The sequence below is a fragment of the Arctopsyche grandis genome, chromosome 6, assembly GCF_051622035.1.
Source record: "Arctopsyche grandis isolate Sample6627 chromosome 6, ASM5162203v2, whole genome shotgun sequence".
NCBI classification, from domain to species: Eukaryota; Metazoa; Arthropoda; class Insecta; order Trichoptera; family Hydropsychidae; genus Arctopsyche; species Arctopsyche grandis.
Window position 1 is genome coordinate 2,118,539 of NC_135360.1, and position 72,089 is coordinate 2,190,627.

A 72,089-nucleotide genomic window follows, 5' to 3' on the forward strand; every position below is an offset into this window, starting at 1 on the left:
CAAGTCATTTTGATAAAAGAGTTCTCAAAACGACTTTTGACAACTGTTTCTCGAACTACTTTTTTTCTTGATTGTTTTACATGACATGTTATACATACATACATATGTAAGGTTTTTCAACGGGTTTTTGCGGTATCATAAATTCATGGCCCTCAAATTTGGTTTAAAATAATGCAATGACGTAAATGATTTTATACCCTTTATCCTTTTATTAAATTCAAATTATTCTGAAAATATTTTTCATCACAGAGTAAATTCCAATAACTATTTTGAGGGAAGGTCTTGATTTCAAAAATATTTCGCATTTTAATTTAAGTATTTCATCCTCAACTAGTATTTGGTCTACATCCAAAAATTATTTTAATTTGATTGATATTTCTTCTATTTGTATTTCATCATTGAATGGGAATGACATGAATAATATTATATCCTCTATTTTTGAAAAATCTTTAAATCTATCAAACACATTTCGTAACTTATTAGCATATTGATCATATTCATGTGAGCTTCTATCGTAGATATGGCAGCCATATTTTCGAATTTGCATATTTGAGCTGGGCTCGTAAAAACTGACTTTCGACATTGTATTTTTGGTGATCAATTTAATATTCTCTATTTCTTCACCTTAATTTTTTCATTATAATCATCTGCTTCCTTTTTTTACCATTCATTTGACTAAAAAAATAACTGAACTTAAATAAATTATACAGTTAACATTAAAAAAGGAAAATATATACAAAACGTGTTTAAAGTATTGTCTAACATTCGAGAGTTTTTTTTTATAACTTTCTATTGTAGGGAGATATTTTCGTATCACATTTGAGCATTGAAGTAGATACTTCAATGAATTTGAGTCTTAAATGGTCAGTTTATTGTTCTCAAAAACATACCCAACTAACACCAAACATTCGAGCGAGAATTAACCTACGTAATTATTTTTTTTCCTGTATAACTGTAATCAATTCGGCTGCGATTTGTGTTTTTTAATTATTATTTAGTCGATCAATAGAGCGACTATCATCGGTTTGTTTGTTAAAAAATGTGGATCAACCGTAATAAATGCTTATTCCTAATCTTACGAAATTCCAAAATATGTAAAATTTGTATTCAAAGACATTTATTTATTTACATTAAATTAATTTTAGAATTGCTGGTATGTAGTCAATTCTAGAAACTCATAAATCGACCCGTTTTATTCGACCTTTTTTAATTTATTCCAATATTATTTTTTCAATATCGTATTCAAATTATTATTAATATTATTAATATATCACTGATCAAGTGATTTACTTTTACAATTTCTTGCTGGAAATTTGAAATCTGAACCGCTGTATTAGATAAACAGATGAGTGCTGGATGACCGTTATACATATGTACATATGTAGATGTAAACATGATTCGTTATACACGTACATATGTACATATGTATGTATGTATGTTGCTACTTTACAAAAGCAATAGATATTAAAAACCATGTGAACTGTATAATAGGTAAGTAAATACGAAATGAGCCTTAAATAATTTTGCAATCAATCCGTCGATTTTCATTCAGTATTTTTTTTTCTTCTCGAAGCAGGTTTTACGATTACCTACCAAAACAATGAAATAAATGGTCGGTCCCAAAATTGCAAACATTTTTCAAATGGACACACTTTTTTCTCTTTTAAATGTTATATTTCAGTTTTATCAATTGGATAAATTCACACCCTATTCTCAATTTTGTACTACACTGTAATAGTTATACATAATTACAAAATATTTTCTAACAGTGATTCATTCAACATTAGATGATATTTTGGACCGATCCCTTCAGGTACCGATCCCTTCGACAAAAAAAAGGGGAAGAACATAATATTTGATATTTTTACGATACAATCGTCTTAATGCAATACAATGCCTCTTTGGCCCTTCTGCGAACAAATTCTCTCATTGCCCCGAAAATATAAAAATCGATATTCGTACAAATTTACGTAAAAAATATTCGTACAAATTAAATGTTCAAAAATAAAAATATAAATACTTATATAATAGCGCGAATTGCATCGGCTTTCGATGATCTTAAAAAATATGGGATCAACCGTGTGATTGGTGCTTATTTTTAATCTTACGAAAATCCAAAACGTGTAAAATTTGTAACTCTCAACATTAGATCAATTCTAGAATCGCCAGTATTTAGTATATTCATCAAATCATAGTATTAATAAAGTTTTTTGATTTACTTTTCATTGATGAATAATGAAAATAAATATTAAATTGAAAATTTTCAAAATAACATATGTACATATGTATGTACATTCATACAACACACACATACATACATTGAAAAAATTATTTCCATGCTAATTATAACATTTGAAAATTACAAGGTTTATCTTAGTTTTGGACAAACCTCCTAAAACTTTTCCGATCGCTTTGAAACTTTGCCATTTTTTTTGGAATAAAAAACGTTTATTTTATCGGAGAGGTTTTGAAAAAACGATGAAAACCATTTCAGAATAATTTGAATTTAATAAAAGGATAAAGGGTATAAAATCATTTACGTCATTGCATTATTTTAAACCAAATTTGAGGGCCATGAATTTATGATACCGCAAAAACCCGTTGAAAAACCTTACATATGTATGTATGTATAACATGTCATGTAAAACAATCAAGAAAAAAAGTAGTTCGAGAAACAGTTGTCAAAAGTCGTTTTGAGAACTCTTTTATCAAAATGACTTGCAGAGCATCTCTAGCCTAGCCTATGAGACGCGGTATTATTTATCTTTAGGCAATAAAACTGCCACTCATAGTAAAAAAAAAACGTTTTGAATGAGTTCGTTCATTCGGTCCAAATATTTGAAAATATATAATTTCTTGTAAGGTCTTTGTAATATTTTATACGCATAAAATATTATTAAAGAAATTATACATTAGATGAACAGATGAGCGCTGGATGACAGTTATAGATGTAAACATAATTCGTTATACATATGTATGTATGTTTCGAATTTACAAAAGCGAAAGATATTAATTAGTAAAAATATACCTTATTAAATTATTGATAAACGAAATGAGCCTTAATTACTATAAACTATCATATAGATTTTAATGTGACTATAATAACACTGAGCAACAAAAACGAAAGCATTTAAATTGCAATTACCGCTCGAGTTAGTACGTTTAGATAAAAATAAAAAATATTGAAATAGAAAACCAATCCTTATAAACGAGGTGAAATAAAAAAATTGCCAAATAAATGCAAAATAGCACGGAGAAAAAATCCGTAAAAAAAATATTTTTTTGACTTTTAAAATTCGCTAGACAATTAATTATAAGTATTTTAAAGCAATGCAATATCACAATCAATAGGAAAAACATCTGACTATTGATTCCAATACTCACTTTGAGCACAGCAATACTAGGTTTTGAGTTAAAGACCGCAAAAGCCAAAAAACTGTAAAAATCGCGCATTTTTTTAAACGCTCATATCTCGTAAACAATCACCAACCAGCAAAAATCAATATCATATTCGAATTCAGTGGGTCAAAGTTAGTAAAGATTGGTTAGTCTCCGCTCTGGTAACTAAAAAACGTGATTTTTTGTGGCTCAATGTAATTTTCAACAATAACCATAGAACGGGAGATGTTTAAAATTACTTTAAAAAGCTATTTTTTTCGAGAATTGCCTCTGCGAATCGTAAACGATGTAATAATTTAATTATGGGAAAAGCCGAAAAAAATTATTCGAGCTCCGCGAACGAATTTAAGTATGCGCTTTTTTTTCGTAAACGTATTTCATCATTGAAAAAAAATATAATCTTGAAAACTTTGAGAATCGCTATTAGAAAATATTTTGTTATTATGTATAACTAATACAGTGTTGAGAAAATTGAGAATAGAGTGTGAATTTATCCAATTGATAAAACTGAAATATAACATTTAAAAGAAAAAAAAGTGTGTCCATTTGAAAAAAAACTAAAAGCACTGCGCGAAAGATTCAATCGATCATTTTTCTTTTATATTATTTTGGAGAATATGTAGGTACATATGATTTGTCATCTTACAATTATTTTTTGTGAAAAGGTGCTACACATGTATTTATAAAAGTACGTTTAATATAAAATTCCAGCAAATGTAATATAATATAGCGAAAAAAATTAATAGTATGATTCGTGTTGTTACGAAAAATTGGTAAAACTGAAACGAAAAATAAAGCGGTATAAAGCATATGTATGTAGGTAGAATATTTGTCAGTGCATCGGAAATTCCTATAACGCTCCGTTCGCGGTCGTTCCTTGCAAACGCAGAGTTTACGTAAGCTTGGCGACCACTTCACCAGCGGGCCGTGTCGGTGGTCGCCCACGCGCCCTGGTCGCCCGGTCGCCGTCGGCCAGTCGATGATCGCCCAGTGCGATGGGCGCCCAATTGACGCAGGGCCCAATTGACGCAGTGTCCGCCAGTCTCGTCGTCCAATTGTCGCAGTGGCGAGTAACACTGATCGCCCAATCGTCCTGGGCGCCCAATCGTCACGTACCGCTACAATCTTAAGGTAAACGGCGCGCGCGCACATTAATACGAAAGGAAAAGCCTGTTCCTCTTGTAAGCGGGGTAGGAAGTGTTGACCGTATCCCAGCCTAACGAAACACTGTTGTGCTTGTTTTATTGTTTGCCTAAATATTGTACAAGTGTATTAGAATATTTGAGGAAGTTTTCTCGAAGCGGCTATTGGCTTTTGACTTGGTGTCGTGATGGCTGCTGGATCTGCAATGTGTCGTTGCTCTGGATCCGACTGAGTTGCAAACGTTCTTACATTGTAGGGTAGTGTAGCTGGTCAGATGCTGGATGTCGACTGCTGTCGTGGTGGCTGCTGCCTGTTGGCTGAAGTTGTCTGGGTTGGATCTCCTTTTATATTGTTTTTGGGGATCCACGTGACTTGTTTACTGGCGATTGATTCTGAGAACCGCAGGTGGTGTTTACGTGTGCAAGTTATGCGAGGAATGTGGAATATTCTCGAATATGTGGCGTCGTTCCACTCGATTTAGTTTTTATCGTCCTTTGTTCCAGTTCCCGTCTGGATGTTTGTTCAATGGGTTACAATGTAGTTGTTATTTGTTCACTTTAATGGGTGCAAGTGTTCTTCGACTTCGCGTCGTTCTGCTTGATTTGTTGGGGTGGAAGTTTCTCGACTCGAGATGACGTCAATGGTTGAGCGTGAGAAATGTATTCTCCGTCGCAATAGATGTTTCGATTGCGGTGACGAGATTCCTACACTCTTGTTCCTGTTGTATCCTGCTCGCGCAAATTAAGTGAGTATGTACCGTTTACCATGCACCCTTTTTTTTATCTTTCGATTTTCGACCTTTGCGTTTTCGGGCGTTTCACATTCGGGCCCATGAAGGAGACCACATACATGTATGTGTGCCGATTTCAATAAATAAATATCGTCCAGTCTACTTTCAAGCAGTTACAATTTCTATAGTAGTTGTGTCAAAATGTGCATGGACGTAATTCGAGTAGCTACGGTTGGAAATAGACGCGGTCGGTTCAGAAACGCCAGTCTTCGACGAAGTGTCGTTGCGGCTGGTCGGTCGGTTGCTGTGGCGAACATGGAGGCAAGTATTCTACTCTCAAATTCAATATTCTACTCTCATCGTTATCATCATCACCATCACCATCATCGTCGTCGCTAACAGAAGATCGACTCGTCTCGATCCTCCACTTCCGGCTTAAAATCGACCCAACCTCCAAACCTGTTTTCCTCTTGATCTTCGTACCGTACGAGTGTAAATACAATACCATTTATCACGTTCGTGTACTTCTGTACGTTTCAAAATATATCGAGGTAAAATGTCAAATATGCACCACAATGCTCACATCAATGTCCACTTGTCGTGTGTAAGTGTGTAAGTCGCCGGCAAATGGGCCTCATTTGCATTTATAACTGTATATATACATAGGTACGCTGATAGATGAGAAAGCGAAAAGTTTTAATTGAATCTCATGGAAATAAAACAGACAGAATGGAATATTGATAAGGGGTTTTGTATATCTTTCAATTTCATCAAAAAAACATTCAAGTCATCATTTGAGGAAAACGCCACCGGTTAAAGGTCAATCATTATATGCAAATTGCATAGAAATTATATCCATGTATAATTATACATGGATATAATTTAATAATTCCAGGCAAAAAATGGCCCAAGAAAAGTTCGAATATACAACATGAAATATATTTTTGTTATATACTAATCAAAGTCCAATAAAAAACTATTATATCCAACCTGATTATATCTAATCAAACAATTTAATTTTGAGCTATGTTTTTATTTACATATATGCATATATATATTTATTCTATAAAAAATTATTTTCACTATTAAAATTATGACGATTATTTTATGATCTTATTTTACGGGGGCCGTTTCATTTTGACCCTCTCGATGTGTGTATGTATGATGTATTCCAATTGTTGGTATTTCCAGATCGAAATTTTAAGCGCGGTCGGCTCCAAATCCATCGGTCGCATTCAGGCCACTTCCGAGACCAAAATCAAAGATGTCAAGAAGGCGATACAGGTGTTGAAAAAAAGCTTGTATCCCGACCGCCAGTCGATCCGTCTCGAAGCCAAGGGCAAAAATGTATCGGACGATTCGACCCTCAAATCCCTGTCCATCTCCGGCGGAGGCAAACTATACGTGAAGGATCTGGGACCGCAGATCTCTTGGAAGATGGTGTTCATCGTAGAGTACGCCGGCCCGTTGGGCGTCTACCTTTGGCTTTACACTAGACCGTGGCTGTTCTACGGCACTTCGGAAAACACCGTCAGTACAGTCGCCAGGTATATGTTCAAAAGATTCGGATGTGACCAAACCAATGTATTTGAGGAATATAGGAAGGTCGAGAAAAACATAATTCGATAATTAAACATACATACACGTTCACACGTACCGATTATGAGAAAGAAATGTGGGGAAACTTACATAAGACAAAATTTCAACTCCCGGCTGTCGGATTTTGATCGATTTTGATACACATTAAATATCAAGAAAATAGAATGAATTACGACCGAAACATTATCAGCTCTGAAGTTAGTACGTAAAGAATACAAATATAAATTTTGAGCTCGATACGCTCAGAGGTGTGGAAAGAATAGTGGCCACAACATTTTTGACCTTTCTAAGAGGGAAAAATCCCACTTCTGGTTTATTATATTTAGCGATTTTTTTTTATTTTCATCACATTGATACAAGTATTATACTTGAAGTTTTTCGTGAAGAGCACACATGTTTAAGGGGTTGAAAGAAATAGTGGAAGAAAAATCGAACAAGAGTAAACTGCCACTTCTGGTCGACGGATGCTTACCAAAATTTATACATAACTTGGTATTACACTTAAACTTCTAGATATGAAATTTCAGTTCAATAAACTAAAAATTTTCCGAAGAAAACATAAAAAACCTCGATTTTCTAGAGTTAAAGTACTACTTCCGGTTTAGGAAAAAATATTAAAAAAATATTGGGGTATACAATTTATAATTTATATTACATGTACAAAATTTTCAATCCGATTCAATTAACGGCTTGGGAGATACTTACGTCGTATCGATAAGAATTTCAGTAATCGATACTAAGTTTCAGTTCGATTGGACTAACGGTGTTCAAAAAATACACAGACACACAAATTTTTTCTAGATCATGAAAACGTGATCAGTGATCGATTCTGAGTTCGAATCGGTCAAAATCTCGAGTTGGAATTTTCGCATGATCACAAAACTTCGTCTAACATATTGTTACCATGTACATGATAAAGAAAAAAAATATACACATTTAAACTTATATTTGGAACTTATCTATATTTGGATTATTGTATAATATATAGCACTGATAGCGTTGTTTTTATCGACCGCTTTATTACAGACAGTACGGTATATTTATTGCAGAACCTTGAATGTCATTGCCTTGATTAAAATCGTGAACTTTACACCGTGTGAATAATAAAATAAAAAGTCACATTTCCCACGTCGAATTTGAATGTATAATATATAGCGATAAGCGCCGATAGTTCAGCCGACTATGTAAAAAATACTGTTATGATTTTCAGCGTGGCTGCCGTCTGTTGGAGTGTTCACTATGCGAAGAGACTGTTGGAGACTCTGTTCGTGCACCGATTCTCTCATTCGACTATGCCGATACGGAACCTCTTCAAAAATTGCTCTTACTATTGGCTGTTTGCTTTGTACGTCGCCTATCACGTCAACCATCCACTCTTCACTCCTCCGTCAACGTTGCAATTCTTCATCGGATTGGCTGGATTCACTGTGAGTTTCCGACTATGGTCGGAATTCGTATATGCGTATATTTATTTCAGAACGAACTTCAAAGCGTTTGAGGAACTGCTCCAAATGAAAGAAAATATCCAATTCTGCTTGGGTTAAAATTTGTATATAAACAACTTCTAAAACCATTTACATATCGGACAAGCAAAAGAATGCTATGTATATTTTTATTTTATTATACATCATCAATTAATCAAGCACACTCGTCTAACAGATTGCTCCAAAGCGACGAGTGTGCTAAAAAGATTAAGAAAGGACAAAAGGAAAAAAGTGCATGAAATTTTACAATTAAAAATACTTACATAAAGAAAAGACAAATAAACAAACACGACATAAAAAAATTCATAACTAAACAAACTAACTCAACCTTTCTAAATGGTCGCGACTTCCGTAACTTAGGAAGTGGTGCAGAAAATGACGAGAGATGTGACAAATGTCAATAGCACCATCCAGTGAATTTAAGAAACGGAGGCCACGAGGAATGGGAGAATAACTAAAAGCCACAGTTCTAGCCAGTTGGCGGGTCCATATCACACTCTCCGGAGCATGAAGCCCCAACTCAGCCAGGATAGACAGACAGGAGATATAGCCTCTAAATATGGGAAACAAGAACTTGATGAGGGCAACACTCCTCCTGTGTTCAAGAGAAGACGTGTAGCCGACAATACCCATGACGAATTGTGAAGGAAATAAATATGGGTAAATCCCATATTGCTGCTTATAAAGCAGTCGAAGAAAGCGTCTTTGGATAAGTTCAAGTTTCATAGATAGAGATTTAGTGGAAGGATTCCAGATCGTAGAGGCGTATTCCAAGATACTCCTAACTAGAGCATTGTACGGCAGCCTCTAAATAGTGGGATTACGGTAGTGTCGAGAATTACGAAAGACAAACCCAAGCATTCGTGAGGCAGAGCAACACACAGAGTCTATATATGATCAGAGAAATTTAGGTCACTCTGAAATGCAACCCCAAGATCAACAGTAGAATCGATCCAGTTCAATAAAGAGTTACCAGCAAGATAAGGAAAGGTACGATCTGGGATAGATCTAGATCTGGAGTGACACTGGATAGGTAGAAAATAAGTTTGATAGACTACTGTAGAAATTGCCACCTTTTCGCGCTTAAAATGGCTCCCACGTTGAGAGCGCGAAGGGCGAAAACGTGGGATCGCAGAGTTCTCTTGGTTGTATGCTTATCGTCTAAATGTAGCACAGCTGTACTAGCTGGCTATCAGGTAACGAGGTCCTTCTTCTAGCGTAGATGCTTCTGGCTGTTCGGCGAACAGCTGTGTATGACGATGTCGGGAGCTTTCAGGAGCCGTGGCTATCACTGATAAATCAAACCGCACATGGTTTGAAGGCTGCGTAGAAGAGACGGGGGCAGGAGATGTGATCTCCACTGCCTCAGGTGACGATCTGGATGGAACTGCGTGGGACAGGGAGAGCTGGCTCGACCTTGTCCCTTGAAACTTAGACGAAGAAGACAGCGTCTGGGGCGGGTTAGCGCCCAGGAAGTTACGTCCAGGGAGAGGGGTTACAACGTAGTGTGACAAATTTTAATGATCAAAATGTGGTCAATATAAACTGAAAATCTTACATAGTCTGCAATTTTCGTTGATCCGTTATTTCGTGTTCGGTTTACTCAATTGTGGATTTTAACCCAAGCACAGCTGGATATTTTCGCACTATAATCTAACATATAAAACACTAAAGTTTGTTCGTATGTACGTATTTTTCGTCAATTTAATTAATAGTCGACAGTCTATTGTTCTGACGTCATCGAACAAATAATTCGCTTTTTTCCGATTCAAAGTTCCCGGGGGCGTAGGCGCCGAGGGTGAAGCCCTAGGGCTTCTCCCCCTAGGGGGCGCAGACCCCGGGGGTGTACATATAATGTTTTATAAGAGACTTACTATACATGTTTGTTTGTTCGTGACAGTCAATTTAATAAAAAAAACAAATAAGTATTCAAATAAATTTAATAAAATGTTTACTATTAGATTAGTCATGTTTAATCGGTTTATAATATTACAAATACCGAGCGAAGCCGGGTAATACAGCTAGTATATAATATATATAAAAACGAACGCGATGTATGTTTTTGGGTATGTGCGATGCATCGACAAATATGGAGATTTCAAAAAAATGTTATGCATAGGGATGTGACGTGACGATCGATCGTGTTGAGGAGACGCAAGGTAGCGGGGAAGTGGGGGGGGGTGTGAAGCGTCTGACATGTGCTCCTGATATTGAGTACCTGACTTGGAACGGGTGACGTCAGCGTCAGATGCGCTGAGCGGATCGTACACAGATACACACATCCGCGAAGACAAACACACACATTCATTCATCATTTCGAATGGGTTGGATCGGCGAGTGTGTAATGCGCGCGCGTGCCTATAAATTACCTTACATTATATATTTATGTGGTATAAATCCTGAGAGATGACGCTGTTCAGGACCACGGTTGGGTTTGTGGCGGGCGAGGTGAAGACCAAACACGTGCTTTTTCAGTCATGTTGTTTATTACGGATGATGATATGTACATGCGGTGGTTTGACGACCGACCGCTCGGAGTACAGGTCTAACTGCTACTGGCGGTAACGTCTCTGTCCCTTTCATCCCTCACCACACAGTCAGTCATAACATACTCTTTCTCAGCCATCAGCCTTTCGTTCAATTCCAACTCTACATTTATGTCGTGTACTAATATTAAGTGATACATTGTGACTTGTTGTAAAGGTGTGCGAGTTGGGTAACTTGAGTATCCATCTGCTGCTGAGGAACTTGCGTCCTGCGGGCTCCAACGTTCGTCGCATTCCCGTGCCCAACGGCAATCCGCTGACGTCCTTGCAGAACTTTGTCTCCTGTCCAAATTACACGTACGAATTCGGAGCGTGGGCTTCGTTCACTCTGATGACCCAGTGCATCCCGGGTAATATAATTTGCCATTATGTTCGTGTCTAATTGTGTGTAATACATAGATGGATGATTTTTATGTTTTGATATTTTCAGCCGGCGTATTCGCTCTGGCCGGTCTGTACCAGATGACGGTCTGGGCCATCGGCAAGCATAGAAATTACAAAAAGGAATTTCCAAACTATCCCAAGGGACGGAAAGCCATCCTCCCGTTTCTCATTTAACTCACATAGTCGAAATATTCGTACGATACGTTTAATAGATGCATCTATTTTTTTATATTAGTCAATGAAACGTTTTCTACTTAATTTATACATTCTTTTTAATCGATCGAAATGAGTATTTAACTGTTAAGATGTTTTGTTATCGCGTATTTTTTTATTTTCGTTTGAATAAACATTTAATTCTTTTGTTACATTTTTCAATAATTTTATTTTTGTCGACCAATGTTCCATGTGTATTGAAAGTAAAATATTGACTAAAAAATCAATTTGTCTCGTTCATTTTTAACAATTCTTCATTTTCAGTCTTCAGCTGTCTAATTATGCGGTCTTTTTCCTGGAAAATATCAAATACATTCTATAATTATAATCAAAATTTCTATATTTTAATAATAATTCAACGGAGTTGGTCAATATTTTATTCCCATATGAAAATATATGCAGTGATTTACAGTTTTTTTAGTCAACGTGAATATCCACCTTTAACCCTTTGATTGCTGACGTCTTTTCTGTCGAAAGCCCGCCACACTGAAAATTTCGCCAACATTTCCAACTAGAACTATTTAGATATAGAAAGCAGATATAAAAATTGCAGCTAATCCAAACAAACCCTAGATAACTACCGCCGAGGATTTCGAGTTTTGTAAAGGTGTGTTCAGACTCTAATATATCTTGCAACAATATAAAATAAACAAAACAAGTCTATTGATGAATGAATTCTTCCAAAACTAGTTCCATTTTCTTCATTGTTGTTACAATGTTATATTTCCATCGGGAAATTCTGCTATGGTTATAAATTCAGAAATTCCGATGTAAACCAATGTTTATAAACATTGACACAGATTAAACGACATTTTTTTCAATGCTACCTGGAAAGGCTTAGCGGGTAGTATTCTTGTTTATTTTTTACAAACTCAAAATACAACGCCTATTTCAGGCTCATAAACTTGTTGGTCAGCATTCAAAGGGTTAAGTAATGCCTTTAATTATGACGCAGCAAAAGCAAGCTTAAATACTCATATATGATATTTAAATACCTGAATTTTCAAATTGAATTCCCTCTCTATGGATTCATAGTCGGTGCAAGCTTTGTCGATCATCAGCCGGGCTTTGCTTGGATTGACCCGAGCTGCCGGCAGACCGAGCAAAGTCTTCAACTTCTTACACTGCTCGTTCGAGTCTTTCAACTCGTTTCGAAACACATTAATCTTATTCAGCAGTTCGCTGTTGTCCTGTCACAACAGAACACGTTCAGTTGCCATTACCAAAAATATGCATGAAAATAAAAATAAAATAAAAATTCACACCTCCATTAATTTCACAGCATCTTTTTTCGACTTCAGAGTGACGCATTCCAATTTTTGCATGAGACAGCTTATTTGATTCTCGTATGATTGTTTTGATTCTTTGTATTCTACTATACCTAAAGATCTTTCCGATTTATTCGTCAGAATACCATCGCATTTGTATTGTAACAATTCCTGCAATGATCATCGGCTTTTAATTCCCGTAAATATTGCCACGAACATTTCAACAACATATGTATGTATATATACTTTAACGGCTGTTTTCAATTTTGCCGGATTTTGAATATCCAGTGAGAGCTCGGCGATTTCATCATGGATTCTTTTGAGCGTCGTTTTCAGGTCGTATATTTCTTCTGATTGTTTGTTTTTGTCCGATTGATTCGCCCATAGTTTTTCCTTCAATCCAGTGATTTCTACATCTACAAAGAGATGTAAGTATACATATATCTTATTTTATCAGAAAAATTGATCCAATAATTGGACTAATATAGGTTTTTCATTCCAAATTTACCCTTTTTCATTTCAAATTGACCCTTTTTATTACATACCTCCTTTACGATTACAATTCAGGAAAAAGTTTGCCTCTTATCCGATCGTTTTCATACTTTGCCATATTGCTCATTTTTGTCATCAATTTAAGTAAATGGATCCTCCGCCATTACGATGGTGCAAAAATATCGTGTAAGACGCGTTTGATATCTGCCCGGCGAGATAGTCGTTGACGTTTATCCATCGTTTGTTTATTAGTTTTAAACATAGATGGCGGTAGTAAAATAAAATTAATGTTTTTATTCAAAATAATAATTTTATATACAAATTATAGAAGAGGTATGTTTTTAAAAAACTTTTTTTCATTATTTTAAATTGACATTGAAAAGGGGTCAATTTGGAATGAAAAACCTGTACAATTCGTTACCCGAACGTTCTTTCATTTCTAACAGCTCGCGGAGATTCGCTTCTAAACTCTTAATGTGCATTTTCAACTGTTGAATTTCCTCATCTTTTGGCTCGGTCTGCATAATAGTGACTTACATATGATCAAAAACAAAAACGTTACATCAAATACGTACATAAACAATAAACAACCTGCTTGCTTAGTTCGTCCAATTTGAAGCTGAGAACAAACTTATAGTTTTCCAACGATTGATTCTCCAAACGTACATTTTGCATGTCTCTATCTTTATCCTGTATAGTTTTATCCCGGTTGCTAATTTCCTTCCTCAAATCGGACATCTTCGCCTCAAGGACTTTCACAAAATCCTTCGCCTGCTTCACCTCGCCTAATATTCGCACCCACTTTTATAAAATCGCACTATATATATATATTATATATTGTAACATACAGACCGTTCAATAAAGCAACTTTAATTTTGTAATCCTCGATAGTCGTCTGCAACAATACGATTTTCTTTTTCAACACGTCCGTCTCTCCCTTCAACACAACGTTGGAGTGTTTCTCGTCTCTCAGCTGCGAAGCATACGTTGCTTTCAATTCGACGATTTCTCTATCGGCATCATCTTCTATGGTCTGCTTTATGTATTCGTGCTCTCGCAGTTCCAAATCATTTTTTTCAGTCAACTACGATATTATAAAATTAAAAGTATCTAAACCGTCCTGAAATAATATACATACATGTAATTTCAATACCTCTTTTATCATATTATTTTTTTCATTCAATTGCATTTCGTACTGCACTTGCAGTTCATTCAATGCATCCACTTTGCTCTGCTCTAATGTTTTCAACTGATGTTTATAATCATTCTTCATTTCTGAAATATTGTCATTCAATTCCTACAACAAATGTGTACAATCACTATGTTGGTTTTGATTTTCCAATAAGTGCAAATCTTTGAATGAAAGTCTCACGACATTTTATGTACATAGATATATACCAGGAAGGCTTGACGGGAAGACCCCAATGTCAAAACCAGTGATCTCATCATCGATCCTGTACAAACATGCATAACTCAAGGGCAACGTCCCCTTCGACCATTCCAGAAGAAAGAGTTCATCACTCGATCGTAAAACGAACGAAACCCAACAGTGATGTCATCAGGAAACTGTAACACACGTGTACCGAAAACACGTGCTTCGAAAACCGCATTCTTAAACAAACGACGTCCTGGCGCTGACCCCACAGCTATAAAGCACGCGCCTCGAAAATAGGTCAACACGTGTCCTGGAAACGAAGACAAAGCATCTGCACACGGCATGCTTCAAGCCAGAACGTATATAAAGCGACGCACCAGCTCCCAACACCAGAGTGAAACTCTGGAGTTCAACCAGCTCACTTCTCCGAAGCTCAACCTCTTCGTACATACAATAACCATTGTAACAATTGAACAAAAATAAACGATCCTCTTACAAACTACACAACATGTGTTTCGTTAGGCCGGGATACGGTCAACATACCTTCCCTGCCTTACAAACCCAATTATCTCTCAGAGCTAAATATAAACGCAACCACTGAGCTATACTGTTGGCTAATATATATTTACATACAATATACATATGTATGTACGAAGTATCAATAGACGATGTGATCGTGAGAAAGTTCTACTTGAGATTTTGTCTGATTTGCATTCAGTATCAATGATCACGTTTTAAGTATGAGATTTTCACTGAGACTACTTAAAAAATATAAAAATGTTTCACTCAAATGTACCTCGTATTTGGAATACTCGAATATGAGCTTTGAATTGAAATCCACTTCCATCATTTCTACAGCCTCGTCATTGTCGCTGTTGATTTTATTTATATTATCTTGAAAATCGTTCGTTTGTTGCAAATTTTTCGTGTCCAACACCTAAAACACAGTCAACATTTAACAAACAATAAATAAATAAAATACACAATACACTATCCATCCTTTCATACACAACCTCAATTTTCTCTGAAAGTCCTTCAATTTGGTTTGAATAATTCGCGTGAATGCTCACTAGATTCTCGTTCTGCTTTATGACCATTTGCCGGACTTGATAAGCATGCTCCGTTTCCATTTCGCTGATGCGTTTAGACAACTCCTAAATACATTGATAAACTAAATTAGCAAACACACTAATGAACATGCTACGCTATTGCATACAACACAGCATGTTGGCTCTTCGCTGTATGCCATCAATTTGTGATCTTACAGTAATTTGCATTATTTTCTCCCGCAGGTCGTCTCTGTGTATTAAAATCTCCTCGGAATAGCAAAAGTCTTGGCCCAGGACGATAGCTTTCCCTTCGCTGTTGTCCAGCCTCCATATGCATATTGTAGCATCTTCGGCCACCGATATCAACGTGCGGTCATCGTACGACAGAGCTATCGCCGTTACGTTTCTGTTGTGCATGCGATATTCTTTAAACACGGCCTTATCCAGCAGGGGAAACTGAATCGAGACTACGACACCTTTTCCCCCGGTCACGAACAGCATCATGTCCGAGTGGGCCAGCGCAATGTTGTCCAGCTGGACTCCGATGATCTTCAAGTTTCTTATTACGGTGTCGTTGCGCGCTTCTTTCACTTCGCCGTCTATTCCGACTATGTACGATGATTTTCCATCACTATAAACCGTATATATTAGATTTAGATAGTGATCGTTCCATTTGTGAAGGCCCATCCCCACACGGAAAGAGTGCGGATAGGTTTTTATAAATGTAACGATGTCTACGCACCTGGTAGCTGAACATCCAGTGAAATCATTGCTCTTCATGATGACTTCGCTGACTCTTTGAGACGTCATCATAGACCACTCATAGATTGCTCCATCTGATCCGCACGACACTATTTTATCGTCTCTTCCGGCCCAAGATAAAGCTCGTATCTTAAATAAATTTGTGATACTACATGTGTGGGGTTGCTAATTGACTTTCAAAGTTGGTTCATTCCAATATATATGTACCAAGGTAAATCAAAAAATTATTTACTAATGCAACATGAAGCTGAATTAGTCTTACCACCCCACCTCCCCCTCCTATTTAAAATAAGCTTTCCAGAGTGATATTAAATCGAAGGTATAGAATTAATAATTATACTTACAATTCCACTGTGTCCCTTCAAATTAAAAACATTATTGAAGGATATTGACGAGAACACTTGTATGATCATGTTATCGACGGCCGCAAACATGTGTCCGTTGTTGCTGAATTTGCACACTTTGCAATTTCTTATTGAAAATTCCCTCATTTGGTACAAATCGTCGATGAGAACAACCATATACCTCAACTTATCAGCAAATCCGATGACGGCAAACAAACCTGATTCGTAAATTTAATTTAATTTCATCAGATATTAATACATTTAAAATTGTATCAAAAATAGGCATTCCTACCAGTTGGATGTAACGATACACAATTTACATTCTCGTGATAGAATTTTACAAACTCCAATTTCATAGTTTCGTAATTCCACAACCTGATGCTTCGGTCGTCTTCACCGGAAGTCATAAATATTGGCTTCCATGAACACATTGCCAACCCATTTATACGACTGTGATGAAGCCTCTCGCCCATTTCAAGGAATGGAATCTCCGATACCTGAATAAAATCGGCGGTTAAACAACTCGAAAATTGAAATCTGGATGTACATACTTGTATAACGTATGTATACTCACTTGATCCATATGTTCTTCATATAATTTAACATAATATATTTGAGACTTGAGTGTTGTAATAATCAACGTGTCCTGATTATCATTAACTGATATATGTTGAACAAAATTTAGATCTATGCTCTCTCTTTCATTAATTCTAGATTAGGTATAACATATATACATATTGCAAAACGATCAATATTTGTATTGAAGACTTGAAATAGTAAAAATAACCTGAACGGGCAATCGATGACTTTAAAAACATTTCGTTTGATCCATTTAAAACGAGACTCTTTTTCAAACATGTGAACGTAGCCACTTTTCGATGAAAATGCAAAACCTTTAGGAAATACGGTTAAACATCTGATTTCCATGGCTTCCGATGATTCCAGCTCTTGTTTCGCTTGTGAAACAGTATCAAGTTCTTTGCTGCAAAAAGTATATCAACATTATTCAGTCGTATAACTTTGGATGTTTATATATTGATTTTGTTATTAACTCGTCTTTTTTTGTTGAAATCTCCAAAATTTCTGCACCTCGATAGTTGCAACTTTGTCGAAGCTCTCCATTTTCAACGATCATCAAAACACCGAATTTTGTGCCGAACATGACTTTGTCAGGCGTGAGCCACATGCAGCTCGTAATTATCAACTGTTAATTAGCATATTAAATAATAACAAGTAAAAACTTTAAATTCTTTTAAACAATAATGAATTATTTTTGGTGAGTTTTATTTTAAATGTATTACAGAGACATCTATGAATCTATACTAATGCAATTATACAATAGTATTATATGGAAAATGTTGATAAAACAGAAATCGCAGTTACCTAGCAAAAAATTGCATATGAATGAATGGCTTTAAAGCAAACATTTTTCAATATTCTTACATTTTCAGCTTTGGTCCATCCCCATTGTCTCCATACAGTCTCTGATACGTTCATCAGTCGAAATGTCTGCGCTCCAGTTATAACAATAACATTAGCATCCGTCAGATTGCAATTCACCTAAGTCAGTAGGTATGTAGTATAAGCTTCATATACATTTCAGCAATATCAGAAACTGTAAAGATTGCAACTTACTTGAGTAACTCTGCCTTGACCGTTGGGATTCTGAGCTTTAGTTTGACTTTCAATCTTACCGCTCTCCCAATTGTAATAGTAGAGCATCCAGTCAGGTTCACCGGTGACGGCCACCACATATTTGGAATCCCAAGTAAAGTGAACGGCGACAAATTGAGTGCAAGTAATTTCTTCAAACGGAATTGTTAAACTCTTTTTTAGCTCCAAAGTCGATAAGTCGTATATTTTTATCGTCGGCTTTTTATCTTTCTGGTTTGCCCTTTCGTTCAGTAGGATAAATTGCCTTTGAAAATATAATATGAAATTTATATCGTATAAAAATGCATGGCAAAAATTTGCGAAATAATCTTACTTATTCGGAGATATGGATATGGATTGTATTGGATTTTGCTTTTCAGGCAGTTTTATGAACTTTTGACATTTCTGATTGAAATCATGCAATACCAGAACTCCACCAGCCGGATAGACCACTTCAGAATCAGTTGTAAAATGAGCATTTCCTCTGAAATTTTAATACACAATGAGTAAATCTTTTCTTTTGATACGTTAAATGATCACCAGATAAATTTACTGTATGTCAGTTCTTAAGCCGAAGAATGTCTGTGCTTCAATATGAGGAGGGGCCATCGTCCTCGAATTGATAATGTTATTTTACCACGTTTCCTTAGCAACCAATTTAAAGCATACATATATTTGATCAATTATTATATATGTAGTATCAAAAAAAGGAGGAAATAACGATTTAACTGGGATGTTATGAATGGGAAACGGGATACGGTGTACGACATTGAACGGTAATTGGTCTTTCAATTGTAGAACATCGTCTAACGTGACTTGCATTGAGCAATCCACTCATTGCACTATGTAGTTATGCACTCGTCAGTTATTTGTTTTTATCTAGGGTACTTTATCTTCAATGTTTGTGGATGCAAACAATTAACATCTAAGATACAAACGAATCAGAGTGACTGTGATAAACTTGAACAAACAAATGACTCTGGCATGTCTTTATCATCAAATATTAAAAGTCAAATAAAACTTTTGAAAGTATTCTGCATTTAAAAAATGGAATTCAGAATAATACATAATATTTGTAGACCATTTATTGTAATGTTTTTTTATTAAATAGCGTCTACCTGTTATTGTCATTATACATATGTATGTGTATGTGCTTATTTACAACAAGAAAAAAGTTAAATGCCTATATAAATATATTGAATTGATAAGAAATTGTGTTCATTAGATAATGTTTCAGTTTGAAACAAGATAAGGAATGGTTTCGGTACTTTTGCAATAGCAATTCAAATATTTACTTATAAGCTTCATTTCGCAGTATTTGAAATTCACATTTATGATACACATTTTGTAGTTTTAATTATAAATGAACTAAAAATCAATTATCAAGTACTAAAAAGCTAGTTACGGTAATGTTTTATCCATAATTTAATTTCATTCGACCTTTTCCAATGTTTTAATTGTTATTTTCGTTTCAATTCGATAAGATTAGGAACCCTCCAATAACCGATTGAATATTTAATAAGTTTATAAAAAATCTATTCCGTGTTTTAAGAGGGCTGGACACCAGCGCCTTGTCCATACAAACGTATTACACTTCTCCCTTCATCAATTATGGCACTAGAGAAATTATTTTTTAATATGCTATGGATATCCACCATTGGGATGCATCTATCGTTTTATTTTTTTGATTAGTTATTTTTTATAGGAGCTAGGAGCCGCCAAACATCTATGAAATCGCCTCTTTTTTACACCCACGAAAATAGTACAGCGTGCTTATTTAACTGTTGATTTAAAAAAAAATACGCGCATATTTGCACAGAAAATATCTTTCTCATACCGATGATGATTTTTTTTTAAAAAATGGTCCAGTTTTGGAGGAGAAAATAGGAGAATACGAAACCTCGATTTTGTCGATTTAAAATGCGTATTATCTGGTCGAAGCGAAACTGTCGCATTCACTCAATATATATATATTGATATATATTGTCGCATTCACTCAATATATATATCGAAGAAAGGAATGGCAACAAAATTAAGGTTTCGGGTGTACAGCCCTCTTAAGCTATGTATTTATATTTATGGTAAAGTGCGACACGGGACGCGCTCGTGGTTTCCGACAGTGTTAGTCATATCTTGTTATCATTGCCAATTCGTACTATCTTATTATTTCGACAAGTTTCTCCTACATTTCTTCAAATATGGGATACCGCTATCGATCACTATCAAACCTATGTCAATACACAAATATAAAATATCACCAAAAAGACTCCAGGGCATAGATTTGACCTAGCAGCGTTTTTTTTTGTACATAACTATCTAAAAAAAAAAACCACACCTACCGCGTACTACGAAGTCTGCAATTTTAGACAAATGCTTTGTAGGCCATCAACCTTAAACTTGCTTGAATTTTGATGTCATATTGATTGAATCCTCTCTTGTGTATTTCATTCTTTGTATAGAAAATTAAAAAAAAAAATACGAAACCGCATTAAATAGAAATGGTGTAAATTGGATCTTGTGTACACATGACGCAACGAAGCAGTATAAACCAAACTAAAAAACGTATACTTTAAAACTGAATAAAATATTTTCACTCGAAAACAAATTTATTAAGACATGACCTCAAACGTCTGGTCAAATCATTCCATCAAAACATCTCAATTCACAAATTAAAACCCCCATTACGCCATTGTTTGGTTTGTGACTGAATATAAAATAACAATAAAATACTACAGAGTACATAGTATTTAATACTTCTCGTTTCACGAATAGACTGATTTTATTTGTATCTACTGAATATGTACAAAGTATTCAGTGAATCTCATAAACTAGTGGGCAGATGAAAGTTATAAAAACAAACCCTTTAGAAAGATGTGAATTGCATGCCATATTGAAAACTATGGAATTGCATAGCAGACAGATAAACTCGCATTTTTGTATGAATACTTTGGGTATAAGATACCCTAAGTACCAAAATTGATAGTCCCAAGTTGTAAATTGAAGTTTTGCATAGATAAACGTACTCGGCATCGGTTCGGTGATTACTAGTCAAATGTGAACCGGTCACAGGACAACTGGTCGCTCTAGATCGGTCACACGTGATCACCCGTCACACTAAAACTGGTCACACCCTAAAATTGGTCATGAGAAAACTGGTCACACCCTAAAATCGGTCAACCAGTTTTCTCGTGACTGGAAGTGGAATTTTATTTAATTCTTATATAAAGACAATTTAATATATTATCCCTATTAATTCAATTAAGATTCGTGTAACTAATAGTACGAGTTTTTAGCTGGCGATTTAAAATTCAGCACACTTCCAATCAGTGCTGGCCTTACACCCGATGGCGCCCTCGGGAAATTTTTTCTAAACACCCTTAGAAAGAACTTTCGCCTTTGGCGCTCTAATCTAAAATTTTTAATGGCTTTTAACGCTCTAATTTGAAATTTTAAAGCGCTTTTGGCGGATCGTTTGGCGCCCTAACTTATTTGGCACCCTCGGGCGCCGCCCGACCTAACCCCCCCCCCCCCCTAAAACCGGCACTGCTTCCAATTAACCCTTTTAAAGAAAACAAAAAATAGTGTGGCCAGAATACTTTCCCAATGAACATGTTTCAATAGAAAATACTCGATATAAAATAGTATTAACAGTGGGAAAAAATCCCAAGTGAAAATACGTACTTTTGACTTTTGATTTGAACTGGACGACTACTTAGAGAGATTTGAAAGCTGAAAAGTACTACAAATGAAATATAAAATACCCGACTATATATTCCAATATTCATTTTGAACGGGAAATTGACAGATTTTGAGACATCGACCGAACAACACCAAGATATAGAAAAATCGCGCGATTTAAAAAACACATATCTCCGAATCTCGAGCCAATCAACATTTTTTTATTACCAGATTCGTGTTTACTGGGCATAGATCTATTAGAAAATCATACCTCGTCTCTGAACCATTTTTCGTGTCGAACAGTGGAATCGGTTAAATACAAAAAAAAAAGAATAGTAAAGAAAGTTTCGGCAATAGTATCGAGACTATACCAAAACTTTTGGAAAGGGTTAGCAATGAGTTTTTCAATCGATGGAATTCATAATGGGAGAATGGAAACGATTCGTGTTTACTGGGCATAGATCTATTGCTCCATTATTGTAAATGCTTTGTAAAAAAGGTTCGGCAAACCTTAAGCTAAAACATGTGAACAATGGACAGCGCGCTCTGGGTCCGCTCTTTAGTAATCACCGAACCATATAATATGAATTTATATTTGGAGATCCTCCCGACCCTAAGGGCCGGGCCGCACCGTGCAACTTTGTCGGCCGACTAGTTGCGCGACATGAAAAAATGTATGGAAATGTGTGCGACAAACAAGTTGACGGATGTAGCATGTCCCGTCTACCTGCATGCATTGGTCTGGTCGCCCTCAACCAAGTCGCTCGCAAGTCGCACGGTGCGGCCCGGCCCTAAGGGCTCGCATGCACCGCATACCCCCGCGTCATAGTAGTTACGTCACTGGCTCCAAGCCCGATGTTCGGGTGTCTTGAGATAGTAGGTATACCATATGTAATTATACATAGATTAAAGCTGAATAGAAACAGGGGGTAATAAATGAATATGTGAATAATAATATTCCATTTCAAATCATTCTAAAACGTAGTACGTGTGGTATTTGTGAAAACGGGTTTCCGGAACCTTCAGAAGTTCGCTAAATGACTCACCCAACTGTGGGTCTTTGTTTCAATCGACAAAAGCGGGTTAAGGAGTCGCACTTGTGATAATCCAAGCATATGGTTTTGGCGTTATCAGAATAACAGTCAGCCGGCGAATAGCAGTACTGATTACATCATTAGAACAGAACAGCAACTGCCGTCTCAATGGTAATGATTCAGTCGACGCCTGGCGTCCGTCGGCATCGTTTCTTACCATCAGTTGATTCAACACCTAGACCCGAATTTTTGCGCAAACTGAAATTAAACAGCAAATAGATAAGATATGCGAGTGATATCGGCGTGAAACTACCAAGTAGCAGAACCACCGTTGTGGGTGTGTGTGTGTTTAGTTCTTCGAGTGTGGCATGGCTCTCCCGACGACGAGGAAGACCACGTCTTCCATCTACGACTATCCAGAGCATCTGAACCCGTTTCGGGATGACGACAATCACAGCAAGATGCGCTTTTGGACCATTGGTCGCAAGAAAAGCCGCAGCAACAGTTTCAGCTTCAATTCTTTCAAAGACTTCAGAAATACCTGGTAGGCATTGCAACGGTGTTGTTAAAATTGCGTTATTTATAGGAATACATATGTGGCATGTTAAACACGTGTGTGTGTGTGTGTGTTGATTGTGTGACACGTATTGTATTATAAAAGCGTGTTCATTTTAAAACGCAACTCATGCTTTTCGATGCCGGTTCCAATGATCCGGAATCGATTTTCCGCGCGGATAGAAAGTTTGCGTTTAATTGTTTCAAGTCTAACGTGCAATGTGCAAATGTTCAGTTGCAGGAATTGTGTGTAAGATGTTGAGGATATGTGTGCGACGCACGCAGGCGCCGCAAACTAAAAGGCGGATATAAAACGAGTCAAAAATATTAGATATAATTTATGGATGTATCGGAACAGCCCGTTTCGTTTAGTTGATTGAACGTATTCAACTGAATTATAATCACAGTTGGGCGAAATAAAGCATGCGTAAAATTTTGAATAATTTCCATATATGTAGGAAATTATTCAAATGACCCAAATAAAAAAATGTCATACTCGAGTGAATTTGGGTACTTCAGCTATACGTGATATAAAAGCAATAAATAAATTGTGCTTTATATAGTTTTCCATTCATTAACCCTTTGGGTGCTGACGTCTTTTCTGATGAAAGCCCGTCACGCTGAAAATTTCGCCAACATTTCCAACTAGAATTATTTAGAAATTCAAAAGAAAGCAAGTATAAAAATTGCAGCTAATCTAAACAAACCCTAGATAACTACCGCCGAGGATTTCGAGTTTTGTAAATGTGTGTTTAGACTCTCTAATATATCTTGCTACAATATAAAATAAACAAAATAAGTCAATCAATGAATGTATTTTTCCAAAACTAGTTCCATCTTCTTCATTGTTGTTAAAATGTAATGCTAAAAATCTAAATTCCAAGTTACAATCTAAAATACTCAGCAGTTACGGATTTCCATCGGGAAATTCTGGTTGAAATGGTTATAAATTCAGAAATTCCGGTGTAAACCGGTGTTCATAAACGTTGACATGGATAATAAATTCAGAAAATCCGGTGTAAGCGAGTCTTTATAAACGTTGTCAAATGAATGACACGGATCACACGACCCATGTTCAATGCATTTTTTTCAATGCTAACTTTAAAGGCTTAGCAGGTAGTATTCTCTTATACATGTCAAATTCACAACGCCTATCGGCGTTTTACAGGCCCACGGATTTGTCATCAAAACGCCGATCGGTTTTGGTCAGCATTTAAAGGGTTAAGTAAAAGACTGGGTTAAGCGTTACAATCTTTAAAATTATTTCCAATTAATACATTGCCATCAGATAATGCTGAACAAGATCATCATCATGGACATAACAAATGCTCAGTAATATAAGGGCGAAATCATACAGAGAAGAACGGCACGTCGCGTGCTTGGCTCCCCACTGTTAGAGCTCTCCTAAATTTCTTCAAATATGGGATATACCGTTATCAATCACTGTCAAGCAAGGATACAATTTTACCGTAAACACTCCAGGGAGTGATTTTGGAACGGTGTGTGCTGGGCGTGCCATGAATATGTGCAAGGCATGCCACATTTTTTTCGCATGTTTAAAAGTATCTAAAAAAAAAAACCATGTGCCGCGTTCCTTTCTGTGTTATTTCGCTCTGAGAGACTTTTTATATTGAACACTCTTCAGGGCAGGTCGTATTTTAGGGGAAAGATGGTAAATACAAGCAGCCAAAAAGCGTAAAGTTCTTTTAGATTCATCGATTACACACAGAATATGTTTCCAGTTACATAAGCGACATATCAATAAAACAAAACCAATGCTTGAGCTGTTTGAGCTAAATATAATATTTATTATCGCAATCAAATCAATCGATAAGCGCGCTCGCCCTCGGTACTTTTTGTTTTGTTCTTTTTCAAATAAAAACTGTGTAATTTATTAATGCTGAAACGAAACGCTAGTAAGGTTGACAGCACCTGATCAATGCAAATGAAAGAAAAACAGAAAAGAGTGCAGACCAGTGGCTGAAATAGACGCATTAGCTCAGCTCTGAAAAGCCATATGCGACTGCTAATACAAACAACTATTACATATATATGTACACACATAACTGGAAAGACATAAAGCAGAACGTTTGCATTCAAATATTGATATCTTAACCCATCACAGTCTGGTGGAAAAAAAAAAATACATGTTACACTATGTATATAATCCAATTAAAATAATGATTATAGCTGTTTCTGTGAAATGTGCATAAATCATGCACTATTTATAACGATGGTGTACACGTTATATCTGAAAGGTTAAAGCGTGTAAGATCGCTTTGAAGGGGTCAAGCATTGTCTTTTCTGTTTTTGCATTCTGCGATGAATTAAACATCGCAAAATTTATGAATCGCATTGTTTTAAGCTGGGGAATATACCAGGCGTCGCCCAAATATATTCTACATATGTATGTCATTCTATTTAATATCAATTCTATAATATTCTATTCAATATAAAATCTCACGTATACATAATGTGACCATTTATTTTTGTCCGCAAAACGGGACATCTACCAATTTGTACGTAATAGTATGTGTGTATTCGTATTTTTCATAGTTTTTATTTATTAATAAAAAGAACAGGAATGAATAATATAAACATAGAAAAATTATGTTGTTTTATATTTTTCTGATGAACAAATTTTCTTAAGTATTACTGGGTTTGCTTTTAAATAAGAATGAAATTCTTTGGCAGGATTTCTTAAAATTGATTTTTAAATGCTTTTTATTATTACGAAATTATGTTCACAATACATCTTATATCTATTTTAATAGCTACTGATCTACTGATCATTTTCTATTTTACAATTTTAATTTAATTTGGTTAGTAATCACAGTATTATATTATTCTAATGTTAATCTAAAGCATAATAGGAAAAAGAGCTCAAAAACCTATTTACAATCCTTATAAATGTTCATAACACATCTAATACATAATATTAATTAAAGACTATCTAAAGTCGATGACCTAAAGCAGATTGTGTTTAGGTAATCTGTGTTTGTACCTGAAGGGTATAGACATTTTGTTGTAATCACCGAGACTCTTCACAAGTGTGTTAGTATGGTTATTAGTGATTCTTTCATAGAATCTACTGGTTAGTTTGTTAGTAATGTCTGTAACAAACGGAATATTATATATAGCATGCAGTTTTTTCAGGTTAGTATATATGGGTGTATTATAAATTATTTTAAGGGATTTATTTTGTATTACTTGGAGCTTGGAAAGGTTAGTATTCGAGGCGTTATTCCATACAGGTGAAGCATAGGTTAAGAATGGTAATATGAGCGCGCTATATAATTTTATTTTATTTAGCGTTGATAAAGAACTATGGCGATTAAATATTGGATATATTGAGGATATACCCCGCATCGCCTTGCATTTCGCTGCCTCAATGTGAGGTGCCCATCTCATTCTTTTATCAAACGTTACTCCTAAATATTTTATTACTGACTGCCATTTCAGACTTTCTCCAGAGGGGATTTTCAGATCTGAACTTGGCTTATGTTTTCTAACACTAAAGAATATGGCGTCTGTTTTGGTTTGATTAATTTGAATTTTCCACTTAGTGAAGTGTTCAGTCATTGTTTTAATTGCAAATTCAAGATTTTTAAGAATAGTGTCTGGTTTTTTGCTACTTGTGAAGCAAGCTGTATCATCTGCATATAGGGCTATGTGACAGTTTTTAAAATTGATTTTAATTAACAGCATCGCTTTAAAAACTGCGACTTGCAATTGCGTTTTTTCGGTCGTCCACAACTTGTTCATCTGTGAAAAGTTCCGGGCAGGCATAAAATGTATTCAATAACACTGTTCGATACGAAAAATGGCTCAGAGGCGAGATATGACTTTTCTTATAGATGTATGCCCAGTAATCATGAATCTGGTAATAAAAAATGTTGATTGGCTCGAGATTCGGTGATATATGTGTTTTTTAAATCGCGCGATTTTTCTATATCTTGGTGTTGTTCGGTCGATGTCTCAAAATCTGTCAATTTCCTGTTCAAAATGAATATAGGAATCTATAGTCGGGTATCGAATTCGGGTTTTTGAAAACGGGACATTTCGACGTCCCGAAGCTGTGCTTGGGGACAACGGGACAGGCTACCTAAAAACGAGGCGGTCCCGTTCAAAACGGGACGTATGGTCACTTTACGTATACATCGACTGATAAGTGTATTCGTTATTCGTATTGGATCCTTTTTGAAGTATGTATATTGACTTAAGCCGTTGTAACACTAAGTTTCAATTAAAAATGGGGGATAATTGGTTTAAATGGGCAATTAAGTACCTTTAAAGGGGAAAATGATGCAATTGTTTAGCGTTTGTGTTGCACCGTTTCATGTGAATTGGTGCGTATGTCAATATGTGATGTGATCTGGTCTGTGTGAATTAACGTCAATTGTCAACTGCTTGTATCAATCGAACTGTTTGCTGGTCAACAATTAACGTCGACACGACACGGCGCGGCTGCCTTTACTGTGTTAACTTTGCGCGCCAGCACGAACGTGCGCGGAATACGCAAATGTACGTCATTCCATGTAATGGAGTGCGATCAATCAACGCAAACTCTTAAGCTAAAACAATCCAACGTGGATCACATTGAAAAGAACCAATGTTAAAGTTAAACGCATGGTTTACAAAGTTCGATCGTCCAATGTTCGATTTTGTTACCGTTGGCAGTACTGGTACAATTTGCGGCATTGACACGCTTTTCTTTTTTGCAATTGTGATGTATATAACTTCAAAAATATATGTAATACATATATAGTTTTGTCTATACTCAATTTCAGTTGAATTGCCAGTGGGAAGAAAAATACACGATTCGTATTGGTCAGCAAAGAAGTTTTAACCAATATGAGTCGGGATATAGAGTTTGCGTTCTGCCAACAAAACTGAAACTAAGTATAGAATTTGATATGATTTCCGATCGATTTGTGTTGTATTTTCAAATAAACATACATAGATACTTATACACACAATTTTAAAATATAATATACTAGTGGTTTTACCAGGCTTCGCACGGTATTTGTAATAAAAACCGCTAAACCGAAAAAAGTAATATTTAACGACAGCTAATCAGAAACTATGTAATTACACACACACAAAGAATAGTTTTTTTTTTATATATATAAGAGAATCAGAACCGAAAAAATAATCTTAATCCGGAACTGAAAAAGGAATCCGGATCCGGAACTGCAAAATAAATCGGGGTCTGGAACTGAAAAAGGAATCGGGATCCAGTACTGAAAAAAGAATCGGCATCTGGAACTGAAACAGGAATCCAGATCCGAAACTGAAAAAGGAATCTGGATCCTCTTTCTACCACCCAAACCTCACATACAAAATCTCTTTCGAAATTATACATTAGATTTCAATTAACAGTGTTCATCAAGGCCAAGTTCATCATTATGAAAAAAGAAGCATTTCTAGTTTAATAACTTTTGATAAGTCGTCAGTTAAGGCGAAGTGTCAATGCAAACATATTCGCGTGCAATCTACTCATTTAAGTCGCCTCCCCCCCACAACTGTCGAAACGTCAAAACGGCTTAACTTGTGTGGCATCTTGTTAATCATCATTTAATATTATTTACTCCCCTGCCTGTCCTGCATCGTGTATAATTTCTAGTTGCTTGTGCTAGGGTGTCATAATCAGACTTCTGCGGTCAGGATGCCTTTACCCACAGAAAATGGTTCTATATTGTCAGTTACTATTGTCGTTCAAAGCAAGAGAGCAAAAAAAAGGTTGACAATAGTAATTAACAATAGTGAATCATTTTTTTGTGGGTAAAAGCATCCTGGCCGCCGAAGTCCGGTCGTAACAAAACGTCTGCGGACAAAACTTCTAACGACACAACGTCTACGACAAATTGATAACATAACTAAATGGCTACGAAAAATACGCGTAAACATTTTGTCCGTCACCATATAGTCGCGTGATCATTTTGTCGTAGACTTTCTGTCGTTAGACGTTTTGTCTGTGCTGAACCTGTGCTAGGCTGAGCCAAGTGTACTAATATGGAGTGGGCACGGTTCAATTTGAAGCTAAATACATAATACGTCAATCGTAATCTGCTTTTTGCTATTAATCACTTGCAATTTAGATCATTTTAAACATATTTGAGACAATTTTGACACTTTAAAGTATCGCCAGTGACGTCACAAGGTCTACTATTTGGGCCTTTGCCCCGTTCGATTCGTATTAATAAAAATGTGTTTAATATCGATTTGACGTTTTGACAACTCTTAACAACACAGTGAACCAAAACAGTAAAAAAAAGCAAATTTGAAAAAGTTGTGACGTGTTGCTTTTGCAATGAATGTGCTGCTAACGAATGTTGCGCTGTGCTCAAAGTGCAGATTGAATTTATTTATTATTTGTAGTTTGTTTCATTGTTAGCGACAATAATGGCGTCAAGTGGCTTTGTTTCATTTGCGCGCATTAGGATTAGATCGCACCTTCTAAAAGTGTAAAAAGATTGGATAACTAAATCTACGTTTTAGTTATAAAAGGAACAAAGTCAATGTAAATGTGCATTGTTCGTATAAAGTCTACTTCAGGGCGGCTAGGTTAGGATGCTTGTCACTTAATTAAGGATACATACACTAGTGTTGCGCCCGTTGATACATCAACGTCTGGTTTTGGAAAAAAAAAAAAAAGAAAAATATCATACATATATAACAGTGGCTTCGCTTTGGGTGGTGTCACCTAAAAAATATTTTTTAATAATTATTAATATGTGTTAATTGTTAATACCCACGAGAGAGAAGCGCCAAAATAGAAGCTAAGTTCACACGTTATTTCTGGATTGTGTCTCCGTCTCATTGAACACTGAACAGTTTACCTTCTTACCTATAAGTACATACACTGATTTATCAGGAATTCAAAAAGCCAAGTATGACTCATGTCTATTTGATGCTATGTATATTTTATTATACCAAGAACGCCTTACAGGCAAACCCCAATGCGCTTTCCTGGCCAATTACAAATTTTACAAATTACAATTCAGCATTTTTATATAAATCACTGAATTACGAGACACTGTAAAACTCGCAAATCAATGAGACATCTATTAATTTGTACACAAACTTATTTATTGCACATTAATTAATAACAAATTATAGGTGACATATCATAAAGGAGGGATTTTTAGCCAATTTTTTTTCCGGGAACCGTTTCAAAAATGAAATCAGAGAAAATTGGCAAACTCTGATAGGAAACGATCAACCTGAAGTCACAAATCCAGGTCTAACCAACAGCATACTTTGAAAAATTCATTTTCATTCGAGGCCCGGACCCAGGGATCGAACCCGGCACCTCTCGATGCTAAACAGAAGCTTAACGACCGAGCTATGCTGCTGGCTATATAGCTGCACCAGACGTATTTCGCGGTAGCTGTATATATACATAAAGCTGTATATATACAGAAATTGTCATACAACGAATATGTCGAATTAACGTTTTGCAATTTGAACAATTTGGTGTCACTCGGTGCAGACCGCACTCCCCGCACGAGCCTAGCGACGCTACTGTATATAAAATATCTGAATTCAATATGGCGTATAAAATGCACATATTAACCATTGCGAATTTTTAGTCGTCAAAACCTGCGGACCACGAAATTAAATGCATCCATCCGTGACTTACATATTTATATGTATGTAATCAAAGAAGTTTTTGAATTATCAAAGTGCCACTAGTTTTCCATTCGCTGTTTTCAGCTTCACGTTCCACATTATGTATACTGTCAACATTGACGATGTCAAAAGATGTACGAAAATAAGCAACTTTCTCGAGAAACGAGCGTGTCACACGTTGTACTCGGTGCAATATATGTAGGAGAAAAGATGCCAAATTGTGAACGTCATCTGCAAAGCATGAGCAACAATCAAAACACTGACATCACCGACATTTGCATAAGAAAAAAAAACGCAAACCCAACATAAGGCTTACAATTTGTCAACCATTTTCATTATAAATTAATCTTTTGAAAGGTGAGGAAAGGTGAAACTATTTATTTTTTAAATATTATTACTCGTTTGCACTAATTATTATATAGTACAAACAATAACATTTCAAATGTTGATAAATACACTTCAAGGTGACAGTTAATGAACATACAGATTTATGTATTTACGAGCTACGATTCTTAGAAATCAGGGCTACCATCTGTGCCTCTTCCAATGTTTTGTAAATATAGGTAGTAAAAAGTCAAAGTACATATTGACAATAAATTCATTTTTTCAGGAAAAATGTACATGTATTTTTGGGTTCGGTGATTATTGGTCACAAAGCGCTTGCCCAAAAGTCTGGCAGTCGAAAAGTTCATCATACTGTTACGTACACTCGGTTTTGGCCGAGTAAGTGCAATCGGATTATAATTGGTTTGGTAGCATCCCAGAAACTGTGTGACCGTTATAATTGGTTTCGAGGATTATCTCCCCCGAATGCACTTAGCGGGGGTAGCGGTCTCATTTCGGTAGAGTTCTCAGAACCGATACCGTGGGACTTGGTGTCGGGAATACATATCCGGGTACATGCCTAAACAATAGGGAAGTAACCGGATGCCTTGAGCGACCGACCCGATATAAGGCGGTACTTAGGCGATATCAAGACATTCTGGACGGAGCACTGCCAGTGCGTGTATCTCCATAATCATCAATAAATGCTGTGAAACGACTTTGGCCTTTTACTTGGATCCTCACCCACCCCTACGCAACAATACTAACGAGAACTCGAGTGCCAAATATTCCCTATTCGCGATTTTCATGGCAAAAATTGTCTTTTGGGCGATCGTGGTGTGACTAATAATCCAATTACCATATTTTTGGAAGAGCCGATTTTTTTATGCAAATGCACTGATAAAATTAGATGGATGATCTAGCTAGAAGGATCATTCTGAATGATGACGAGTGACTCGTTCATCAGAATCCTCTTATGACTTACATACATTCATTGGTTTGTGGTTAATGTTTTCAGCATCCTGGTTTGCTACTGTATTGAAATTTTGACTTTTCATGATATAACTGCACTTATGGTGAATATTCACGTAGATGAATTCAAATGGTAGGGTGATCCTAGTTGTAGTGATCGGTACCTTTATTTTTGTTTTTGTAAATATTATGCCAATTCGATATTCTTAGAAACAAAATCATAGCATCTTTAGTTTCGACAATGTCGTAACCAGACTTTTCCTTCGGGAAATCTTTCCGTAAATACCCACTTTTAACCCTTTGAGTGCTGGCGTCTTTACTGTCGAAAGCCCGCCACACTGAAAATTTCGCCAACATTTCCAACTAGAATCATTTAGAAATTCAATAGAAAGCTATAAAAATTGCAGCTAATCCAAACAAACCCTAGATAACTACTGCCGAGGATTTCGAGTTTTGTAAATGTGTGTTTAGACTCTCTAATATATCTTGCAACAATATAAAATAAACAAAATAAGTCAATCAATGAATGTATTTTTCCAAAACTAGTTCCATCTTCTTCATTGTTGTTAAAATGTAATTTAGCTCACAATCTAAATACCAAGCCACAATCTAAAATACTCAGCAGTTAGTGATTTACATTGTGTAATTCTGCTATGGTTATAAATTCAGAAATTCCTGTGTAAAGGGGTTTTTATAAACGGTAACAAATGAATGACATGGATTACACGACCCATATTCAATGCGTTTTTTTTTTCAATTCTATATTTAAAGGCTTAGCAGGCAGTATTCTTGTTTACTTTGTACATACTCAATATTCTACGCCTATTATCGGCGTTTCGCAGGCCCATGAACTTGTCAGCAAAACGCCGATCGGCATTGGCTAGCACTCAAAGGATTAAAGCTGTTTTTTTTTAGAAAACAAATTGAACTTGAATGACGTCGATTGACAACTATAGAAAGCCTGTTTCGGCAGCTGTCGCGGGTTAGGATCCGATAAACATTTGGGGTTTGGTACAAACGATCGACAAGCGCCAGACAGACTGCACCGCAGATTAACTGGATGGCTGCTTTAAACGCAATTCTCGACTTGACGAATGATAGATTGCACATCAGATGACGAGTAACCTTTCGATGTGCACAGATGCAATTATTAAAATTGAGTTGGATCTTTCTGGCGAGTTTAATAAGGCAAAATTCGGAAATAAAGTATCAGAAGCACAGTACGTATACAGGGTAGGTGTATGTCGGGACTTCGGGTAGATTTCTCTTAGTGTAAGTGCGAGCAGTGCGCACGCATAAGGTACACGTGTCGTTAATATGTGCTTCAGTCTATCTGGCGCTTGTCGATCGTTTGCACCGCATCGAAACATTTGATATGTTTGTTAAACGTCATTTGATGTGAACATGTAATCTTAATTAATAGCTCCGAAGCAGGTCTAATATAGCTATAAATATCAATTATAGATTATATATGTCGTAATGTAATGTTTGAAACAAAATCGTGTCCACAAGTTTTAGTACATATGTATATAGTAATGAAGTACATGCGTACTTCTATCAAGTCTGACAGATATGGTAACCCTAATCGTGACCCACTGATGATGCACCTTAAGTTCAAGAACTACATACATACATAAATATATTATAAACAGATAATCAAGCAACGTCAATACTTTGAGTAACTGTTTGTTGTGTTATTTGAATACAGATAATTTTCTAGGCAGCACCCATATGTGATGTTTCAAGCATGACAACATACCTGAGCGGTTTCGATCGATCGATAATTAACATTTCGTCATATAATACATCACGGTCATACTGTCATCATCGTAATGCTACACCTCATCACCATACAGTTATGGCGAATTGTAACAAAATTCTGACCAAATTAGGGTTTATTTTTAATGCTTCACGTGGGTCCAATTTATCGAGTCTCAACTGTTTGAAATCAGCCATGTGTCCATAGTTCGAAATATTATATTAGAGCTATTTTAAATGAGGCTATAACTTTTATAATCTTTAATTTCAAGCTTTTGCGATCATTTATTATAGGATTAATTTAGGTGAAATCCGTCTAAAGGTCTGTTCGTACCTATCCAGCACGACCCGTATCCTGCAGGTGTCCTGCAAGTGCGGATAGTATTCTTTGGTACATTATATGGACGTATTCATACTCCATTCGCGCATGCGCATTTACGCATTCATGCGCGTCCATATAGAATGTACTAAAGAATACTGTCCGTACTTGCAGGATACTTGCAGGATTCGGGTCGTGCTGGATAGGTATGAACAGCCCTTAAATGGGTTTATTATAGACAAATTTTAACCCGAACAGAGCTTGAATACTTTCCCTATACTTAGTAGTTTCTTTTTTCAATTATTGTTACAAGCTCGGTTGAACTGTAACAGTTAAGAACCCATGATCTTTATTGCAGTATTACTAAAAATTGTGTGCACAAACGTAAAGAGGATTTTGATTAATAAAACAGACTAATGCTAAATGAATTATGTTTTTAAGGTCATTTTCCTTATCAGACATTACTAAGCGAGATGTAATGAAATAATTCATTTTGAAGATTTAAAATGTCAATACGAGGAATATAAAAAAAAAATCTAAATTCCACCAACAATGTGTATGTAGAATAAAAAAAATGTAAATATTAAATTATTACACATTCTGATAAAACTATCAAAGTATCACCCAATATTTATGTTTAGATAATGAATACGAACAATTAATAGAATATTCGTATTGTATTTCAAAATTTATAATCTACATATATAAGTAAATAAACAATGACGACACTGTTGGAATGAGAAATGTATATTTTTGGACTTCTGTAAAAGGAGAATTCCAAAACACTTATGATACAGGCTGGGCCAAATGTTAGTAGCTTTTTGATCGGTGAACCAATTTCAATAATACAATAAATGTTGGATATTCGTGCAAATACATACTAGATATAGAAGTTGAAATATTTTAAGGTTGTGGCTATTTGCAGGTACTATATCTGTGAATTATTGGCTATTTGCAGGTACTATATCTGTGCATTATTGGCTATTTGCAAGTACTATATCTGTGAATTATTGGCTATTTGCAGGTACTATATCTGCGACAGGCGCAAAGCCTTCTGCGCATAGACCTGCAAATAGCCACAACCATATTTTAAAGGAACTCTTTAAAGATGGACTCTTTCGATTTCATTATTCATTAAATGTTCATTTTTGAGACTGTAATCTAAATTTATGCATAGGTAATTTGCTTAAGTAGAGGTTCTCTTGAGGTGTTTCTAAAACCACAATTCATTAATATTTTCCACTATAAGTCATAAAAAACTTAAATTATAACTTACATCTCAAACCAATATAATTGTCTAAGCACCATCACTATCAGTTTCATTATTTATCATCAGTTTCATCACCACCATTTCCTCAAAACATTGCGTTAATTTCAGTATCATAATCTTCAAGAGTTCATTTCTTACAATAAAATGGTGAAATTAAGTTTTACGTGTTAAAATAATGGACTTATAATATGACACCAATTCACTTTTTACTCTACCGTCGGTTATTTATACGAGTTATATTTATTTACGAGTCGGTAATTTATATTATATAGTAGTGTTGCGTGTAGTGGGTGTGTGGAGGATCCAAGTAAAAGGCCAAAGTCGTGTCACAGCATTTATTGGTGATTAAGGAGATACACGCACTGGCAGTGCTCCGTCCAGAATGTCTTGATATCGCCTAAGTACCGCCTTATAACGGGTAGGTCACTCGAGGCATCTTCGACGCCCGCTTTGTTTACCTATTGTTATGGTCACGTACTCGGATATGTATTCCCACGACACTCAGTCTCACGGTATCGGTCACTTCTGAGAAGGGACCAATAGCGGCCAATTCAGTAGCCATTGTTTAGCCTACATACATGCACTTAGTCTAAAGATAATCATTGAAACCAATTATAACGGTCGCACAGTGTCAGGGATGCGCCTCGGCTTAATCCGATTGCACTTAACCGGCGGCTCTTTTTAGTATACGTTACAGTAGCATAAAAAATGGTTCATTGATATAAAGAGTTATTGACTCCTCAAACCTTGTTCCGACTCCAATACTTGATATATTAATCAATCAAATATAAGATCGTGGGAGAGACAGACAATGCGTAAACCTTGGCCGTGCTAAAATTAATACGATCAAATCCGACAAGAGAATTATTAATACACTGTTGGTAGTAATTGTGCGAGGGTGGACTCGCTGTTTCGTCCACAATGTCTTCCGGCAAGAGGATCACAAACGTAAATCTGAAACTAAACATACCAATGTTCTGTAATCGAAGCATCAATTGACACAAATTGAACGTTTAGCCATACTATGAAATATTGCGGCAGTTTCCATCTGTTCAAACTGTTCTGTTGCATTTTTTTCGCAATTGTTCCTCAGCAGCTGGGTATTATAAGAGATTTATTGTAACACGTTAGAATGTGTGTGGATCGTGGGCGGTCTACAATAAATTTGGACACAAAATGGGTGATGTGTGGGTAAAGCAATAACCGCTTTCACATTTGTACATGGATCACTCAAATGATATTAAAAACGTATCATGTGTGTTTAAAAACCGACACTTCCAGTACGAAATCAGTACAACGACATTGATTTTTATAATAAAAAAGATTTTGGTTCAAAACTTCTTCACAGAAGAATGCTGTTAAGTATTTTGATTGCATGCAAGATTACTAGGTAAAGTGCATACCAAGTTTGCAAGTATAGACGGATACAAGGTCAAACTGTATTGTCTGGAATCAAATATATATGCATACTAAACGATCACCAGACTGTAGCTCACATAGATATAGAATACCATAGATACGCCCTGACGCTCTAAGCCGATCACCCTGTTGGACCATGCACACACAAAAAAAGTACAGATCATGCACACTCTCTCTCAGTAGCTAGTTAGATTCTAAGTAGGTAGGTTGATTGGCATTTTTCGAAATTGCCAACGTGTTCAGTGAAATTGTGTTACAATAACTCAAGAAAACATAAAAAGGCGGATGGCATCACATATCATAAGTAAGAATTAATATATAATGTCTTCAATTATGGTAGTATTTTAACATATAATGAAATATCGGCGCGATTTATGTACTGATGGAACAGCGGTCGACAACCTCTGCCACAGGTGTCACTAAATGCACGCGTATATCTTGTTGGCACTGAAGGAAATTCAGAAATCGACATTAAGTTTAAAACTACATACAATGAACTAAATATTTAAGTGTCAGCTTTAAAATTGGTCCTTGTGGAAGTTACTAATGTTTAAATATTGTAATGATCGTTTTATTTTTGTAGTTTAATATAGTGTGTAGGTATAGCTAATTTTTTTTTCTTAATATGGCTTTATTAGTTTGGTTTACTGTCACGCGGAGTGTCCAATAAAATAAAGTTACAAATAAAATAAAACTTCAGTGCATGTACATATGTACATAAACTGGTTGCTGACCACTGCCGACCGCTGCGTGCCTTTCTTTTTTTTCACCACTTCCCCGCTAGTTAAACCCCCCGCACCCCTCAGTTAGTGGCGACAAGATCTCCAACGAAATTTGTATGTAATGGCATATCTAGGTTATTCTACATCTATGGTAGCTCATTTTTAAAAAGCATGCAGTTGAAATAAGGTTTTATCATTGAGAGTTAAAAACCATGAACTATTTATTGATCTCATAATAGTTGGCACAATTAAGGCAAAAATAACATATTTAAAGATGTTTCATAAAGTGCTTAATGTAATGATAGACTCCTCAGATGTGTCTGGATAGATCTACAGAAAAATAAATAAAGGATATTAGAGATTGGTTTAGATTAGTGTCATTCAAATGGTCGACGTTAAATTAATGTAATATTTCAATCCAGAATATGCATGTTGACCTGAATAGCCAACTAAGCTATTTTTATTCATTGCCATAGTTTATCTTATAATAATAATATCTGTATAGGTACCTAGTTTTAAAAGCCATTTTATCTATAAGTGGCATTATCTACATATGTACATATACGAAGCAGAATCTGTTTGTTGATTCCTTTTACAATTCTAAACCGTACCGTTGATTTAAACCAATTTTTACATTCTTACCTGTTGATATATGTATTTAAATACCTCGCCCCAATCTTCATCCCTGAATCAGTGTATCCAGACACTTTTAAACAGTTTCCTGTATATAAATGTAAATTGATATTTGTTCTAAAATTGCTAGTACTAATAGTTATTTGAACTAATTTACTAAAAATTAAATATTTGATAAGTAACTTGTGATTATTCTAGTTCTACGTGTATTTCGATTTCCTGTCTGTCTAAATCGAAATCAAACCAAAATAGTTATTAACATTTTGGATGTATGTATATAAACAAAAAAATTGGGATGTGACCAACCCATGACTTAATCTATGTATTTGAGGAATGTAAGAAGGTCACAAAACAAAATTCGATAATTGAACAAACATACACGTTCACACACATCAGTTATGAGAGCATTTTCGATACAAATTGAGCGCAAATATAGAGGAACTTATGTACACAAGACAAAAGTTCTACTTCCGGTTGTTTTTCAAAATTGTTTTATTACTTAAAATCACTATAATTATTACACACGTTAAATACCAAGAAAATATAAATAATTTAAAAGGTCGAAATAAAATAATGAAATATTGTTTAAAAAAAAATACTACTTCCGGTTTAAGAATTTTGTCCGAAACCTTACCAAGTCTAAGTTAGTACATAAAAAATACAAATATACATTTTTTGATTGATACGTTCAGGGGTGTGGAATTAATCGTGGTCACAACATTTTTGACTTTTCTAAGATGAAAAGATCCCACTTCTGGTTTATTAAATGTAGTGATTTTAATATATATTCATCAAATTGATACAAGAATTATACTTGAATTTTTTCGTGAAGAGCACACATGTTTAAGGGGTCGAAAAAATAGTGGAAGAAAAATCGAACAAAAGTAAACTGTAACTTCCGGTTGACGGATGCTTATCAAATTTTATACATAACTTGGTATTAAGCTTAAACTTCTTGATATGAAATTTCAATTCAATAAACTAAAAGGTTTCTGAGAAAAACATAAAAAACCTCGATTCTCTAGAGTAAAAGTACTACTTCCGGGTTAGGAGAAAACATTTAAAAAATATTGGGGTATACAATTTATAATTTCTATTACATGTACACAATTTTCAGTCCGATTCAATTAGCAGCTTGGGAGATAATTGGATTCAAAAACTTAAAAGAGGACACCTACATATAAGGGGAGGTACCATTTCCGGTCAACTTAAAAATTTGAAAAAAATGTACATCGTATCGATGAGAATTTCAGTAACCGATACTAAGTTTCAGTTCGATAGGACTAACGGTGTTCAAAAAGTCCCCAAAATACACACACATTTTTTCTAGATCATGAAAACGTGATCAGTAATCGATTTTGAGTTCGAATCAGTCAAAATCTCGAGTTCAAATCGCATGATCACAAAACTTCATCTATTGTTACTACGTGCATACACATACATAGATAAAGTAAAAATATTTTTTAGATTAATTTTTTCTGTTTATCAAAGTGTATAACAATGCATCCATGGTTACCAATTGAACCATTAATGTCTGGGAACGAACCAATATTGTGTTTCAATAGCAACGTTAGTCTTGGCAATTGTCGAGGAGTCATTGTACAATTGTTGTGAACCTCTGTTGAACAATACACACTTATTTATTTGCAGGTCGCTGAGATCATTCAGAAAAAAGGATGCGAAAGAACCACCCAAATCGCCACTATCTTGTATAAGTGCCCAAAACAGCCCCGTAGAATACAGAAAGACTTATAATGGTAATGTTACACTCAATGTACTATATTTTAGGACGGTCTTCTTTTTATTAGCGTATTAAGCAATGTTTATGATTTGATTTCAGGTTCGGCTACATTAAACAGACAATCTTCGACGAGTCATCCGCAGTTCGATACGCTTTATACTCCATTACCGAGGTCACGTTTTCACGAAAGAACCAGTCATTTGGAGAATAAAGTAGAATCACCTACTGAAAAACTTGAACGGTATCTATTTTATTTTATTGTTACAATCAATATACACTCGTCATTACAGATCGCTCCAATGCGACAAGTGTACGATAACGGTCAGAAATACAATCAGAATACATAGCATATAACAATTAATCAGTACAGAAATAATAATCATAGAGACATATATGGATTGTTTTTAGATTTTTGTGTACAATTATTATTACAATTTTTATACATATAATAAACACGAAAGTATAGAGATGTCTATAGAGATATCTATAGATTTCAGATTACTGTGCATAATTTTTACAAATTATACACATAAATTTTGTGACAACAAGAAATGATCTAATACCAATTTTCAGGAACCGTTTCAACAATGATCAGATAAAATTGGCAAAGTCTGATAGAGAAACGATCGATTTGGAGTCACAAAACCCCCAAACCTAACCAGCAGTTTGACGAGGAGACATGTATATATATATATATACATGTATGTTTAGCCCATTGGCTGCCAAAACGACGGTATATAGTTGTCTACAGTTTAGGCCAAGAGTTCCGAGCGAGTCGTCGACGATATCACAAGCTCGAAAAGAATAACTTTTCTAATCACTGGGTAGTAGTTCTCCATTTAGAGGTCGAAATCATTTTTTGGAAAACTATTATTTACCATAAAAAGTAGTATTATAATTGGCAATCTTCAAAATTACATGACAACAAAGGGTTACATTTAGTTGCTTCAATAAATCTAGGGTTGATTTTTTTATGACATGCTTTTTACCAGATCTAACTGTATTATACTTGAACCATTTTCAGAGTGAGCTTATCTTCTAGTCCTACTTCTCACCGTGACAGTCGTCCTTTTGCACTTCCTGGACTATTGGAAATGAAGGCTGATCGTGGATCGTATACGAGTTTGCAAAGTAATCCGTTCGACGATTCTGCGAATGGTTCAATAAGGGCGTCCACTAGGAAGAAAAGAAGGGCACCTTTGCCACCAATTCCTCACACCAGTACTCCGTTATCGACGATACCAAATATTACAGTGAGTTGCAAAGTTTGAATACGCGAAATCTGTGCATTAATATATATATTTTTTTAATTAAAATATCAATTTTAGATAACAGACACTTCTTTGACTGCAAACAATACATCTACGAGTGTTCGTAGAAAGCTACTTGACGATATGGAGACGAAAAAAGATGATATTGATATAAACGATCCGTTTTTCAACACTGAATTGAAAATAATTGAAGATAAAGATGATATAGAAGAGGAGGGCGATTCAATAAAAAACAACGATCCAAAAGAAAACAACGATCCAAAAGGAAACAACGATTCAAAAGTTGAAGAAGTAACTTCGTCTGAGAAGCAATGTGAAGAAGTTGATTTAAATGTCGTTAAAGAAGAAAGCGAAATTGAAAAGTTTGAAAAATCAATTGCCACAGAAGGTGAACTTGTGTTACAGATTACAACAACCACAGTTGAAGTGTCAAAATATAAAACGAATGCCGGTACAATTTATGCAAAGTCTGAAGAAGTGACTGAAGTCGTGCCGAAAGTAAACGGCGCAGTCCCCACCCAAGACGAAGAATCATTCGACGATGTATTTAAGAAAGTCGACCTGAACACGTATAAGAAGCAGAATAGCGTAGAAGTCCATACAGAAGAGTCGAACGATAAAGTCGACGACAATTCCAATGACATTTCCAACGAGCCTCAAATGATCGGGTGTGCAATATTGGGGGAAAAAGTTGAAGCTGAAAATCGAAACGATAAAGTCGACGACAATTCCAATAACATTTCCAACGAGCCTCAAATGATCCGGTGTGCAATATTCGGGGAAAAGGTCAAGGCTGAAAATCGAAACGATTGGGAAATGACAGAGTTTCACGAATTCGACAAAGTCATACGCGACATTGAAAACTCGGCCATAACGTTCATCGACGAGGATGAGACGACGAAAGTTAAGGAAGAAGAGCCCAAGCAGCGTCGAGTCTCCGACATGAAGTTGTACTATGACAACATTGGCGACAGGAAAAGTAACGTGGAGATCGAACCCAACTCTCCGAATCCTATTCCGAAGCCGAGGAGAACGAAAACATACTCCAAGTCGACCTCAACAGACTCTGCACAGACATCGCCAACAACGCCCACTAGTCTTTAATTAGGTTTTACAATTTAGCTTAGAGCTTTTCAAAGCATTTCTTAATGGATGTTTCCCTCGCAGCTGACTTATCAAAGGTGAACTAATTGTTTGAAATTGGCTCTTATATTATTCCAATTCCGCTTAGTCAATCAGTTTATTAACCCTTTGAGTGGTGATGTCTTTTGTGTTGAAAGTCTGCCACACTGATATTTTCCAACTAGAATTATTTAGAAATCAAATAGAAAGCAGGTATAAAAATTGCAGCTAATCCAAACAAACCCTAGATCACTACCGCCGAGGATTTCGAGTTTTGTAAAGGTGTGTTTAGACTCTCTAATATATCTTGCAACAATATAAAAATAGGTTGTGGCTATTTGCAGGTACTATATTTGCGACAGGCGCAAAGCCTTCTGCGCATGCGCGTGAACTTATAATCCGATTATAATTTCTTACATTTAATGTATGCTGGACTTGACTGAATTAATAATGTTAACTAATTTGGATTATATTTTTTACTCCACGTCACTTTACGAGTTCGAACTAAATTTTAAGAGGTTTAAAACAAAATTTTAGCAGTTAACACGCTGACAGTGACAGTTCACGCGCATGCGCAGAAAGCTTTGCGCCTGTCGCAGATATAGTACCTGCAAATAGTCAATAATTTGCACATATAGTACCTGCAAATAGCCACAACCTATAAAATAAGCAGAAGAAGTCTATTAATGAATGTATTTTTCTAAAACTATTTCCATCTGCTTCATTGTTGATAAAATGCAATGCTCACAATTTAAAATACTCAGCAGCTAGGGATTTCCATCGAGAAATTCTGCTATGGTTATAAATTCAGAAGTTCCAGTGTCAACCGGTATTTATAAACATTGACACGGATTACACGACCCATGTTCAATGCAACCTGGAAAGGCTTAGCGGGTAGTATTCTTGTTTATTTCTTACATACTTGAAATACAACGCCGATAGGCGTATTTCAGGCTCATAGACTTGTTGGCAAAACGCCGATCGGCGTTGGTTAGCATTCAAAGGGTTAATATGTGTATTTACGAAGAGATTTGTCGCAGATATGTACGCTTCTCATAGGGTCGCAGACTGAAACAAACCAATCTTTCTATTTCACGTCTGATAATAATTTGTAGAACAAAAAATTATTGACAAATGCGATTTTGAATACTAATTGGAAAAAAAAACAACAAATAATTCGTCGTTATTTATTGAACTTATATTATATTTATAAGAAAAATGGTAAAGTTCAATTGTATTAGGTTGTTAACCGTTTGCCCGCGACAAGTCTGTAACGCGGCTGTCTTCCATAGAATTTCTGAACTTTGCACGGGATTTTGAGACTTATATGCGCCTATTTCAACTGTTTTAAGGTTCAAAATTGGTTGAATATATTACTGAGAGTTGAATGCCAACTATTCAATTTGCTTAAAATGAATATATACCAGTCAAAATTAGTTTTTTGTGAAACTATACTGAAACCTCGTTTATGTGACGTCACGTCTGTTGAACAATGGCGACGATACGTCTCAATTGTATGAAGAATGATTATTTGACAATTAATCCAAAACTACAAGATATATTATGTATTTTATTGTTTATAATAATACTTTGTGTTAATTAACATATCTGGTTACTTGAGTGAATATTAAAATCTGTATTTAAGGTCGAAAACTCGATTGCCAAATTCGCGAAAAAGGTGCCGCATACAGGGCTTGTTCGCAATATTTATTGCCGCGGGCAAAGGGTTATTAAAAGCTAAATTGGCAGTCAAATTGCTAGTCGCTGGGAAAAACTACAACATATAAATTGCAAAAGATTTGTTTGCAGACAAATTTCTATGCGAATGCTCTGCTTCGTGTGTCAATCATCCAGTCGATCAATTAAGGTTACCTTCGCGAAAACCAAAGGTATCAGTCAGTACTGCAATATTATAATACGTATGTATATTACAAAATTGTGATAAACCTAGTTTGTGCCTTTAAAATATTACCAAAAAATTAATATTAACTTCTATAATAATAATATTAATGCCGTCAAAATTAAATATATAAATTAACAAGCCTCTAAATTCAATTTATTTCATTGTCAACCTCTAATTAGTCAACACACAAAGTCCGCTCTATGTAGAGTATAGTCAATCGTTTGCTAACAGGTTTAAAAAGATGAGATCGATTGCTAGTGAGAGTTTATTTATGTAGTTACGAGTTGGCAGCTCGATCACAAGTAATTATTTATTTAGTACTAACTACCTATCTAGTAACTACGTAAATAATTACTAGCTAGCAATCGATCTCATTTTTAAACCTGCTAACAAACGATAGACTATACTCTAGACTCCAAAACTCAAGCTATTAAAGTGTAATTGATTCATCAGAACTCTAATGTGACATGTCTGCTGATAGAAATTGTATACTTCAGCAATTTACATGTGTATATGAAAATTATGCGTTAAAATTTCTGAATATGCATAGCTTCTAACAAATTATATGGAAAAAATTACGAGAAGAATAAACTGTGCCATTTTTAATTCCATAACATATGTACATATACTAAATATTGTATAATTTTGTTCTCAATCGGTTGAAATTAGGAACTTTTCGGTTTCAATCGTTTTAAAAATAAAATTGTATAAACAGCCAGTTATGTTTATTTCTGCGTATTGAAATTTAAAAAAATATATATCATTCATTTAGAGTGGTAATTTTTTTTTTCAAAATCATGAGCATGTCAACTTTTTATTCTGAAGACATGATATAAACGAATAATAAATAATTTATTTAAAAATATTGTATGTATTGAATATTTGTATAAAAAAGTAATTTGTATAGTACACTAAATTATATATATTTAAATGCTCTTTTATTTAAAAGAAATATTGTATATAGTTCATTTATTTAACAGTTCAATTCTTTTTCTCTTGTATTTTATAAAACGTGGTAAATTTGCAGTAACTGTGCTTACCACGGCACCGTGATCTCCCAAAGTTTTCCGCTGCTGTCTCACCTGAAAATCAAAACATATTAAAACACCACATACATATTGACTACAATAAATGTGTTTATAAATGTTGACTACCTTATTTTTAATGACTGGAGTGATTTCTTCTAACTTTCCGACCAGATTAATTCGCAAAGCTAAACTATCAGTTTCGTCTTCGGCAAAAACGTCCATGAGAGTATCTAAAAGCTCTGCCAGTGTCCAACACTCGTTTTCCTTAAACAGCCTATCTAATAAAAAATCAGCAATAACGACTTCCGTCTCACCAGAATTTCCCGATGATTTCGAAATCAATATCAACACTAAGTTTCCAAGCATCCTTGTAAGGTTGACTCTAATTTCTGCACAATCACACCTAGTTATCCCATTAAGAATGTCCTGAAATGGAAAATATAAATAATAAGAGTACATATAAACATATGTGAGTTACGAATTAAAAGTAGGATTTTATATGAGAATCACTATTTGGGGTCAAAATTTTGATTCATACCGAATTTTGATTTAGCAAGGTTTTACTGTATATATGTATACAATTAAGGTGAATATATTTGATGGAAACATACTGATAGATCATTGACTGAGATGTCGCAGAACAAATCTATTGCTCCACTGGATTGCAGCACGTCTGATTTTAATTTATCCAGAGCAGCCCGCATCACAGCCGTTGCCGATTCTAAAACTTCAACATTGTCAACATTGTCGGCCGTCTTAAATACTAATTTTCCGGTTTCGATCCACACTTTATACAAAGCTTGATGTCCGCCTAAGTTCTCGATTGGTAAGTTTTCAATGAAGTTATTCGTGCATAATAGAGCTCTCGATTGCACCAAGTAATATCTGAAAAATATAAATGAAATACATTATTAAATCGTAATAAAGTGAAAGTAAATCTAGATATAGTACATACAAGTCTTTAAGCTAAAACTTAAAAGAAAATGGTAAGTGAAAATCCTGTTTTACCGACGTTGATTTTATAATAGTTTTTAGTTAAAATCGATAGATGTCACTTCAAGCATTCTTATATGCATAAAATTAAGCGCATATCGCTAAGAATATTTCATCGACTTAAATTCTATCTTTTAGTGGAAATTCATTAATAAAAATAAATACCTATGTAATAAATGTTTTCCCAAATCAGATTCATTCAAAAGTTGAGTCACATTGTCGGCTAAATTGGATGTCTTCTCCCACACTTTTTCGATGAAATTAAAACGAACAATCAATTTTGTAACATCTGAAGATAGTTTATTCGTAACGTAGACAGCCTCAGTTCCATTGCACGATATATCTTCATCGTCCATATCAGAATCAACGTCTGAAGTCTCATCTATATCCATAGTCTCCTCTGAAACGACAAATATCGTATAAACATTAGTAAAAGCACAAAATGAAAAGAAAATAACACTTTCATCAAATAAAATCCGAACCTTCTGGCGAACATATATTAGTGATAATTTCAATAGCTGTCTGTTGAGCGTCAATCAAACTTTTAAGATTTTCAATTTCCTTTCGAACTTCTACAATAGACTTTTCAACGTCTTCTTCGTCATCATCACTATCTAGCGGTAATATACTAGATACTTTATGACAAGAACTCCGTATATCTACCGACATTGTGTTCGTCAGAATCTGCATTACATTTTCTATTATGTCTTGCGGCGCCGTTAGAATATTCGGATATCTCATATTGAGAGTAATACCAACAGCTAAAGTTTTCAAGAGAGTATCGGAAGGAGTTTTATCATTCATAGAAAGCAAGTCATTGAGCGGTTTCTCACACAGTTCTTTAATTTCTAATACGGCGTTTGGATTATCTTCAATGATGACGAAAAGGCAATGAGTTATAGCGACCACCATCTCGTCACCGAAAACTTCTCGGTTTAAGCATCTAATTAAGATCGGAAGTATATGAGATTCATTTACGTATTTAACAGATGTCCCTATATCAAAAAATTAAAAATAATATTTATTAAAAGGAAATTAAATATAATTCAATATATAATATGTGCATTTGAATTACCGGAGCTTTCACAAAGATTCCACAACAGATATACGCTCTGTAAGAAAGTATCACCATCTTCGTCCAAATGTCCTTTTACTTGTTGTGGAATCCAATCTTCAGCATACTGAAATTTGAATTACGTTCTTATTAAAGATACATACGGATGCAATACAGACAAAAATAAATAAACCATACATACTTTCTTAAAGAATGTAATCAACGGAGTCATGATATCCTGTTCGATGAGATATTCACAAGCGTCCAAGTTTAATGTTGAAAAATTCCTCAAAGTCCCGGCAGTCGTATTTCTAACCTGAGAGTTTTCATCGACCAAGAGTGGAAAGACGATCCGCACTATTCCATTTTCCACTAAGAGTTTGACGTGCTCTTCCGACTCTAAATACGTTCCGATGGCTTGCAGGCCGCATAATTTCTCTTCCAAGTTGGGCATCTAATCAATCAATATATCAATAATCAACTCGGTCATATCGGATGGAAGTACTAATTAACCTCAAACACTTGTATACCTGCAGTTGGTGTTTGATGCTTTCGATGGAGGTTTGACCTGGCGGTGGGGGTTCTTCTGCAGTCTTTCTGGGGGGCAGAGGCCCTCCCCGGGGCGCAGCGCTCCGCTTTCGGCGCTCCTTTCCCATCTTGACTACGATAACCTAAGACTCAACAAACGTCAAACACACGAGGAAAAGGAGATCGACAATGCTAAGCCCAAACGAGTGTAATTTCGACCATGTACAAAAGTATTTTCGATTTTATCTATTTCATTTTATATACTTGTGTGATCATTTTATATACTAGTCGGATGGGTATTTAGTTTATTTAAAATTAAATGTTAATTAATTTTATAATTGACCACTTAGACTTAAAAGTAAAAAATAAAGTCAGTAATTTAACACACTGCTATCATTGATGTATAATATACTAGATCCACCCTCACGTGTTATACTTGTCTCCCTTTTGGCGCATGCAAAATACATGGCGCATGCACAGTTTCTCTTAGTAGGTAGGTAGGTACCGCTCGTCGTAGGGAAAAAAACCCAACTTCCCCGGTAGTTAAACCCCCCGCACCCCTCAGTTAGTGAAGACAAGATCTCCGACCAAAATAACACGTCTGGGCCCATCTAGTGTATTATACATCAATGCACTGCTATCGATTAGATTAAAGAAAAACAACACCATTGTTCGGTAATTGGATTATTACGCACATTGCGATCGCTCAAAAGAAAATTTTTGTCATGAAAATCGTGAATACGGAATATTTAGCCAGCAGCATAGCTCGGTCGTTAAGCTTCTGTTTAGCGTCGAGAGGTGCCGGGTGTTAAATTATTGACTTTATTGAGTATATCTGTAGTGCTGATGGTTACACCTGGATATTTGAGACTCCAGGTCGATTACTTCCTATCAGAGTTTGCCAATTCTCTCTGATTTTATTGTTGAAACGGTTCCCGGTAAAATTGGCAAAATATCTTTCCTACCTACTATATCACCACTATTTGAGATTGATTTATGTACAATTCATAGATGTCTCGTTAACTTGCGAGTTTTTCAGTGTCTCGTAATTCAGTGACTTGTATAATAAAAAAAAAACTGCAATGTTTGTAAATGGCCAGGAAGGCGCATTGGGGTTACCTGTAAGGCCTTCCTGCTATATGTATATGTAAAAAAATAAAAAATAAAAATTTGGCATTCGAGTTCTCGTTAGTATGATGAGCTTTTCGGCTGCCAGATGTTCCGTTATAGAGATTTTAGTGACTTTTGGGCGAGCGTTTTGTGCGCAATAATCACCGAACCCCATTGTTCATACGCAAGGTTCCCACACATATATTTTTTTAATTCCGCTGCTTAATTATTTTTATAAAAGTTTGTCTTTGACTTGCGGCTTCTTTTAATTTTATAAACGAATACAACATACATATATTATCTAATATATAATTCCGAAAGAGACTTTGTATGTAAGTTTGTATCTTTGTTTGGAAACTTCGAAAACAAAACAAAGTTTCTATGACAGTTCAATTGGTTGAATATTATGTTTTTTTCGATTCAAATAAATTTAATAAAAAACAAATGAATATTTACTATTAGATTCGCCATGTTTAAGCTGTTTATATTACAAATACTGAGCGAAGCCGGGTAAAACAACTAGTATATGTATATATACAGGGCTTTTCCCATATAACGCGGTGGAACGGCGTTCCGGCACCTTTTTTCTTAGCATTTTTTATGTTTCAAACGAATATTCTATGTAATATAATCTTTTCCAAAAAAAAACTTGACAAGAAGTGAGTTCCGGCACCTTTTTTCGATAAAAAAGCCCTGTACATATGTATAAAACGGTAAACGGACTATTTCGCACATTGCAATTGCCCGCACGACAATCGTTGCCACAAAAATCGCGAATACGGAATATCTGGCACTCGTTAGTACAATTGTTCCCGAAATCTCTTTAGTACAATATTTCGCGTGTGTGACTTTCGTTGATGGAGTTTTTGAGTGGCAGATGTTCCGAGATCGAGATTTTAGTGACGTGCGCGAGATCGCTTTTTGTGGAATAATCACTGAACCGTATAAAAGTAAATTCTGGTATATTATTTATGTATACTATTGCCAGCCCTAGATTTACTCTTATTTTAACATCATACTTGCAAGTACATACATATTGGTAGATAGGGACAAGAAAGTACGTCACTGGAGACGACAGTTTGATTAAATTCTATCACGGTTCATTTACTATCTCAATCTCTGCAGGACCAAAATGCTTACATACTGCAAAATATGTACATAGTACAGTATCCATGTATAATATATAAAAATAATTTATTTAATATGAGTAAGCCTTTGATCAGTTTTTTATTGAAATTTTGTAAAACATTTGATAGCAATTTCGTTCAAGTTTAGTTATCTTTCAAGTGTTTATTTAAAAATTATAGTGTGAGCTTAGTTTTTTTTTAATATAAGGTTAGATTGTTGTTTTATGTTTGGATAAGGTTAGTTTTAGGCTAAGATTAGTTAATTACGGTTGGTTTATTTTTGGTTAGATTATTGTTTTTATATATTTGATGCTTGATGAGTTTCTTAAAGACCGATTAAAGGGCAACGAGTACTCAAATAAAAAACTACAAATTATTGTTTGTTTAGTTTTAAATGGAGAGCTTTCATACAAAATACACCCATATTTTTCTGTCTATATACTACAAGATGGTTAGTTTATTGGCTATGCAAATTGCAGTTTTTAATTAATTAATGATATACTACTACCTCATAGCTCAGACTGTAAATATGTGAGCGGAGGGAAAAGGATCAAAGAGTCTAATACAGAATTTTCTGAATAGTTAAAATTTTTACGTTTTTCCTATTATCCGAACGGCTCCGGAAAATTCGAATAATTTCAATGATCCTTTTAAATTTAAATGGAAATTTGTTTATTTTTCATTTGTTGTTGTTTTTTTTTTTATTAGTAGGATTTATCAAATCGACCCCGTTATATTAATAAATTCGAGTTACAATCATTTTACCGCAATTTGATAAAAAAAAAGAGCGCTTTTCCAGCAAATAAAAGTGTATAAAATTCCAAATTTTCGAATTAAAATGATAAAGTGAGCAATTTTCAAAAGTTCGTGTCGCCCGTTCAGTGCAGAGAAAATTAGAGTGAATAAAATGAAAGTGGTTTGTTTGTGCGAAGTTTTTTGATAAACGCTTTTTAGGGGTGGGTGTTTGGGGATGGAAGGGGATTTGAGTCCAGTGCGCAGTTCCTTAAAGTTTTCCGGGGCTCCGGAGGGCTAGGGGGCGACCAGTGAGCGCCAAGGTGCCTCACCAGACGGACGGCCCTGTGTTGCAGAGCCGCCACGTCAGAATTTTCCCGAAGAAAGTTTTGCAAAACTTCAAAATTTTGTCGATCCTGAGCAGAAGGCTGCGGCTGAAGCGATACACTCGGCTTCAGTCCAATGAGGTATTTATGAAATATTATATTCTTTGATATATGTACACTTACAAATATACATTGACATACACTTACAAATATACATAGTTTTAATTGTACTCAAAAAAGTATGTATAATATAATATGTTTGTATCTATGTATATATTGTCATCATAATCTACAGCCATTTACCATCCAATGCTGGATGAAGGCCTCTCCAACACGCTTCCACTCGTCTCTGATTTGCTCAACTATCGTTTATTTCACCCCCACACACTTTCATAATTATTTATTTCATAATCTATAATTGGTCTCAGACGTTATTTTGTTATATTTATTCTTTATTTTTATGGATTTCTACATCTGAGGCCTGTTGATTTTTTCATTGAATAAATAAATAAATAAATAATTTCGTCTACCCATCTTTCCTGCGATCTTCCTTTTACACTTTTGCATTCTCTCGGGTACCATTCTAGCGCTTCTTTTGTCCACCTTTCGTCCATTCTTCTAGGCACGTTGCCATTGCCATTTCAATCTCTTCACTATATCCACTAACCTTGTTATACTTGTCACCCATATATACATATGTACATAATATGCAATTAATTGGAATTTTTCTTTCTAATTGGTTTTATAACTTAATGCGACAATTTATCACTCATAGCAGGTCTTTGAAGGACTTAAAATATTGATAAATCTTGAAATTAATATATTTTTTCACAAATTCTTCGAAAAATTGATAGCCTTATACTATATTTAATAAAATAAATATTATATTTAATATAATAAATTTTCCAGTCAAAAGCAATTTAATTTTAAAAAAATGCTGGTTATATCAAATATCCTATATAGTAATCTCTACAATTGATAAATCGCAGATAAAAAAGTGTTTGTAATTTTATTGAAATAGTCGAAAATTTAAAAAATAAACTCATATACGACTATTTTCATTGTCTAAAATACGCCGCAGACTAAAATTTTATATAATACATAATCCTCTATTCAAACATTTACATAGTTCGTTTTTCTTTTCACGGAATGTTTTCTTAGAAAATACCGCAATCTTATTCTATCTACTACATATTAGTGAAGTAAAAATATATATGAGAGCCTATAATGCAAATTTTATAAGATATAGTGTGAAAACGATAAAGTTTATGCATTGAATTCTACTTCAATGAGTTTATGGGATAAAGTTATGACAAGACGAGTGGGTGGCGGAAAGTCAAACATATAAGACTACTACCGTCACCGTCTTCAAAAATTTATTACGATTATTTTCCACCATCGAATTATAAAAATCGATTGAAATTTCCATCGTTGACTAAACCGCGCAAAATGGCAAAGTTTCAAAAAGATCGGAAGACTGTGGGAGTTTTAGCTCAATCGCTTGCGATGTTAAACATAGAAAAGCCTTGTAATAATAAATACAATTTTCAATTTAATACTATCAAATTTGGGGTGCTATTTTAGTATGCGACCTACCTTTGAATCGCAGTCGACTATTTTTTTTATTTGCATCGTAGCAACGACTTGTTTATTATAATTTTTTCTGTTTTTTCCTGCCGCCCCATAATGTTGTCGAAGCATTTCCATCAAAATATCGTCAGCAGCGAAGAAAATACCAACCTTACTAACAACCTAATCTTAAATGAATATGGCCAACCCTAACTTAACCTAACGTAACCTGACCCTTAAATAAATAGGTGTTGGCTGCTAATATATGCTTTTTTTAAAGTTTTTTTTCATCAATATTTTCACAAAAAAAAACATATCTTAGCAGCCAACACCTATTTATTTAAGAGTCAGGTTAGGTTAGGTTAAGTTAGGGTTGGCCTTATTCATTTAAGATTAGGTTGCTAGGGTCGATGTATTATTCAGTCACATTGTCACACGCGAGAACTGAGACAGTGACGGTGAAGGTAGATCGCATACTAAAGTAGATATGTGAAGGTAGTCTGCATACTAAAGTTGTACCAAATTTGGTATATAATATCATAGTGCCCTAACTTGATAGGTTTTTGGAAGGCAAATTTTCTGAAAAGATTTTCAATCTTCACTCACTCGAGCAAAACTAGAATTAACGTGGATTTTTCACCTAAGTATACATGTGTGATAAATAAATGAGCAAATAGACTTAAAATTTTCAAAAAAAACACATACATACATACATACATACATACCTGACATAAAATTAAGATTGAACTTTTCAAAGTGGATCGATTCTGTATTTTACTGGCGGCATTTAGTTAACCTTTAAACTGGTGTCAATAATCGACATTTTAACCCTCGCACAACCGTGCATTGTGTCCGACCCTAATGTTCGACTCACGTTACGTGTTTACACACTGGTAATAATGTATGAGTTGCATCACACACGCCATTTTCTGATGCACCTATCAATATTCCATATATGCGATATCAAATAAAGCTTCATACTATTCACAAACTTAGATATATACTGAGGGGTTCCAAAAAATCGCCCGAAAGAAAAAGCCGGTTTTTTTTTTCAAATAAAAAGCCGGTTGACCGGTTTCAAAAAAATTTTATATCGAAAAAAAAATTGCTTATAAATTAAATTGAGTTATGTATAAATATTATGAACTTTCATAAGATCATTATTATATATTATTATTACAAATAATAACATTTGTATTATATATCAAAGCCGTAAAATGGTAGATTCTGAATACGCACAAATAATTAAATGATTTAAATAATCTACTATCAAGAATATATTAAAATGTCTTACCTCGTATAAAAACTGTGATCGTGGAATTGTGAATAAAATCGCTGCTGAGATGAATTGGTGTCCGAAAACCTAATGAACTATGAAGTATTTCCATCTTTCAAAATTATTTTACACGTCGGTTTTAGCTTAAAACAGCAACGAATTATTAACAACTTACGATTACGTTTTCTATACTTTTATACCTGACCGCACAAAAACTAAAAAAATATGGAAAACCCAATTGTCGAAATTCTGAAAGGCCTTGTGTAGGTTATTGAAACTACTTTCAATAATATTTTATTGGTTTTAAGACCTGGTCTTCGTTCATTACTAAATCTCAAAGCCACCGCAAAGTGCTGTACCTTTTTTTGTTGTTCAAAGAAATATACGCCAATTCCGAAAAAAGTTTGAAATTTCATAGAAATTTTAAATTCATAATTGTTAGTTTTGAGGACAAAAACATGAATCAAAGAAAACCTTAAAAAACCGGTTCATCTAGTCAAAAAAGCCGGTTTTCGGTTTTATGAAAAATGGTCAAAAAGCCGGCTTTCGGTTTTTTGAAAAATGGTCAAAAAAACAGGCTTTTCGGTTTCGGTTTTAACCGGCTTGTAAGCCCTAATACATACTATATGGTGGGCATCTGTGCAAATTATATGTCGGCATTATGCGTTGTCTCGTTTGCATAATGTGCACTTGACGTGACGAAACACGCTTCCGTATATTATTATCGCGACGGGGTGAAGCGAAAGGGTTAAACCCTATCCAATATTAATGCGATGATAATTTAAAACGGATCGTTCAGTTCGTTGAACTCGTTGTCGTTGAAATTAATAACTAGCTATGTACATAACTCTGGTCTTAACAAATTTTGTACGTTGCGAAATTTGGCCAATGTGGGCAGACTAGTCTTTAGCGGTTTGTCTTTCACGGAGGTTTCAACAACACAATACCGTCGGGTGAACCTTGTTGTAATGGTCACTGTCAACTCAAAATAGCATACGTCATCATAACCAGCAGAATAGAATAGTGGTTAGCATATAAAGCTTTGACCACATTGGTTACGGGCTCAAATCCTACTGGTTTCTGCTGGCCAGACCTTGGATTTGTGACTCCAAGTCAATCGTTTCCTATCAGAGTTTGCCAATTTATCTGATTTTCATTGAAACGGTTTCAACAAATTGGCAACCTTACCCATTTTCTCGCAAAATCTCGTGTTTCCAGCAATCTCGAATTTCGCTGAATTGTATAAAATGCTGCAAGTTTACAAATTTGACCATAGATGTTTCTGTGGATATTAATTGATATGTATTTATGTACTTTGTATAATACTAATAATATTTGTATGAAAAATGTACAATGTTTCTGGCCAGGAAGGCGCATTAAGGTTACTTGTTAGGCCTTCCTGGTATAAATTAAAAATATAAAATAAAAAATAATCACAATGCGCTTTTGTGTTAATATGATATCTAATTTGCATATTTGATCTGAATACTTTTTTTTCAAAGACAAAAAAACAAATGTGGCAAATATCGTAACCAGAGACCCTACAACCGATTTATCAATCGTAGATACAAAAAATATTAAAGTTTAGTACGGTTGTTATCGGAGAGATACAGCATCCAACTTATAGCGTTATATTTATAATTTTGAGAAGTATGGAACGCTGTATGCTCGGCATATCGAGGAAAAACAGCAAGCGGAATACGTGGGTGAGTAGTACATATGACAAGGGTAGTGGACACAATGGATAAAGAGATTGAAATGGCAATGGGGGGGCCACGTGGCTAGAAGAATGAACGAAAGGTGGGCAAAAGAAGTGCTAGAATGGTACCTGAGAGAATTTAAAAGGAAGACCACAGGGGTAAGATGTGTGGGGTAAGAAGGATGAGAGTTGCGCAAAACAGAGACGTATGGAAATGTGTTTGAGAGGCCTTCATCCAGCAGTGGATGGCGAGTGGCTGTAGATGATGATGATATAATTTTAAAGTCGTATTGATAAAAAATTCAAATTTCCCAAAAAATAAATAAATAGAAACACCGCTTTATAAAATCGTAAAATAAACATCTCCAACTATAGCTATAGCTTTTTGCGTTCGGTCGTTTTCGAAAATTGTTTGATTTGTCCCGTTTTGTCATTGTTTTCCCAAATCAATTTATAAATATAAATATATAAATATAAATTTAAATTTACATAATATGTATGTATATATTCATTTCAATATAATATTTAAATATTTTGTTACGTGATTCATTTTACATGTTTCTGAGAAAAAAATCGCTTTATGCTATTACTTTCATCATAATTATTTTGAAATAACTGTAAAATACAATTCAATATACAAATTAAATAACTGTAATATAAAACTGAAAAGTACAGTAAATTATATTCGATTTTTTTTAGCTTGTTTCGTTTTCATCTTTTAAATAAATTTACATTCTAGTAAAAATTATATTAATTAAAAAAAAAAGCAGAAATGAAAATTTCAGTTGCACATAATTTTTGCAATTGAAAGAAAATGAGAATATCTCTTTGGAACATACATATGTATGCACATATGAACTTATTGTATTTGTAAATTTTACACGTTTCAGAACATAAAATCAGTCTGCGGCGCATGAACACGTATTTTATATTGTTTATATTTTCATTATACACAAAAATTGTATATTCTGGAAAAAAATTATATCCCCTTGACAATATTAATGGGTATTTGAGGGGAAAATTGACAAATTTTTTAACGTACAACAGATTTTTTCAGAGCGTCTCGTTTTGAGTGCTAGGAAATATGGTCACACTAGCAACAGCTGATTATGACTAGATTTAGGCGTTGGCTCGGTGCTTTTTTAAATAACAATAGACCGCTCCATTAACATTGTCATTTAAAATAGCCCAATTAGTTACAAACACAATATATACATATGTACGTATTTATGTAGGCACCGTCAAATCCAATTGCAGAGCTTTTCAGCCACCTTTGCACTGTAATTGCACTGGCAACGTATCATTATCGAGGAAAGCTTTTTAATAAGTCTCGTTCAAATCGTTTTTGAATTATAGATTGACCCTTTATCCGCCAACACACCTTTCACCCTCATTTATATTCTATTTCGCTTATAAATTCAACACACGTATACCTTTGTGTTTAATTGACGGTTATGTCTTACTGTAGTGTACCACCTGCTGTCATATTTTATTCTAGCGCAATATTTTATTTATGCGCCAAGTACATACATTCATATGCACATATGCATGTATGGTATATCCATTTTGAATTTTGACAATCGGAATGAATGGGTTATTACAATGCAAAGATATATCCCTGGGGAACAATTACATTGCACTGGGGAAATTATTGAACGGATAGGTAGGGGATGCTACTACGTAGCTAATTCTGAATTGTGTGTTTATATGTATTATGTGTATAATATGGTATTAATTTTTTGATTTAAGCGTTTTATCGAAATGGTCATATTTGTAGATTTGGTCATGTATATATGTGGGATCCAAAGATATAGGGAGGATTGCGGGAGAGATAATCAAAGACGATGTTGGTCCATCAATGTACGTTTATTATACCATTGAGTATAAACACGTGCGCGTACGCACCACCGGCGGCCGCCCGGCCAACGGTTCGACTACTCACCGTCAGTTGGCGTCACACTTCTGCCAACTCACAAACAGTGTACACTCATGTGTACCACTGTTTGTACATCACTCCTTAACATTACCCATTACATAATTCGCTCACACACATAAAATCCCACATTCGGCCATACCTGACATAAATACGTCTCGGATTTACAGTAGTACATAAACAATAGAACAGGTGATATGTAATAATTGAAGAAAACACAAATCATCTTTCATTCTTTGTAGTGTTTCATCTTTCATTCTTTGTAATGTTTCATCTTTCATTCTTTGTAATGTTTCATCTTTCATTATTTATTCATTTAAAATAAAAATAGTTTATCAGCATTAAAAATAACATATTTCGTCGTAAACAATAAAAATATTCGTGGTTCGCAGCTATACATTAGCGTTTCTTCGTTCTTCAGCGTCACCTCACACGTGGCACCACCGACCCTTGACACCGATCCCCTCTCCAAACCCTCAGGTACCGTCAGGTCCAACCGTCTGTTGAAACCTATAGAAGAGTGACCGTGCCAACAAGCCGTCGTGATAGACCACCGTGGATCGTCAGCCTTGGAATTCGACGCGCCTCTGCACCGCCAACAAAACGCGTTTACCTTCACTATATTCGCAATGAACAACACATTCAAACACACACACAATCACACTATGATTCTCAGCTGATGGTCGTCTGTAAGCTCGTCTCGTCATCTGTCATCGTCGCGGCGATGTCAAATTGCGCGCGGCTTGTGACGTCACGCTCCGTCCTCGACGCTGACGCGTCATACTCCGTCGCGGCTGATGTCATCGTCGATGTCCTTGTCATCTTGGTAGTCGTTGGTCATCACAGTCATCAGGGTCCTCGTAGCACACGTCCGCCACTATGTTATGATGATAGCCGCCGACTCCAATTTCTCCGGAACACCCGTGGAATATTCTCGAACACGAATGGCCGCCATCTGTCAGATTGCCGGCGTCTTCTCCTCTCTCGCAATCTTAATCCCTATCCCGGAACCGAGCCCCCATTTGTGGGATCCAAAGATATAGGGAGGATTGCGGGAGAGATAATCAAAGACGATGTTGGTCCATCAATGTACGTTTATTATACCATTGAGTATAAACACGTGCGCGTACGCACCACCGGCGGCCGCCCGGCCAACGGTTCGACTACTCACCGTCAGTTGGCATCACACTTCTGCCAACTCACAAACAGTGTACACTCATGTGTACCACTGTTTGTACATCACTCCTTAACATTACCCATTACATAATTCGCTCACACACATAAAATCCCACATATATGTATGTATGTATTATACATATACATATGTATGTATATTATAAATATAAATTTCTATTTTTAGTCAAATTCAGTGGCGATTGACTTTTTTTTATTACTTTATCTATGTTCAATTAAACTCGAAATTCAAACTCGAGATTTTGACTGATTCGAACTCAGAATTGATTACTGATCACGTTTTCATGATCTAGAAAAAAATGTGTGTGTGTGTAATTATTGTATCAATGTAATGAAAATACAAAAAAAATCATTAAATTTTATAAACCGGAAGTGGGATTTTTTCCTCTTAGAAAGGTCAAAAATGTTGTCGCCACTACCCTGTCCACGCCCCTGAACGTATCAAGCTGAATATTTATATTTGTGTTCTTTATGTACTGACTTAGAGCTGATAAGGTTTTGGTCAGAATTTGTTAACTGGAAGTAGTATTTTTTTTAAAAACAATATTTCATCATTTTATTTTGACCTTTTAAATTATTTTAATCTTCTTGATATTTATTATGTATAATACTGATAGTGATTTTAATTAATAAAAAAAATTTCGAACAAAATCCTACAACCGAAAGTACATACATAGAACTTTGGTCTTGTGCAAGTTTTCATACATTTGCGCTCAATTTGTATCGAAAATGCTGCCATAGCTATTAGTATTTCATAATGCTGCCGGTATGTGTGAATGTGTTTGTACGGTTCAATATACCTGATTTTGTTTTGTGACCTCCTTATATTCCTCAAATACATAGATAAAGTCATGGGTTGGTCACATCCGAATTTTTTTTCTTTATTATTTTTTTCCACTTTGTTACTCTTTGCGTTTTAACACATGTACATATCAGTGGCGTGCGGTCCATGGATGCGGTGGATGCGGCGCATCCCCTATAACTTTAAAAAGCCAAGAGTATTTTTAATAAATATTTGAATTTCGCTTCGATGTATTCTTAGTGATGTACGTGATTATGATGTAGTATATGATATATATTTCACATATCACGTGTTTTTTGTTACATGATGCATTATATAGGATCTTTTGATAATTTTTATTAAGGATTCGCATAGGCCGCATTCGCATAGGCCGGCCACAGGCGAGTGACGCTAGCGAGTAGACGCTGAGTGAAGTGCGCGCGCGTCATGGATTCGGAGTCGCGACCGATCCCATTTGCGCATGCGCACTATGAGGCTGTCTTATTCGCGCGGACGCGTTGACACTTGTTTAACCTCTACGGTGGATTCGGTTTCTCTGTTTGCTTATCTATTGAGTTTCACTTGGAAGCCGCTGTTGATCGATATTTCCGCACGCTACGCCCCAAGTTATTTATCAAAAAGCTAGCCGATTCATTTCTTTAGACGAAGTTAATCATTTATACTGTAAGTTGGTTATTTTTTACTTTTGAATTAAGTTTTCATTTTAATTAGTTTCGTCTAACTTTATTTTTAGTTTACTGTTCCACTACTTACGAGTTTTCATTATTGCCTTTAATATGGATATCGAAAATAACAATGAGAGTGGACTTGTCGTCGAGATCAATAATAATTGCAATTGTTTAATTGAAAATGTGCTGAAAAGAAGATTTGCTTCTCTCCCATTTAATGAAAAGGAGATTATTGTTAAGAGCCCCAAACCCACACCAATATTAAATATTCAGTCTAAAACAAAAACATTTAAAAGGTATTTTAACACAGAAACATACGAAAAAATTTCATGGATTTGTGGATGTGCTCACTTAACGAAATTATTCTGTTGGCCATGTATTTTATTTTCTCAAGAAGTGAATGTCTGGAGTAAATTTGGATTTTCTGACCTAAACAATTTAAGTAAATCGCGCAAGAGACATGAATGTTCTCAAGCTCACATATGTTCTGCTGCTCAATTTAAAAAATTTGGAAAGGGACCTCGTATAGAAAATTTTTTAAGTGCTCAATTTAAAGCAAATATTGAAATGCACAACAAAGAAGTTACTGCAAATAGATACATTTTGTCGAAATTAATAAGCGCGATCTGTTTTTTAGCAAAACAAGAACAACCTTTACGAGGACATTTTGAACACCAGGAATCGTAAAATAGAGGGAATTATATTGAATTGCTGTATCTGTTGAGTGAATCAGACATAAAATTGAAAACTCATTTAGATAACTCTACGGTGTTTACTGGATTATCGAACCATATACAAAATGACTTGGTATCCGCAATATCAAAAGTCTTGCTAGATGAGATTAAAACTGAAATACGTGCATCAAAATTTGTTTCCATAATTGTGGACGAATCTACAGATATCAGTCGCAAAGCTCAGCTATCTACTATTTTTAGATATGTAGATGAAAACAATGAAATTCAGGAGAGATTAGTTGGATTTGTCGATGTTAGTCCCAATAGAACAGCTAATTCTCTTTTTCAGCACATACGTGAGACCTTGGAAGAATTTGGTTGTTTGGACAAATTAATTGCACAAACGTATGATGGAGCGGCTGTAATGTCCGGGGAGCATAATGGAGTGCAACGAAAAATTCGAGATATTTGTCCTAATTCTTTATTTGTCCATTGTTACGCTCAGAGATTGAATTTAGTTTTGTCGCAATCTGTTAACCATATATCCGGATGCAAACGTTTTTTCAGCCGTATGTTGTCATTTTCAACTTTTTTTTGTAAGTCTTCAAGAAGAATTTCCCTTCTCGATTGTCAAATAAAAAAACGATTTCCCACTGCTGCCCCTACACGATGGAACTACAATAGCAAAATTTTAAATATGGTATTAGAATATCAAACAGAATTAATGGAAATATTTAATCAAATAATTAATGATGAAGACGAATGGGATACTGATGCTGTCATAAATGCTGAAGTCCTTCATCGTTATTTAAAAGAGTTTGAATTCAATTTCAATTTGCATTTATTTTCTGCAATATTTAATTCGGCAGATTTTTTATTTGAAATTTTACAAAAAAAAACCTTTGACATATCGTATTGCGTAAGTGAAATTAAAAAATTTGTAAAATATTTAGATAACAAAAAAGACGATTTTGATTCATTGTGGAACAAAGTAATAACTAAAAATTTTAATAGAAAAAGAAAATATGCTGAATGTGAAGAAGATGTGAAAACAACGTATAAACTTCACTATTCTGAAATTTTAGAAACTCTTTCAGTAAATACAACCAATTGATTTCGAGATATCGAAAATTTAAAATTTCTTTTAATTTTTTTTAACGTCAAAAAATTTAAAGAATATGAAAATAATTTTCCAGATATCCTATTTAAATCACTCCACCTAACTTATGGAAAATAATTTGATTTGATGAAATTAAAAAGCGAATTAATTTACATGTACTCAACGCAAGATTTTCATTTGAAATCTATAAATGACGTAAAGGAATTAATTGTGAAAGATGATCTAATAGAAGTTTTGGAACAAGTATTTAGTTTAATACAATTAATTTGTACGATACCTTCCACGAGCGCATCGGCTGAACGATCATTTTCGACTATGAAAAGAATTAAAACGTTCACCAGAAGTAGTCAAAGTGAAGAAAGACTCTCTGGTCTTACTAAAATTGCAATCGAAAAGAAAATAATGTCAAATTTAAAAAACAATAAAAAATTCTATGATGCGGTTATCGATGAATTTTGTAAAAAGGAACGAAGAATAAAATAAAATTTTAAAAAATAAATTGGTCGGTTTTTTTTTTCAAACAAGAGACAGCATCCCTTGTTTGAAAAGTCACCGCACGCCACTGGTACATATGTATGTATGTATACAATTTGAGCGGCATGTTTGCCTTCGGCCTGGAAAAGGGGCTTTCCCGCGACCCCTCGTTATGGCTCATTTAATTTTCCATCAAATATTCACGGCGCTCAAATCCTAGGTTGTCACAGTTCGTAAAACATTCCTACCTATGTACATATATATTATACTAAGTGTAGTATGTACTGTTGTTTAGAAGTAAGTTGTGTACATAAATACATACATGTATATGTAAAATATTTTATTTAATGCCTTATACACATACATACAACTTCTTAATTGTTTGTAAGTTGTTAATTCAACTATGGTGGTTTCGAAAAGTTGGGAAAGTTCCGAGGATCGATTCCAAGTACAATGACAACTTTGGATATTGTGTACATTAATTATGTATGAACTGGGACAGGTTGTACAACTATGAAATAGTCTCTGGCTATGAACTTTGTCGTAGCTAGATAAGCCAAGACAGACCCTACGAAAGATGTGTGAAATAAGTCAAGTTGTATCGAGAAACTGCTATGGCCGAAAAATCACTGGGAATTTCTGCCGATTTGTAAAAGGAAAACTTTTTTTCAATAAGAAGATGAACTACTTATAAATACCGCTTCATGATTTAGAAAAATTGCTGTGAACAAGCTCTAGTTTATTAGAAAGTAACTAATTTTATAATAATATTTATGTATGTACATACATATATGTATATAAACGGACGGGATTTATGTATATATGTATGTATGTTTATATCGGCGAGTGTATCGACACGTATGGAGAAAAAAAAACAAATATTAGAATTATTACATCAATTTCGGCTGCGATTTCGAATTCGATTGAGGTTCTGATTACAGTTTGGGTTCCTATTTCGATTCCGGTTCCCATTTCAGTTCCGGTTCTGGATTCCACTTTCAGTTCCGATTCCGGACTCCTATTACAGTTCCGGTTGCGAATTCCTATTTTAGTTCCGGTTCTGGATTACGTTTTCAGTTCTGGATCTCGATTCCTATTTAAGTTCCTGTTCCGGATTCCTCTTTCAGTTCCGGATTTATCTTTCAGTTTCAGTTCCTGGTTCCTATTTTTGTTTCAATTTAATTTCCGATTCCCGGTGCAGATGCCGACATTGATGATCGATGTTGTTGTTATTGTTCGTTAATATTATTATACATATAACTTTATTTTAATGCACGTATCATTTTTTTTCCGAAACCTCCCGTTGAAATATCAACGGGCACAACACTATTAATTTTATAATAAGGATACTCAATTATTGTTCTATAGGTATATTTTAAACAACGTCCGTTATAATTGACTCTTTTGATTTTTTTCCTAGTGCATGTGCACCACGCGTGAGGTGGGGGGGGGGGGGGGTTAGGGGAGTGGTTGTTGAGGCTTTATTGACGTGAAGGGGTCGGTTTTTCCGGCACGTGGCTTTGGTTCGTCTTATTTCAACCAGTGGAGCTATTATGTTGCCAAACCCACAACAGTCCCTACCGCACCCTTTCACGGGTGGTGCAAATGGACGCCTATTTCAACCCCCAGATCGCTAAAATCTGGGAGAGATAAGTGCTTCATTGGCTTTCAGCGACTGAAGCACTATGTAGTCCTAAGCAGAGTACTTTGCTAGTTTTGTTGGATGGTGCTACGAATACGAATCTGTCTATAGCTGTGTGACTTACTTCCAAAAGACTCATCGGTGCCTTGTGACGTAGAATTTGTTCATGCAGGTAAAAGAGAAAAATTTCTTAAAATATCGCAGTTCGGTCTCTTCAGCCAAATTCAAAGTGTTGTAAACAAACTTCGACTGTCAGACATCATGAATGTCAACACGTGAAGTCTCGGCGTTTGGCCATAACACGAATATTGAATTATAATATAAACATTTGTATAACCCATTAGCGAAGTAAAATATATATGAGAGATAATGAGAGCCTATAATGCAAGTTTTATAAGATATAGTGTGAAAACGATATAGTTATAAGCGATTAAAATCTGACAAGACGAGTGGGTGGCGGAAAGTCAAATATAAAAACCTACTAGCTATTAAACGCCGCCGTCTTCAAAAATTTCGCAAATTTAAAAGTGTTTATTACGATTATTTTTCATCATCGAATTATAAAAATCGATTGAAATTTCTGTCGTCGACCAAAACCGCGCAAAATGGCAAAGTTTCAAAACGATCGGAAGACTGTAGGAAATTTAGCTCAATCGTTTGCAAAGTCAAACATAGGAAAGCCGTGTAAAAAAAGATTTTGTTAATTGTTCCAAAAGCAGAAAAACTACAGTTCTTTTTTATTTATTTATTTTTTACATATATATGTACCAGGAAGGCCTTACAGGTAACCCCAATGCACCTTCCTGGCCAATTACAAAAATTGCTGCATATTTTTTTATTATTATACAAGTCGCTGAATTACGAGACACTGAAAAACTCGCAAATTAACGAGACATCTATGAATTGTACATAAATTTTATTGTACATTAATCAATCTCAAATAGTGGTGATATAGTAGGTAGAAAGGATATTTAGCCAATTGTACCGTTTCAACAATGAAATCAGAGAAAATTGGCAAAATCTGAAAACAATCGACCTGGAGTCACAAATGTCCAGTTCTGACCAGCAGCACTACAGATATACTCGGAATAAATTCTTTTCAATCGAGGTCAGCTCGTGGGATCGAACCCGGCGCCTCTCGACGCTAAGCAGAAGCTTTAACGACCGAGGCTGCATTAATTGGTCCATATTTAAGGAACAATTTAAAATCATTCGTTGATTGTCAATTATTATGTCGGTAAGTGGATTGTTTCGTGTATTGAAACGTGTACGTACATATGTATCTTCGTATAATATTAATCAACGGAATATAATACAATATGCTTCGTAGAATAAGTGGACGCGACAGGCCGCCATGCAAATGACAGGCTGCGGTCAACCGAGGGAAATGTAATGTACACAAACGGTTGTGACAGAATTTAAGCACAATTTGGCTTAAATTCAAAAATATCATCATTTGAAAGCACATTTCGGCGCGCCTAATGAACGCTCATTGTGCGCGAAAGCGTCGGTCACTGTCGTTGACAACCATTGTGGCCAACTTGACGATAATTAGGTACAAAATACTGGTGCACGGTGTTGCCATTAACACCAATGCTCTCTCCATACGATCGGGGGCGGGGGGCATAAAATAAATATCGCCGGAAAAATCGAGTTGAGGAAATGACGTAAAGGAGGTGCATGCATAGCGGAAGTCGTATCCGGAAAATGCAGATGCATTTAGCGACCGCCGCGCTGAAAGGGTTTTCAATCCGCTTTTTATTTCAAATCCTTTTGCGTCGGGGAGAGGAGAAATGCGGCACACCCGAGAGGGGATGGGGGGGAGGAATAGGTCTCGAGTGGTTTTCTTCTGTATGTGTATGTACTCAATTCAGAACGACATTTGAAGTTTGCGGATAATAATATAGTACTTTACTGTATTTGAGAGACTTCAATCTACATATGAATGTATTTGCATATATGTATGTATGTATGTATGTGGTCGAAGTCGGCTATAATGAGTATTTACATTGTAAAAGTGTTATTTATTTTACGATTTTGCCGTCCTGTTTTAACCGTGGCAGCAGCGTGGACTAGTGGTTAGCAGATTATGCTTTCGAGTTGAGTGGTCACGGTTCGATTCCCACTAGTAGCTGTTAGCTGTCAGACCTTAGTTTTTGACTCTAGGTCGATTGTTTCCTTTCAATTTTTCTGATTTTCGTTGAAACGGTTCCTGTTAATTGTCGTTTCCTTTCCAATCTATTCAACGTCTTGAGGTTTGCCAATTTCTAAAAAAAAAAAAAACTGCAAAAATTTCTCCATAGATGTCACTGTGGACGATGTTTGTATGAATTCGCATTGATTAAAAAATGCTTATATTAATCGTATTGTATCTGTATTAGTACACTCGTCGCTTTGGAGCGATCTGTAAAGACGAGTGTATATTTTATTTTATTTTAGATAGATATATACCAGGAAGGCCTAACAGGTAGACCCCAATGCGCCTTCCTAGACAATGAATTACAAACATTTCACAATTTTTATTACATAAATCGCTGTATTTCGAGAGGATGACGAACACGAAATTAGCAATTAATTAATTAATCAACTAATCCATAGGGACATCTATGGTTTTAGAAATTTGTACATATATTTTACATATTGTAAATAAATCAAATTCAGATATTTGTGACAAAGCGGGTAGGATGGTTTTTTGCCAATTTGATGGAGGAACCGTTTCAACAATGAAATTAGATAAATTGTGCAAACTCTGATAAGAAACGGTCGACTTGGAGACACAAGTATCCTATTCTAACCAGCAGTATTAAAGATTAGCACGGAATCGAACCCGTTAACCTCTCATTGCTAAACGCAATCGCAAATGTTCGTGGGACATTAAAAAAATAGTGACATTACAGGGTAGTTTCAAGTCGTCACTGTTTGCTAAACAAAAAAAGAAACGCCAATGTCAAAAGTAATCTTAAGCAGAAAATACGTAGTAAGCCGAAATTTCAGATCGATATGACGATTGGTAGTAACTAAATAAAAGCTATTAAAAAATAATACAATAACAAGAATAAAAAGTATAATAAATACAATAATACAACACCTTTATTTATCCTACATATACATACAGTCTAATACAGATTCATAATTATCCGGTAATATTTAAAACACATACCCGTCGTCGCCTGAATCAAAATTGTCTTTCTATTCAAAAGTGTTTGTATACAAAACTTTAATGTGGGTAATATTTGTTTAAATTTATCAACAGTATAAGCAAAAAAGCGAGAGATGTGAAAGATACGAGTTTGATAACTAAGGGACATCGTCTTTTTAAGTGAGGCTTAGTGCAACGTAAAAAGAAAGCGTATTTAGAATACGGCTAAAGGTTCTTAATTAAGGCTTTTCACACTGAAGCCTCAGGTTTTTCATCGAATGGATTTGAATGAAAACGTAACTCTTGCACTCGAAACGAAACTACCGTTCCAAATAAATACATAAATAAGACTAGTAGGAATTCGTTCAAGTGTTTTTAATCTGCCATTATTCACGAGACTCGGTTCTGAAAGACATGTATGTGTGTGTGTATGTGTGTGGCCGGTTTTTCTGTCTAAAGGTGGAAGCCTGCCGTAATCGTGTAACATATTTATGTACATTTCACGAGGGTGCAGTGCTCAGAACTTCAAAGAAACCTTTGCATCCCTTTCGAGAGGGCTATAAAAGTTAAAACTAGGCAGGTCGAGTTGTAGGGGAACAACTACATACATACATACGTTCGCGTAAAATCGTTACGAAAACGGGAAAATATACGATGAATAGAGGAAAGAGTGGCAGCAATCGTCCATAGAAATAATAATTGAAGAGTGGAAGACAGAGGCACGGGGAAGAAGCGAGCTGGAGAAGAAGTTTCATCCTTTATTTAGCTGTTGTGTGCAGACGAGACGTCTCCGTGCAATTCCGGCGGGGGCATTCTTCTCGGGAAAACTTTGTTGCTAGCCGATATAAAATAGCGTCGAGAGAAAAGGGCTTTTGTGTTTTTCCCGAGGAAAATTTTCAACTTTTTCAATAATAAACCCGAGGACGACCGGCCCGGCCCGCCCGTTAATTTGAAATGTTTTGTGTGCCTTTCGACTTGCTGACGTTTAAAATGTTACATTTTAAAAACGGCCATTGAGCGGTCCAAATTGCTCTGGAAATTACTTTTTTTTTTTTTTTGTCCGACCGCTTTTCGTGAAAAATTCAATTTTCCGCACGCGAAAAATCCCCGGTCACATCTGGCGCTCGCGACTTATTGCAATCGAATCGAATTCGGATTCAAATCCCTTTATAATTTTGAATTATATATATATTTTCCTCCCGTATTAATGTGCGCGCGCAGAATACGGAACAAGAGGAAAAGCCTGTTCCTCTTGTTCCTGTTGTACCCTGCTCGCGCAAATTAATTGAGTATGTACCGTTTACCATGCACCCTTTTTTTTGATCTTTCAACTTAAGATCTTTCGATTTTCAATCTTTGCCTTCCGATATTTGTGTTTTCTGTAATTTAACATTCTGGCTCGTCACGTAGACCCATATTATATGTCACGGTGAAACTATTATATAAAAGTGATATTATAATTTCACCGAATCAAGCGGTGAGTACGGATATAACAATGGAATATTCAAAGTCACTTCTCAATGTCAGTGAATTTGTAATTCGAATTACAACGTACTACCAACTCTAATTTAACCTAATCTAATCTAACCTTAAATAAATAAAACCAACCCTAACTTAACTTAACCTGACCTAATCTTAAATAAATACGTGTTGGCTGCTAAGATATTATGATGTGTTTGCTTCCGAATCCAGTCCCACACATGCGCCATAAAAAAGACAAATTGAAACAGATAGTGGACCACGAGGAGAGTGGGAATGGACAGGAGCGAGGTTATGGGGAGGGTGTGTGAGCGCGAGTTCAGCATCAGAATGGGGATGGAGAGGATCGGGGTTGTGACGTGGGGTGGCGCGATTCGTAACGGCGACGCACTATCATCCAACTGTCAAAAATTGTAATTTCACTGATAGGGGCCAGTTAAAATGTAATTGGATAGGATTTCACTGAGCTATACCCAGTGAAAATGTGACTGGTTATGATTTCACTGAAAAGTCAGTGAATTTATGATTTCACTGCTGTTATAATTTCACTGTGACATATACATAGATGTGTTTACATATATGTCAAATTTTTATCGAATATTAGTCTAACTATTAAAATGAAATTTTTTAATCAAATTTTCCATATTCACATATTTGAGAACATTTAATTAAATTTAATCAAAGTTCTCTTGGTAACTGAAGTCATTAAACTAAAAAAATAGTAATAATAAGGATAACATATAAATAAATAAGTATACAGATAATACAAATAAAATATGTAGTATGTATGCATATGTACATATATATATATACATACGTACATATATCATAGATTTCCGGGCTCCAGGATAAAAACGTCGTCGTGAATTGCAGTCGGTTGAAAAACGCAAAGTTGGGGAAAATTTGGTCTGGAAAGAGCCCCGAGGAAAATGAAACGTCTCTGGGTGGAAAAGTGGATTTAGGCGAATCCAATTCCCGGCGCAAATCCAGTTTGGAGTGGCGCTTGTGCGTGCCCGCCCACCCGCCCACAAATCGAGTTGTCTGTCAACAGACAAACTGAATTCCGCCATTATCGCGAGCAAACATACCCAAACTCAACACTGGAAATGCAATTCCAAATGAGTGGCATTAAATGGAATTGTAGATGTCGTTCGAAATGTGACAACTTTATTTACCTCGGTTCCCTGTCTCATACACAAAAACATATACGCATGATTTACATTATACCTACATATATAAAAGCTTGTAATATTAAGTTAATATGATATGAGAATGAAAAAAGTAGCTTTTAGCACTACTTAAGTGAAATGTGAAGGGGCGGTAGAAAGCCGCGTATAAATAGTTAGCTGTCACCACTCCAATCTGACACGAGATTCCGATGTCAATTTTAATGAGTTCGTTAATGATTAAACTTCTCTAGCTTCATGCCGGAGATATAAGCTTACTACAATGTTGGCTAATCCCCGTATGTCGGTAAATATCAAAGCGACTTGGTAGTGATTCAAAATCAGATTACAAATTTTTGACGGACAGGAATGTCACTGAACTAACAGTGTTTAAAAAAATGCGCCATAGTAAAAAAAATATTTTAAATAATAATATAGTATGTATATGTACGTATATATAATCAGATCTGACTCGTGGATTTTTGCGCCTATAAAAAAATGACAACTAAAAAAAAATTATTCAAATACGCAATAAAATAAAAAAATAAATGCAATACAAAATAAAATGTATAAAAAATACACAAAATAAAATAAAGAGCTAACAAAATTTTATATATTTGAAAAAATTATAAAAATTACAAAAGTTTTTAAATTTTGTTAAAATGGATTCGACTTATATCATATCGCTATTCTCATATAAGGCAAAAACATGACGGCTTCTGAGAATTTTTGTACATTTACAACAATTTTAGAAATATTTTAGGCGCCTTTTCTTTTACGACGCCTGTGTGCGCCAAACACTTCGCACACGCCACGAGTTGGCTTAAACAGCATGATCTTAATATTTTTAAATAGGCGCGTATGCAAAATTCCGTTAATAGTTAATTTTCTTTAAATAGTAATTATGAACAAAAATACGGTAATTGGACTATTCGTCACATTGCGGTCGTCACAAAGACAATTTTTGGCACTCAAGTTCTCGTTAGTATGATAGTTATCGTTAGTATGATGGACTTTTCGGCTGCCAGATGTTCCGTTATAGATATTTTAGTGACTTTGTGACCAGTAATCACCGAACCAAAAATAAAATTAATATTTTTCTGAATGTATATAGTAATAATTTATATAATAATCCGATTAGATTCCGACCAAAAAAATTAATGACTTGTATGAATTGAATATTTTTGTTAAATTAAAAAAAAAACTTAATATTGAGGAATCGTCGTATCGCAGTGGTAATTGATTGCTCGCTGAAATGGGCATGGAAGCTTCGCGTATTGAATTTTAATATTTCAATTCGAAGATTTTTTCCGGACTGAAGGTTGGGGGGGGGGGGGTGGGAGGGAGAAGATGAAAAAAAAAGAAAAAGGAAAAGAATTTATTATGCGCATAAAAATATTGCACCGCGAATAAAATTACAAGCACGCTTGAGGAATAATCGTAAATCCTTAATTCAGGGCACCTCTGCAGATGAGGGGGTAGGGTTAGGGTAGAACCCTTGAATTCGTAACACAATTGTCCGTTTTTCCATCATTATTTTCAGGGATGAAAAGTCGTGA

At 35.2% G+C, this 72,089-nt stretch overlaps 5 protein-coding genes across 7 annotated transcripts; 3 read left to right on the top strand and 2 right to left on the bottom strand.

The window, feature by feature from the left end:
- Window positions 1-5,439: 5,439 nt before the first annotated feature.
- On the top strand, window positions 5,440-12,722 carry Sc2 (trans-2,3-enoyl-CoA reductase Sc2). Its single transcript, XM_077433294.1, has 5 exons — window positions 5,440-5,593; window positions 6,464-6,819; window positions 8,082-8,298; window positions 11,059-11,251; window positions 11,332-12,722. Exons 1-5 carry the CDS (start codon window positions 5,474-5,476, stop codon window positions 11,457-11,459), a joined length of 1,014 nt encoding a protein of 337 aa, XP_077289420.1. The 5' UTR covers window positions 5,440-5,473; the 3' UTR covers window positions 11,460-12,722.
- On the bottom strand, window positions 11,542-19,285 carry LOC143913466 (cilia- and flagella-associated protein 57-like). The gene is made up of 21 exons (XM_077433288.1): window positions 18,995-19,285; window positions 18,776-18,925; window positions 18,424-18,706; window positions 18,232-18,348; window positions 17,841-17,992; window positions 17,576-17,770; window positions 17,363-17,498; window positions 17,081-17,285; window positions 16,789-17,006; window positions 16,425-16,573; window positions 15,899-16,313; window positions 15,647-15,787; window positions 15,430-15,570; window positions 14,412-14,555; window positions 14,111-14,342; window positions 13,850-14,043; window positions 13,680-13,776; window positions 13,013-13,182; window positions 12,764-12,937; window positions 12,494-12,688; window positions 11,542-11,793 (listed from the first exon to the last, which is right to left on the bottom strand). Exons 1-21 carry the CDS (start codon window positions 19,048-19,050, stop codon window positions 11,722-11,724), a joined length of 3,636 nt encoding a protein of 1,211 aa, XP_077289414.1. The 5' UTR covers window positions 19,051-19,285; the 3' UTR covers window positions 11,542-11,721.
- Window positions 19,286-22,997: 3,712 nt separating this feature from the next.
- Window positions 22,998-45,725, top strand: LOC143913468 (uncharacterized). 3 transcript variants are annotated; one of them, XM_077433290.1, is made up of 6 exons: window positions 22,998-23,697; window positions 40,411-40,517; window positions 40,601-40,742; window positions 41,526-41,754; window positions 41,830-43,221; window positions 43,513-45,725. In XM_077433290.1, exons 1-5 carry the CDS (start codon window positions 23,522-23,524, stop codon window positions 42,874-42,876), a joined length of 1,701 nt encoding a protein of 566 aa, XP_077289416.1. In that variant the 5' UTR covers window positions 22,998-23,521; the 3' UTR covers window positions 42,877-43,221; window positions 43,513-45,725. The 3 variants fall into 3 exon arrangements, with proteins under 3 accessions (XP_077289416.1, XP_077289417.1, XP_077289418.1); XM_077433291.1 differs by having other exon boundaries at window positions 41,830-43,203; window positions 43,500-44,936; XM_077433292.1 differs by having other exon boundaries at window positions 43,500-44,911.
- Window positions 45,508-48,610, bottom strand: LOC143913467 (HEAT repeat-containing protein 3). Its single transcript, XM_077433289.1, has 8 exons — window positions 48,403-48,610; window positions 48,075-48,326; window positions 47,894-47,999; window positions 47,301-47,813; window positions 46,984-47,218; window positions 46,437-46,710; window positions 45,952-46,251; window positions 45,508-45,879 (listed from the first exon to the last, which is right to left on the bottom strand). The coding sequence occupies exons 1-8, from the start codon at window positions 48,526-48,528 to the stop codon at window positions 45,763-45,765; spliced, it is 1,923 nt and encodes a 640-aa protein (XP_077289415.1). The 5' UTR covers window positions 48,529-48,610; the 3' UTR covers window positions 45,508-45,762.
- An 11,964-nt stretch (window positions 48,611-60,574) lies between these two features.
- LOC143913323 (uncharacterized) lies at window positions 60,575-63,021 on the top strand. Its single transcript, XM_077433028.1, has 2 exons — window positions 60,575-60,831; window positions 60,902-63,021. The coding sequence occupies exon 2, from the start codon at window positions 60,945-60,947 to the stop codon at window positions 61,521-61,523; it is 579 nt and encodes a 192-aa protein (XP_077289154.1). The 5' UTR covers window positions 60,575-60,831; window positions 60,902-60,944; the 3' UTR covers window positions 61,524-63,021.
- Window positions 63,022-72,089: the final 9,068 nt, after the last annotated feature.

Coding starts and splice junctions, on each gene's coding strand:
- Sc2 (XM_077433294.1), top strand. CDS start 5,474: ATGTGCATGGACGTAATTCGAGTAGCTACGGTTGGAAATAGACGCGGT. Junction 5,594..6,463: donor TTGCTGTGGCGAACATGGAG/GCAAGTATTCTA, acceptor TGGTATTTCCAG/ATCGAAATTTTAAGCGCGGT. Junction 6,820..8,081: donor ACCGTCAGTACAGTCGCCAG/GTATATGTTCAA, acceptor TATGATTTTCAG/CGTGGCTGCCGTCTGTTGGA.
- LOC143913467 (XM_077433289.1), bottom strand. CDS start 48,528: ATGGGAAAGGAGCGCCGAAAGCGGAGCGCTGCGCCCCGGGGAGGGCCT. Junction 48,000..48,074: donor TGATTACATTCTTTAAGAAA/GTATGTATGGTT, acceptor TTCAAATTTCAG/TATGCTGAAGATTGGATTCC. Junction 46,711..46,983: donor GGAAAACATTTATTACATAG/GTATTTATTTTT, acceptor TATATTTTTCAG/ATATTACTTGGTGCAATCGA.
- LOC143913466 (XM_077433288.1), bottom strand. CDS start 19,050: ATGGCCCCTCCTCATATTGAAGCACAGACATTCTTCGGCTTAAGAACT. Junction 15,788..15,898: donor AGAAAATAATGCAAATTACT/GTAAGATCACAA, acceptor CAATGTATTTAG/GAGTTGTCTAAACGCATCAG. Junction 14,556..15,429: donor TCGAGTATTCCAAATACGAG/GTACATTTGAGT, acceptor CATTTGTTGTAG/GAATTGAATGACAATATTTC.
- LOC143913468 (XM_077433290.1), top strand. CDS start 23,522: ATGGCTCTCCCGACGACGAGGAAGACCACGTCTTCCATCTACGACTAT. Junction 40,743..41,525: donor CCTACTGAAAAACTTGAACG/GTATCTATTTTA, acceptor AACCATTTTCAG/AGTGAGCTTATCTTCTAGTC. Junction 41,755..41,829: donor CGACGATACCAAATATTACA/GTGAGTTGCAAA, acceptor TATCAATTTTAG/ATAACAGACACTTCTTTGAC.
- LOC143913323 (XM_077433028.1), top strand. CDS start 60,945: ATGGATATCGAAAATAACAATGAGAGTGGACTTGTCGTCGAGATCAAT.